At 39.7% G+C, this 72089-nt stretch overlaps 3 protein-coding genes and 1 long non-coding RNA gene across 4 annotated transcripts in view; 1 reads left to right on the top strand and 3 right to left on the bottom strand.

Moving 5' to 3' along the window:
- The first annotated feature begins 3380 nt into the window (after positions 1-3380).
- LOC310990690 lies at positions 3381-4060 on the top strand. The gene is made up of 4 exons (XR_014595592.1): positions 3381-3433; positions 3534-3668; positions 3817-3879; positions 4047-4060. It is a non-coding gene; the product is annotated as an uncharacterized lncRNA (long non-coding RNA).
- Positions 4061-19685: 15625 nt separating this feature from the next.
- LOC310989873 (nuclear GTPase SLIP-GC-like) lies at positions 19686-36229 on the bottom strand (the record flags this gene model as incomplete). The annotated part of the gene is made up of 14 exons (XM_083977025.1): positions 19686-19826; positions 23863-23996; positions 24102-24210; positions 24301-24418; positions 24694-24860; positions 26258-26379; positions 26496-26583; positions 26660-26717; positions 26963-27138; positions 27203-27409; positions 27696-27929; positions 28063-28279; positions 28738-28831; positions 36163-36229. 14 exons carry the CDS (start codon positions 36227-36229, stop codon positions 19686-19688), a joined length of 1932 nt encoding a protein of 643 aa, XP_083833151.1.
- A 3383-nt stretch (positions 36230-39612) lies between these two features.
- LOC310989872 (nuclear GTPase SLIP-GC-like) lies at positions 39613-48410 on the bottom strand (the record flags this gene model as incomplete). The annotated part of the gene is made up of 12 exons (XM_083977024.1): positions 39613-39632; positions 41244-41321; positions 42758-42866; positions 45019-45136; positions 45436-45605; positions 46067-46194; positions 46320-46407; positions 46496-46586; positions 47015-47190; positions 47322-47528; positions 47904-48116; positions 48210-48410. 12 exons carry the CDS (start codon positions 48408-48410, stop codon positions 39613-39615), a joined length of 1599 nt encoding a protein of 532 aa, XP_083833150.1.
- A 12811-nt stretch (positions 48411-61221) lies between these two features.
- Positions 61222-72089, bottom strand: part of LOC310989871 (uncharacterized protein) — a 20594-nt gene continuing 9726 nt past the window's right edge. The window contains 9 exon segments of the mRNA XM_083977023.1: positions 61222-61392; positions 61561-61611; positions 61723-61804; positions 62039-62120; positions 63744-63877; positions 63973-64081; positions 64343-64460; positions 64821-64894; positions 64896-64981. Of these exon segments, the coding sequence (XP_083833149.1) occupies positions 61572-61611; positions 61723-61804; positions 62039-62120; positions 63744-63877; positions 63973-64081; positions 64343-64460; positions 64821-64894; positions 64896-64981 (725 nt within the window). The 3' untranslated portion in view covers positions 61222-61392; positions 61561-61571.

The raw sequence follows: 72089 nt of genomic DNA, 5'->3' as shown, positions 1-72089 counted from the left end.
AGCCCAGCCTGGCATAGCAGCTAGTTAGCATCGTGGCTAGGTAGCGTTAGCGTCTGAGCTAGTTAGCTGCAGCTACGTAGGAGGACACAGTGGTTATTTCAAAGTTATGGAGTGATAAGTTGTAGTGGTGCCCAGTGAGCTCCGTCGGTAGTCGGTACTCTTCTTCCCTGAAGCCCCCGTATCTGGGGGCAGTCTGACAAGGCCTGAGTCTGCACAAGCAACAAGGTAGCACACACAGAGACATCATGTAATGCTGCATATCAACAGAAAGCTTAGAATCTCCGCTAAACGCTCATATAAACTATTCGTAGGACCAACAAACACAGTTGCAACACCGAGCTAGACAGAGAAACCGAGCCAGTAAAGAGGCTTCTTTGATGTGATAATGAGCTAATGGTAGCCACACGATGGTAGCATATATGCTTGTGGAGATTGGAGGTTGACTTTCATTATTAAGGTATTTAACAGCAATAGTATTTTTAGTCATTAACTGTAGATGCTAAGTATTGAATTAATTGTGTTGTATAATTAATTGACTGGGTCTTTATACTTGACATGTGGACATATTTGATGAAAGTCAGAATGTGCTGTGGTGGTGAACAGTTTTGGTTTTGTTAAGTGAAAAGACTTAAACAGCATGGTGATGTTTTTGTCTTTGTTTTTAATGCTAAATCTATCTATCTCGTATTTGATGTTGTGTGCGTGTGTGCGTGCGTGCATGTGTGCATGCGTGTGACTGTTGTTGTCTATATGTTATTCAATTGAACTGCTCAGGCTGCCCTTTTAATTGCCCCTCGGGTATAAATAAAGTTTTTTTGTATTGAATTGAATTAAATATAAGAACAGTGGAGAGGTGTGACAATAGCCTGTGTACCTGTGCTGTGTTTCATTGAGTAATCTGTAGACTATAAGTGCTTGTGGGGGGACTAGTGTGATTTCAAAAGTTTTCTTTTGGCCAAAACTTTATCAGAATAATACTGACTTTACAGTGATGTGTTTGAGCATGTTTCAGTACAATTAAAGCTGCATAAATGCTTGTGGGGACAAAGTGGCTGCTACCTCATTATATGGATTTACAATAACAGTATTTTCAGTCATGAACTGTAGATGCTAAGTATTGAATTAATTGTGTTGTATAATTAATTGACTGGGTCTTTATACTTGACATGTGGACATATTTGATGAAAGTCAGAATGTGCTGTGGTGGTGAACAGTTTTGGTTTTGTTAAGTGAAAAGACTTAAACAGCATGGTGATGTTTTTGTCTTTGTTTTTAATGCTAAATCTATCTATCTCGTATTTGATGTGGTGTGTGCGTGCGTGCATGTGTGTGACTGTTGTTGTCTATATGTTATTCAATTGAACTGCTCAGGCTGCCCTTTTAATTGCCCCTCGGGTATAAATAAAGTTTTTTTGTATTGAATTGAATTAAATATAAGAACAGTGGAGAGGTGTGACAATAGCCTGTGTACCTGTGCTGTGTTTCATTGAGTAATCTGTAGACTATAAGTGCTTGTGGGGGGACTAGTGTGATTTCAAAAGTTTTCTTTAGGCCAAAACTTTATCAGAATAATACTGACTTTACAGTGATGTGTTTGAGCATGTTTCAGTACAATTAAAGCTGCATAAATGCTTGTGGGGACAAAGTGGCTGAACTGTTATTCTGTAGATGCAAAGTAATGAAGTAATTGTCTTGAGTAATTGATTGATTGACTGTGTCTTTCTACTTGTAGATGCCCCGTGGCAAGTCCCACCGTCGTGTCGAAGCAGCTAAGCGGAGGGAGGCGGCACGACGGGCTGAGGTGTTTCATCCTCAGCCGGCCCCCAGTGTTTCTGGTGACAGTAAGTAGTCTTCCATGTTCAAAATCAACATTTCATTTATGTGGTAATGTATCATATGTGTTGAAGTCTTAACTATGTGCATTTATATAGTCTGTTAGTGTTTACATATTGTGGTTAAATACTACTGGAAGTTGGCCTTTTTTAAGACAATCATTTTATCTTCAACAGCTCATGGCACAGGGTGGCGCCATCGAGTTCGCCAATGGCCATTTTCGGAGCTCACTGGGCACCACTACAAAATGGACATTCCTGCCGAGGTCCCTGGCAAGAAGGTATGTACAAACTATAAAGTAACACAGTAGTTTGAAATGTTTGTTTTCATCCTAAGAGAAATTCTGTCTTTTTGTTCCAGTTTGTTCTTGTCATCGGGGCGTCCCATCTGCGTGAGCTTGCGGATAGGACCGTGCGGATGCCAGGGGATCGCTACACCTTTGGCTTCCTGTCCGTTCCTGGGGCGTGCGCGGATCATCTCAGCACCGAGGTTCGGCACGCTGTTCTTCTCAGCACCGAGAAGCACGCTGTTCCTCGGACCCCTGACGCTGTCTGTGTCATTGCGCCAGGAAACAACCTCACGGCCAGTCCCACCCCCGAACACGGTGGGAAAGCCTTTGCTAAGTACCTGACTACTGTACTGAACAAATGGCCGTCTGCAGAGGTATGTTTTATTAAAAAAAAAAAATGAAGTTGCTGTGTACAGGTCCATAGGTTTTTTTTTTTTAGTTATTAACGATTATTTTTGTGTTGTTATATCTAGGTTTTTGTCGCTGACCTTGTACCACGCTTGAAGGTCACGGAGGGGATCCAACAGCTATTCCGGAATCAATTTTCCGCCGTGTCAAAACAGTTGGGTATGTTTGAAAATAATGATATGGCTGCAATTGTATTTGAGAATTATATAATTTATAATATTATCACCTTAATGGTTTTCTGACCTTAAATTGACACTGCCTTTTTGAAACGTGTTTTTTATGATCAATGTTTTTTCTTTTCTTTTTTTCTTTTTATAGGTGTTACGTTTTATCACCATTTTGACCGCTTCCCCCTCAGTAACCGCAGACTCTGGGCCCGTGATGGTGTAAGTAGAATGTATTTTAATATCACCAATATGAAGTGATACAACATGTTCAGTAAAAGTCGCATTTTTCAAATTAATGTTTAATCTTTTGTTTGTGTCATTGTAGATTCACCTCAGCGGTAATGCAGGAGTGGATATTCTTGCAGACTGTCTGTGGGTTGCCACCATCGGGCACCTGGAGAGACCAGCACCTCCGCCACAGGTGCAGTACCTGGTTTCTCCAAAGCCTCAACCAACGCCTGACAAGCGGGTGGTTCCCGTTCTGGTTCTGGTGGGGAAGGAGACCCCTGACAATACTCCACGACTCCCCCCCACCACGTGGACAACTTTTCGGTCCGGCAGGAAGGTAAGAGGTTGAACACTGTGACTGCGCTTGGATGAAAGAAAGAGAACATTGTCAGTTGATCCTAATTTTTTGTGCCATTTGTCATTACAGCGTAGCCACCCCGGTGACCAGGAGTACGACTCTGAGGAGCACGGCTCTGGTGACGAGGATTCAGAGGTGGTTCAGTGTACGGTACGTATGTTCTTATTTAACTACACAACAGTGATAGTTTGTGTTTGCTTCATTTAAGAAATTGCAGGCTTTACAAAGAAGCTACATGTCTTTCTTACAGATGGATGACATTTCGGTGGCCTTGAAGGCGGAGTGTGACATTCCATCGAATCCTGCCCGGTTTTCGCCAAACATTCTGGAGGCCATGGACACGCTTGTTCCATCGGCTCTCGGCGGCGTTCCCACAGGCAACAAGGTAGATAATGTGAAATTTACAGTACTTGTGATAGATGAAATATAAACTTGGTTTTTGTTTCGTCTAGACTGGAAATAATGCAACAGTGTTTGTGCTTAAAGGGTTGTAATCTGTATTTGACGATTTGATTATTTTTTTCTCACATTAGCCCCCGCCTGTGAAACGCCAACGCAAACCTGTTTCCCTGAAGCCCAGACATGCTAGGAAGCAGGTATGTAATGATTTAATCCAGATGGAGACTGTGCTGCAGGTTGAGCAGTTAACAGCAGTTAGAATGTATGTCTAGAATGTATGTCTGTCGTGTAGTTACTGTGAAAAATGACGTCATTGCTTGTTTTTTTAGGATGATATTTATGATCCTATTTTCTGTATTTGCAGGTGGTGGCGGCACGTACCGCTCCTGTGTCTGCCAGTGTCATGCAGGAGGCGGCGGCGGTGAAGGTAGGTGCAGTTGTGTTAATGTATCCAAAAGTTGGATGTGAAACAGTACTTTATTTAAGGTACAAATGTAGGTATTTCACAGCATTTAAGCAAACCCTGTGAGCATTTATATAATAGGTTTAAGGAAAATATATAAATGTGTACGGTATTTCCTTTGTAGTCAAGGTTTTCTTTCTTTCTTTCTTTCTTTCTTTCTTTCTTTCTTTCTTTCTTTCTTTCTTTCTTTCTTTCTCTAGGTCGTGACCTCAACATCCGTGTTGACTGTCCGTCCTGAAGCCCGGCTCGGGGAGCAGGAGGTAAGTAGAGTTATTTGAAGGACTCTTGCATATTCTCTACTGTTGTGGCTACTGTGGTTGCATGATTGTTGAATGATAATGTCTGTGTATGTCATTGCTAATGTGCTTTCTTTCTCTTTCTGTTAGGAGGCGACACTCAACCCCGTGTCGACCTGTGCTGCGTCGGCGACCACTCTTCCTCCCGGTGTGGCTGTCCTTCCTGCGGCTGTCCCTCCTGTGGCTGTTCCTCCTGCAGCTGTTCCTCCGGCCCCACTGCCTGTCCAGCCTTCAGGTCAGCGTATTGACCCCTTGCCTTGCAGGTGTAAAGGCAATCAGCCTCACGCAGTAGTGGTAGGGAGCAGCCTGCGTAAAGCATCGTCCCATTTCGATGTCGATGCTTACGTATCATGCAGTGTCGTTGCAGCAGTCAGACATAGTGTCTCTCCAGTTTGTACCTGGCGCGCAGCAGACATTGATGATGTTTGTGTTGAGGGGGTGGAGTTGGCAGCTCGGGTGGGAAATAGAAGGGGTGGGTTCGGCCAGCAGCAGTTTGGTCTGTTTGGTCAGAAGTGGAAAGTGGATGTTGGTCAGGCTGTCGACAAGGAGTTCGAAGATGGGACTGCGTTGGGCGAAGAGCTGCAGGAGCATCTGTTGAGAGATGGAATGTGTGTGTTGCATCTCCACAGAGCAGTTAGCTTGATCATTTCGCACGAGACGTACTTCGCAGTGGTGGATTGTAGGGAGCGCAATGCTTCAGGAATGGCTTGTTCAGACACGGGTCGGTCTGCTGTTGTTTTTAACACGTGCTGGAATGACCTGATGAGGCACATCCTGAATCTGAAGGAGTCGTTAGGTTCAGAGTGGTTTGGTCTTGGTAGCATCTCTGTGGAGGAGTGTGTTGCTGAGGGAGAGAGCTGCAGTGCTCCTGTGGTGGCGGCGGCTCCACAGGCTCCCACTCAGTCCCAGGGTCGCACTTCCGTTAGAGGGAGTTTCCATCAAGGCGACCAGCGGTTTACATATAGAGGTCTTCAGTGTGTGGCTGTTAGTTTGGTGGCTCTGGTGAAACACACCACTGAGAGTGTGTTTTCATGGCAGTCTGACACACTGGACAAGGTAGTGGTCTCTGGTGATCAGCTCTACACGTCTTTGAGGGAGGGCAACTTGATCAGTGCTGGGGCTGAGCGTCCTTCTGTTCCAGATTTGCCTCAGCAGTGTGTCGTTGATGGAGATACATTTGATTTGGAGTTTGGTGATTATGCAGCTGGCGATGTTGATGTGGTAACGGGAGAATTTATTGATGCAGGTGTGCACACCACTCTCTTAGATGGTTTAAACAAGGTGTGCACAAAATATGACACCTGTTTCTTTACAGTGGGTGGCAGCACTTGTGCCATCATTGGTGAAGATGGGCAGTACGCTGTGGTTGACTCCCATGCTCGCAGTGCAGATGGGATGGTTGATGGTGCAGGGAAAAGTGTTGTTGTTTATTTTAGGTCTCTCCACCATTTGTCTGAGCACATTTGCAAGTTTGCAGGAGCTCTTAAAGAAACACCCAAGCTGTTTGAGATCAGTGGTGTTTCTTTGAAAGGTCCTTTGGCCCTGGGTGTTAGTGAAGCTGTTGATAGCATGGAGGAAGAGGCTACTGGTCCTGTTGAGGACAGTGGTGTTTCTGAGAAAGGTCCTTTGGTCGTGGGTGTTAGTCCAGCTGTTGATAGCATGGAGGAAGAGGCTACTGGTCCTGTTGAGGACAGTGGTGTTTCTGAGAAAGGTCCTTTGGTCGTGGGTGTTAGTCCAGCTGTTGATAGCATGGAGGAAGAGGCTACTGGTCCTGTTGAGGACAGTGGTAGCATGGAGGAAGAGGCTACTGGTCCTGTTGAGGAGAGTGGTGTTTCTGAGAAAGGTCCTTTGGCCCTGGGTGTTAGTCCAGCTGTTGATTGCATGGAGGAAGAGGCTACTGGTCTTGTTGAGAACAGTCCTGTTGCACCAGTGGTCTGTGCTGCCACTAAAAGAGGTGAAAAGCGTAAGCTCACTCTGAGTAAAAGCACATTTAAGAAGGTGAAGAGCACTGATAATGTTGCAATTAATTCTGATGTTGTTTTTGTTGCAGATGTAGGAAGTAGAAATTTACAATTCCGTCCCCTTTCTACTGATGTTGCTCTCGCTTTGTGTAAACAGCTCAACGTAGAATCAGAGCAAATTGATTCTTCATCTTCTGTTGTCGGTCCTTTAGGTACTCCATGTAGGACAGAGAAGATTGTTGGTGATGGGAACTGTTTCTTCAGGGCAGTTAGTCAGGCCATTAGTGGTACGCAGAAGTATCATGGCAAGATTAGGCGCGCTGCTGTGAAACAGTTGCAGAGCAATCCTGTCTCATATCAGGGTATTTTGAGAAGTGGGTATTCGTCCATGGCAGAATACCTCCAGAAGTCAAGAGTGGGGTATGTTGGTAATTGGGCAACCGAAATAGAAATTCAAGCCACAGCTGATTATTTAGGTGTTAGTGTGTTTACATTTTATAATGGTCGATGGCTTGAATATAGTTGCAAGACTGCGCATTTATCTGATCAGGGTGTGTATTTAGAGAATGTTCATGGGAATCATTATGAAAATGTTGTTTGTGTTGCACAACCTCAAAAACAGACCTGTTATGGGTACTGTAAAGTTAACACCCCTGATTCCAATAAGTACAATCTTAGACAGAAGACTAAAGATAACAGTAGGGTTTTGAGTGAGTCCACATCTGACATTACCCCACCAACCCCAACACTTTCTAGCTATATGAAAAAGAAAAGGGTAGCCCAAAAAATACTTAAATATAAATCAAATGCTTTGTTTAGGGAGGAGACCAAGGCAAATACCAGAAGGGAATATTTGGAAAACCCGTTATATAGGCTTAGCTTAAAAGGTCATAGTGAGAGGAACTATAGGGTAAATAAGTGTCATCAGATGCGTCTTAAAGTTAAGAATGCCCTTAGATACATGTTTGATAAGAGTCATCGCGAGAAAGTTAAAGCTAAAGTTAAAGCTATTAGCTTGTTGAAGTATAAGTCTGATAAGAGTCATCGCGAGAAAGTTAAAGCTAAAGTTAAAGCTATTAGATTGTTGAAGTATAAGTCTGATAAGATTTTTCGCGAGAAAGTTAAAGTTGTTAGTGTGTGGAAGTATAAATCTGATAAAATTTATCGCGAGAAACTTAAAACTCTTAGCATTCGGAAGTACAAGTCTGATAAAAATCACAGAGAGAAAATTAAAAGTCAGAGCATTAGAAAGTACAAAGAAGATCATGTCCAGAAACAGCGTGTTTTAGCTGCTGTGAAATTAAAGAGACAGCAGGATAAAAAACTGGCAGAGCAATTTGATGTTGTTATGCAGAAGTTTTTAGATAAAGTTAGACATGGGCCTGACTTTGTGTGTTGTAGTTGTAACCGCTTGTTGTTCAGGCATCAGGTGTTAAAATGTAAAAAGGAACAATATAATACCAGGAAAGCAACATCTGTCGTTGCGGAGCAGTGTATTAATGAGCACTATCTCCACATTTGTAATGACAATTGTTTAATGCCTTGTCAATGGTTGGATTCACCAAGAGGACAACTGTGGATCTGTTATACATGTCATTACAAAATTAATAAAGGTGAAGTTCCCCCAGAATATGCAGGAAACAATTTGATGGTCTCTGCTATTCCACAAGAATTGGCTTGTTTAAATAGTTTAGAACAGCATTTGATAGCCTTACATATTCCCTTTATGAAGATGTTGGCATTGCCTAAAGGGGGGCAAAATGGGGTACATGGTCCTGTGACATGTGTTCCTGCTAACATAGTGGAGACAAGTAATTTGTTGCCCCGCTCCAATATGGAAGGGTCATTGCTGCGTGTGAAATTAAAGCGTAAATTGACATATAAAGGGCATTATGAGTATCAGTTTGTTGATACAATGCGTGTAAGGCAGGCGTTGCAATATTTAAAACAGCATAATGTCCATTATAAAGACGTTAAGTTCAATGATGCATGGGTAAATGAATTTTGTAGGGAGGAAGACATTGTTGTTTTAGGGACAGATGGTGATCAGCAGGTTGATGGTAGTACTGATGTTGCTGAGCAGGGTCAAGATGAGCTTCTTCATGACAGACAGCAGCACTGTATGTTCCAGGATACCTGTTTGATGCCTGTTGATGTCGGTCAGGAAGTGTTGGACCAGTATTTTGATGATGTGTTGAATGTGGCCCCTGGAGAGGGAAATAGTCCTGTTAGGCTGCTGTCTGATCATGCTAATGAAGCTAAATGTTTTCCTGTGTTGTTCCCCCATGGGCGTTTTACTTATCATAGTGGTAGACAACATCGTTTGACATTGTCACGCTATTTTAATAACCGTATTCTACATGCTGATGGCAGGTTTTCCCAAAATGTAGAATATATCTTTTTTGCACAATATATGTCAGAGGTTGAGCAGGTCAAAAATAATGTTTCCATTGCGTTACGTAAAGGTAAAGGAGGTAAAACTTTTGACAAGATAAATATTTTGGAAGATACAGAATCTTTAAATAAGTTATTGCAGTTTGACGATGGTTATCGTTTCTTGAAACCGATTAGAGGGACTCCAGCATTTTGGCAGGGAGCACAGCGGGACCTGTTAGCTTGTGTCCGTCAGCTTGGTGTTCCTACATGGTTTTGTTCATTTTCTTCCGCTGATTTGCGCTGGCAGAATCTCCTTAGTAGTATTTTGAAACAGGACGGAAGAACAGAGACTGTTGACCAATTAGAGTGGGCTGATAGGTGTGACCTACTGCGGCGAAATCCTGTCACAGCAGCCAGGATGTTTGATTTCCGTTGGCATTGTTTTTTGAGAGAGGTCTTGATGTCGGCCACACATCCAATTGGTAAAATAAAGGACTATTTCTATAGGGTAGAGTTCCAGCAACGTGGCTCACCTCATGTGCATTGTTTGTTTTGGATTGAAAATGCACCTTTAATAGATAAGAATACAGATGAAGAGGTAGTTCAGTTTATTGACAAATATGTAACGTGTGAGCTCCCTACAGATGATGACACACTATTGGAAACCGTCACATCTGTACAACAACATTCAAAACGGCATTCAAAATCGTGTAAAAAGAACAAGACTGTCTGTCGCTTCAATTTCCCAAAGCCCGTTTCAGCGCGTACATTTATTAGTCGTAAACCGGAAGTTGTGAAGTGCACATGTCCCCCAGAAGCAGGTCGTGTTTGTCCTTGTCTGACTGAGCAAAAACTTATGAAAAGTGATGCTGCAAATAAGATTTTATCTGACATTAAAAAGGCTCTTTCAGAGGAAAATTGCTCTTTTGACAGTGTAGAACAGTTGTTTTGCAGCCTTGGTGTAAGTCAGGAATTGTTTGAGGATGCCTACAATCGAATGAGTAGAAACACACATGTTGTTATGAAAAGGCAAGTTAAAGAGGTTTGGATAAATCAGTACAATAAGCAATTGTTGAAATGTTGGAGTGCGAATTTAGATATTCAGTTTTGCGTGGACGCCTATGCGTGTGTTGTCTACATCATCTCTTATATTTCTAAGGCAGAAAAGGAGATGGGGCTGTTGTTAGGAAACGCCCAGAGGGAGGCCCAAAAAGAAGGTAATGTTAGTGCTAAGGAAGCGTTCAAAAGACTTGGTAGTGTCTACCTGCATAACAGAGATGTCTGTGCTCAAGAGTCTGTTTATCGTTTGACGAACATGCACCTGAAGGAGTGCTCTAGGAAGGTTGTATTTGTTCCAACGGGAGACAATGTTGTTAAAATGAGTTTACCTTTGAGTGTTTTGAGGCAGAGAGCTACATCTGGTAACGTTGATTCGGATGATATTTGGATGACAGGGATTTCAGACCGATATAAGAATAGGCCAAATGATAGTACATTCACTGACATTTGTCTGGCAACATTTGCCTCAGAGTTTCGGGTTCTGAGTAAAAATGAAAAATGTGCATCACCTATTGAATTGAAGAATGGTTGTGGTTTTGTAACAAAAAGAACCCGAACGCAGCCAGCAGTAGTTCGTTATGCACGCTTTTCACCGACAAAGAGTCCAGAGAAGTTTTATCAGACTCTCCTCCAGTTGTTCCTTCCTCATAGAGTTGATATTGAGTTAAATCATTTCAACTGTGAAACCTTTGAGGATGTGTATATGTCCGGTCAAGTAACATTTTCTGATGGGTCTGTGCATTCTGTTAAATCAGTAGTTGACTTAAATAGAAGTTTGATTGAGATAGACGCAGATGAATTAGAGAATATTCAGAGTACTATTGACCGTGACGGTGTGATTGAAGACTCGTGGTGTCAGCTTTGTCCAGAGCAGGAGTTGGAGCGTCTGGAGAGCTTGGAGGAAATGAAAGAGTCTGCGCAGGCTGTAGAAGGTGATGAGGAAAACATTCCAGATTTAGCAGTGACTCGTGAAAATGTCTCACATTTGGAGAAAACTAGCAACATTATGTCTCGAACTGATGGTTTGTCTCTTGTTAGGTCTCTTAATAAGACGCAGTTGAATGTTTTTTATCAGATTAGACAATGGTGTTTGGATCGGATAAATGGGGAAAATCCTGCACCGCTACATGTTTTAATAACTGGCGGTGCTGGCACCGGTAAAAGCCATTTAATAAAGGCGATTCAGTATGAATCCATGAGGTTATTGACACCGGGTTGTAGTCATCCGGATTCTGTGTGTGTGTTACTGACAGCTCCCACAGGGATTGCAGCACATAATGTACATGCAACAACAATTCATACAACTTTTAGTATTGGTATGGATGTACGTCTGCCATACACGCCTCTAGGGGAGGAGAAGTTAAATTCTCTTCGTGCCAAGTATCGTGATCTACAGCTGTTGATAATTGATGAAATTTCTATGGTAGATCACAATCTGTTGTCATACATTCACGGTCGATTAAGACAAATAAAACAAACGGGTGACTTTTCTCCCTTTGGTAATATTAGTGTTGTTGCTGTTGGAGACTTTTTCCAGCTGCCTCCTGTTAAAGGGAAGCCACTGTATGTTGATGGTGTTGGTAGTACTTTGTGGTCTAATCTGTTTAGTGTTGTTGAATTAACAGAGATCATGAGGCAAAAGGACTCCATGTTTGCACAATTGTTGAACAGGGTTAGGACTCGGTCCAGAGGGACACCAATGCAGGACAGTGATGTAGAGTTGTTAAAACGCTGTGAAACTGGTGAGGTGAGCTCAGCCTTACATATTTTTGCAACTAATAGACAAGTGAATGAGCATAATGACAAACAGCTGTTTACAACATGTGGAGAAGAATATTTTGTTGTACAGGCACAAGACTTTATTAACGATAAGAAAACAGGGAAATTAAAGTTATTAGAAGGCCATCATGCCAAAGCTTCAAACACGTGTTTGGCAGAGCAGTTGCTTTTAGGCAAAGGTGCACGTGTAATGTTGTGTAAAAATATTGATGTTGCAGATGGCCTGGTTAATGGTGTGTGTGGTATAGTGACCCATATTGTTCAGTTGAAAAGTGGTGCGTTTCCTCAAAAAGTTTTTGTAAAGTTTGATGATGAACGTGTTGGTTCACAGAGGATGAAGCAGGCTCAAAGAGGGTCATTACATTTACCCGGTTCTGTAGGCATTGAACCTGAGGAAGAAAGAGCTACAAAAAAGGGTGGAATGCGAAGACAATTCCCATTAAAATTAGCTTGGGCCTGTACAGTACATAAAGTACAAGGCATCACTGTTGATAAGGCTGTAGTGTGTCTTAAAAAAATATTTACAGCTGGACAAGCGTATGTGGCTTTAAGCCGTGTGAGGAGTCTGTCAGGGTTAATTATTCAAGATTTTGTGGAAAAGGCCATTTACTGTAAAGATGATATTAAAGATGCCATTCATAGTATGCGCCCGTTTCTTAAAGAGAATATTCCAAGATGCACATCAAGTCCAAAGAGTTTTAGTGTGTTTTATATGAATGTTCAAAGTTTGACTCGGCATGTAGCAGATGTGCTGATGTGTACGCAGCATTTGCAGCCTACCTGTATTGCTGTAACAGAAACGTGGCTTTCTGCAGACTCCTCATTAAATACGGTGCAGATCAATGGGTACAGTTTTAACCACTGTCCACGAAGTGTATCGTATAGTAGCAGTGATCCAGTGTTGAATGTATTGCAAGGACAACAACATGGTGGTGTTGGCATGTATTGTGCTGAAAATGTGTCAGGTGACATCATTAATGTAGCAGATGTAAATATTGAGTGTTTGGTGTATCATTTGGTTAGTTTTAACATTCTATTGGCAATCATTTATCGCCCCCCATCATATCCCCTCTCGTTGTTTAAACAGTATCTTGGGAAGTTTCTAGATTGGCTACATCGTCATGGTGAAAACATTGCTGTCATGGGTGATTTTAATGATGACATTCGGACGTCTTCATCGATCGTTCAGTTTGTGACTGAAAGAGGGTATGTTCAACTAGTCAAACAGGCCACAACTGAAAAGGGCACATTAATTGATCATGTTTATGTGAAAAGCACACACTACAATGTAGAGGCAATGGTTCTCCCAACATATTTTAGTGATCATGAGGCAATAGTCTGTACATTTTGTTAAGCAGTATTTGTTATGTTCATAGTTAATGTAGTAGCTGTTTATAGACACAGAAGCACTTGAGCTAAAATGATGTTGTTGTTGTTCTAATTAAAGCAGAAGTAAGCGATCCGGTCGTTTTGGCTAATGCTGCGTTCCAGGCAGGCTTTTGAAACCGTAAATTACAGCTTCAAGTCACAACTTACGACTTTGTATCGTTCCAGGCAACCCACTCGTGTTTCTCCGACCTGTTTTACCTGTGAAAGTCACTATAACGGCCACTCGTAACTTCCGACCGGTGAACTCGTACCAGATTGAACTGGTACGACTTCACAGGTCGGAAATACACGAGTTACGAGTTTCCTTGAAGGCACCATAACAGTCCTCGTCCCTACGTCACCACATTCACGGCGTCCCTTGGCTGCACACGCCGTTCTCTCTCCTCATTGGATAAAAACTGTAGGATACGATAAATGTTTTCTCCTTGGCTCAGAGCAGAGCAGAGTGACTGACAGACCCGTGTTTCGGTCCAAACACTCTATGTAAGTGATTGCTGTTGGAAGATATAACTATTTAAGACTTATAAACACAAATATATCACTTACTTCTGCTTTAATGTGTATTTTTATGTTGTGATTTACTGTGTAAAGGTTTCTTTTCTTGCATTACAAAAGCATTTTTGTAAAGTGTGAATTGATAAATTGTAAAAATCAATAGGCAATTACTAATGAAGTCCATTGACAAAACATTTTCACAAATCGAAATGAAGGTAATGATACATAAACCGAATTATAGAAAAAGTATGTTTGGCTGTTAAATGATAACAATTATATGCTGTATGTGATGCAGGTTAGCTTTGCCTTTCCATGTGGGAAAAAAAAGCTAGGCCCCAGTAGGTGGTACACCTGGTACTTTGGTACACAGTGGCAGGGTTCAAGCCCCTGGGGGGTCAAATTCCACACATGAAAGTCTTGTTAAAACTTAAATCCTGCATCACAGACAGTAATTTTCTCCCATCACAGTTAAATTACAGTAAAGTTTAAAATATTTAGGAAGCAAATGCATGTTCTAAAATGTGCACTTACTAGAGAAGTTTTTGTCTTTTTAATAGAATTATGGGTATTCATGTCCACTTTGTGCACTGTGTTGGTCTTGTCTCTACCTCTACTTTGTTGTTGTAGGCTGTCCAGCATGTACATGAAGTAAGGATGTACTTCATGAGCTTTATCTGGACCCATCTCGAAACATCTTCCAGTTGGATTCCCTCCCCTGTCAAGGACACTGCTTTTTCCTCTCCTATTATGGTCCTGGTACCACTGCTTGTGATTATGTTTGAGATTTCAATTAATTTAGCCTATTAATCAATGGTAAAGATGATTTCACAGACAAAAACATTCATGAATTAAATATTACCATTTATTTAGCTTGGTTTTCAAAACTGTTAATCAAAATCTGGATGTTTCTGGTTAAAAAAAAAAACGGTAGTCCCCCTGCTGTCAAGTACTTGCTATAGCTTTTTGTTTTTGGCTTGAAACAGGTGGGTTTCTTGATGATGATAAATGGTAAAGATGATTTCACAGACAAAAACTTTCAGGAATTAAATATTACCCTTTAAGAAGTCTTAATGTTGTCCTAAAAAATGACATGCCTTATTTTTGTGGTAGCTATGAGCTAAGTTGTGATAATGACTTAAAGGACAATTCTAGGCAAATTCAACTCAAGGGTGTATTTTCCTAACATTTTAGGTCTAAAAGAAGGAATCTGAAGATTTTCAGTTGGATATTCATGTCCACTTTGTGCAATGTGTAGGTCTTGTCTCTACCTCTACTTTGTTGTTGTAGGCTGTCCAGGATGTACATGAAGTAAGGATGTACTTCATGAGCTTTATCTGGACCCATCTTGAAACATCTTCCAGTTGGATTCCCTCCCCTGTCAAGGACACTGCTTTTTCCTCTCCTATTATGGTTCTGGTACCACTGCTTGTGATTATGTTTGAGATTTCAATTAATTTAGCTTGGTTTCAAAACCTATTAATCAAAATCTGGATGTTTCTGGTTTTTAAAAAATAATTAGTACCGTAAATAAACTTCTCGGTGCATGTTTGAGTCGCCATCTGACGCTGTCTGTGGGAAAAATTGTGGCTTTGAGGGATGTTAACGGCCTAAGCAGCGGAACTTGCATCCGCTCCCATTCATCGCTGCCGTGGCGATGCGGGGACAGACACAACTATAGTATAGTTAGTTAGCTACTATGTTAGGAAAATACACCCCCGAGTTGAATTTGCCTGGAATCCTTTAACAAATAAGGTTTGTGGTTCAATGAAAGTGCAGTTGCCCTTTGTCCAGGACAAATCTCTCCCACAAGAGACCAATAAAATGACTTTGACTTTGAAGTACATCAAATTAATGCCAAATGTAATGAATGATAAAATAACACATGTTCATCCTTATGTCAGGTGTGTAAAATAGTGTAGCCAACTAAGCATAATGTCACTGCTTCTATCGTACAACCTTGTACATGTCTGATCTTTAAGTTTTAATTACCTATTTCTTGTACACACAAATTCAGTGTGAGTGTTCAAACCTGTTGAAGTAGTGTAGATTTGACATGTATTAATCAAATAAAGCAGCTTGAGTTAAAGCAGAAGTAAGCAATCCGGTCGTTTTGTCTAACTTCTTGTCAGCCGATGGAGTTAGCAGTCCCCGCCCTCGTCATGGATCTATTGGTCCTCGTCCCTACGTCACCACATTCACGCGCATCCCTTGGCTGCACACACAGCCCTTCATGCCGTTCTCTTTCATCATTGGATAAAGCTTGTAGGATACAAGGAAGTATACAATAATTTTTCTCCTCGGCTTACAGCAGAGCAGAGTGACTGACAGACCTGTGTTTCAGACCAAACACTCTATGTAAGTGATTGCTGTCGAAAGATATAACTATTTAAGACTTATATTGACACAAACATTCCGCTTACTTCTGTTTTAATTTGACCTGTCAACAACTATGTGGGAGAGACAGTTATTCAAATATTTAATGGACTTACTGATTTTCCATGCATCTCTTCTGTAGTATACCACCAAATGTAGGCAAAAACAAGTGTGTTGATCAAAATCAAGTGTTATGCAAGTGAAAAGTTGATTAAAAGAAGCTCCAGTAAGCACACCCATTAACATGGAGAAAATATGTTTATTTTCATTCAGTAAAGGTTTTGAGGTTTTGAAGCAGTTTGGATGAAACATGTGTGAAAGAGAGCTGTTTGAATATGCAAGGCAAGGCAATTTTATTTGTATAGCCTGTTTTTACAAACAGTTTGTCTCAAAGGGCTTTACATGACATCATAATAACATATTCTCCCCTTAGACCCTCACATCGACTGAGGAAAAACTCCATGGAAAACCCTTTTAACAGGGAAAACCAGGAGAAACCTCAGGGTGAGCAACAGAGGAGGGATCCCACACTCATGGATCCATTTTCGATAAATATATAGTTTTGTCTCTATCGTTATTTAGTTTTTATTAGTGGCAGAAATGCTGGGCGAGCTGACCAGTGTTTCCTTACTTTCGGTTTCACAGATGCTGTCCAGCGGGTCATAGGAATAACTCCGCCAAATCGCTGTTTATGGTCAGAACTACAACAGTATCTGATTGTCTTCAAACCTCTGCCTTTCATTCTTGATCAATGAAAATATTCTTGGCAAGACGTCCCTCTTGCGGCGGTCCAATAATTTCACGGTGCATGCAGAAGCTCATGGTATTGTGAAAACACTTCGCTTTCCAAAACTCCTCATTGTGCCTTTAACAAGAATGAAGGAAGCAGGGAGAGCAGGCCAGCTTAATGGGAGGACTGGATGGCAGACTGGTTCATGGGAAGGGAGGGCAGGCCGATTTAACAGCAGGGGAAGGGGGGGGGGGGGGGGGGGGGGGTGATGCAGGCGGCGGTTGGTGTGGGGAGATAAAGCTTCGGTGAATCTGTGGAAACACAGAGAGAGTGAGAGACACCAAGGCCAAACTACAAAGTGGAACAGATAATGATAATGACAGTTCAAAATGTGCTGAGGAGAGAAGAGGGAAGGGGAGAGGACTCCATGTAACCAGTGTGTATGTATGGCATATGATCCAAAATGACGCCATTATGTCACACACAATGATGTACAGATAAAGTTTAAATAACTTTTTATCAGATAAATTATATTTGAACAGACCTCAGCATTAACAACTTCCTTCACCTTCCTCCTGAATCCTTCACCTAGGATGGGCCAATGTGCAATAAATGTTGTAGACAAATAACACAGTTTGCAACAAAAAATATAGTAAAACATGGAGATGGTTGATGATGGAAACTTAGTAAAACATGGAGATGGTTGATGATGGAAACTTCTGGTGGGAAACAGGCCGAAAAGCAGACCAGGGAGCATTGCAAGTGCAGTGGGAGGGATGAAGCTCTGTCAGTATTTATTGCACCTTGTAGTTTTGTCTTGTTGTCATTCACTCTCTTTGTGTTTTCAAAGATCCCTCCAGTCTGAAACATGCAGAAGGAAATGAGAGGTTATGTTCATCACACATGAAGTTTGGAGCCAATCGGACAATGCATGGAGGAGTTATGAGTAGTCAAAATTCGATCCACCAGGAGGCAGTAACGAGATGTGTTCAGGTGCGTTCAGGGGCAGTCCCTCATCACACACGTGAAGTTTGGAGTGAATCGGACAAAGCATGAGGGAGTTATGAGCAGTTAATGGTTCATCCACTAGGGGGCAGTAATGGTATGCGTGCAGGTGTGTTCAGGGTCAGTCCCTCATCACACATGTGAAGTTTGGAGTGAATCGGACAAAGCATGAGGGAGTTATGAGCAGTTAATGGTTCGTCCACTAGGGGGCAGTAATGGGATGCGTGCAGGTGTGTTCAGGGTCAGTCCCTCATCACACATGTGAAGTTTGGAGTGAATCGGACAAAGCATGAGGGAGTTATGAGCAGTTAATGGTTCGTCCACTAGGGGGCAGTAATGGGATGCGTGCAGGTGTGTTCAGGGTCAGTCCCTCATCACACATGTGAAGTTTCGTGGAAATCGGACAATGTTGATGTAAAATATGGCACTTCCTGTTTCCACTAGGGGGCAACATGAGTGAGATCGCCTATGAGCATATGGAGACGTTGAGGTCGTGACCCTTGACCTGTGTACCAATTTTCATGTTGATACGAGTTCATTAAAGCCATCATAAAGCCAAACGTATTTTCATGGCGAGGAATGGTGGCCGCGTCGCCACACGGTCGCCATTACTCGTAGCTTCACAGCGTTCATGATGTAGCTTCACAACCTTAGTCTGCATGTTGTAGAAGTGGAATGGAGTTGATGGGGTGAACTATGTGGCATCAGTACACGTTAAGGTAAAACCTGGACACTTCCTGTTACCACCGGGGGGCGCTATGAGTGACGTAGGAAATTAATATATGGGGACGTTCAGGGCGGAGCCGTCATCATGTCCAGCAAGTTTGAAGTTGATCGGATAAAGTATGTGGGCGTTATAAATGTTCGAAGGTGAAATGGCGAGCAAACGAAAAGTCGCCAAAATCCTCAAGGCCACAGAAGCCACGCCCTTTGACCTAGAGACCTGCGGAGCACAACTTTTGATCAGAGTGGCATCTCGGTGGTCTCTAGCCAATTTGAAGTCAATCGGACAAAATCTCTAGGAGAAGATAGATCAAACAGGTCAAAAATTCAAATCAAAATGGCCGACTTCCTGTTGTGATTTCACCATGACATTAAGAGGCTTTTTTGTGTGTCTTGCCATGTTCTATAAGCCCACCAAATTTCATTCGTCTAGGTGACACACAAAGGCGGGGCTGATGTTTTGAAATTTTCTAGGGGGCGCTATTTAGCCATTTGGCCACGCCCATTTCCAACGACTTTAAAATATCAAATTTTTCGCCAGTCCTGATGTGCATGCCAAAATTTACGCGTTTTGGGGCATGTTGAAGCCTCCAAAAATGCGATTTTAGGGAGAATATAATAATGAAAGAAATAAAAATAATAAACAGAGCAATTACAATAGGGCTTTCGCTGGGCGACTTGCAGTCGCCGCTCGGGCCCTAATAATATATTTCAATTAGTTTAGTAAGGTGTGAGGAGCAAGATTATGCTTGGCTTTGAAAGTGAGGAGCATGTGGAGTCAATGTGGAGACAAACCTGGAGCCAGTGAATCTGGCCTTTATTACTTGCCTCCCTTGCATCCATAACCGATAAAAAATGCCCCATAAATGATCAATCCTAAACCTGTCTTTCCAGTTACACAACATCTATTGTTGTTACAGCCTCAGGCCTGTTTTTATTGGACACACAAACTGCTGATATGTTCAGACATCAACGTAATTCATTGTTTATTGTACGGAGCAAACATTATCACTAATAACTTCTTTGAATGAATCAACACGTTCTGAAGTGTGCACATATGAATCATTTACACACTGATAATAAACAGAGGTGTATAAAGTACTTGAAAATTAAATATATTGTATATATTAAATATACTTAAGTATCAAAAGTATCTTGTGAAAAAATATACTCAAGTATCAAAAGTACAAGTACAAGTACAGTACGAAGTATTTTTAAAGCACGCATGAAAAGAAGCAAAACAACCAAAAATGGTTCTCCCATTGTTCTCTTTATTTCACTTTCAGATTAATGAAATAAATGCTGTATGATAAAACAAATAAAAACACCTGAGCAAACATGTAGAGTGAGGGAATCAAGCGTCTTGTGTCTGCTTGAGAACATAAAGCGTCTGTCTACCTAAAGTGCCTGTGGTAATGTCTTCCTCATCAACGTTAACTGAGGAGGTAGCAATGTTGATCTCTGCCACCCCGTGCATTTCGCCCTTACCTCTACTCTTCGCGAGAGTAGGGGAGAGTGGGGTAAGTTGAGCCACTTTTTGTATTCAGGATCACTACATCAAGACAATTATAGTTTTGTTGCTAACTAACACATCTGCATATATTTCAGGATGTTTTGCATCCCTACAAATGAACAGAATGAGTGTAAATATAACTGTTTTTAAAATATAGCATGTTCAAAAAAAGTGGTCTTGTGACTCAACTTACCCCATGGGGTAAATTGATCAACCCCCCCTTCTTTCCTTCCATCCATCTCCTACCTCCCCCTTTACATAATATTTCATCTGTCCAGGTTACAGGTGAACAGAGTAAAAGTAAAAGTCCTGATTAAAAAAAACTCAAGTAAAGTACAGATACTCAAAAAAACTAGCCTACTTAAGTGGTGTAACGAAGTACATCTACTTCATTACCATCCACCTCTGACAGAAAACATGAGAATGTATAATAAAAAAACTGTCAAAGTGGCAAACACATCCCGTATGAAGCACATTAATCAGGCAAAAATGTCTTAATCATAAAATCTAAAATCACTGCAAGCAAATCACAAAAACCACTCAAAGAGAACAAGAATAGAAACTTATACATGGTCGGTAAGTGCTGAACTTGGAGGGAACTAGACTTCTTTTTTTTTTTTTTTTTTTTTTACTTTATTTTTAAAGTCACCACGTGTCTGTACATTTACATGTACACATGAAAGAAGGTCACGAGACATAGACAACATAACAGTCACAACATCATACACATAGAAAAAGAAGAGGAAAAAGAGAAAACAAAGCAAAACAAAAAAAAAACATATGACATCAACAATCACATAGACAGACACTCAGAAAATAAATAATAAATAAGCATTAAAAAAAAAGAAAAAAAAAAGAAAAAAAAGAAAAATTACAACGAGCAGGATAATCACAGTTACAACAACAAAATTATGATGATTAAATCAATTGTAGTAGGTTGACCACTTGGCCCATCTTATCTCATATAGTCTGAGGTTACCCCTCATTTTATATGTTACATACTCCATTTGATGTACCTGTTGAATGGTATCCCTCCATTTTTCTATTGTTGGCTGGGTTTTCTGAAGCCAGTTTCTGGTGATTTGTTTTAGAGCAGTTATACGCAGCACCCTGAGCAAATAGTCGTCATTTTCCTCATGGGGTGTGTCTATGGTCCTTCCCAATAGCATATACTCCATATTTAATTGTACAGCACATCTTAAAATATGACTGATTTCTTTCTGTACCTTTTCCCAGAATATTTGCAAAATGGGACATGACCAGAATATATGTTGAACATTAGCGTATGGTTCGCCACATTCCCTCCAGCAGCTTGCTGATATTTTATTATTATATTTAGCTTGCTGCACTGGTGTTATGAAGTATCGTGATTGTATTTTCCATGCATATTCCCTCCAATACGGCGATACAGTTGTTGTGTGAACATTCTGATTCATTTCCTTCCAACTCTCCTCTGATAGGTCTATATTCAATTCTTCTTCCCATTTCAGTTTTGCCTTTGTATCTTGATATTTACAGTTATTTTCCAAAATAGTATATACAGCCGAGATTTGATGTGGGACTTTAATTTTATCATAATTCTTTATCAAAAATTGTACCAGTGGATGTAAGTCTCTACTGGTCTTATTTTTTATTTCACTATTTTGGATATAACTTCTTATTTGTAAATATCGGAAGAAGTGGGAATGCGGCAAACGATACGCTTTACTTAAAGATTCAAATTGTATTATTCCCTTCTCATTTAAACACTGCCCAAAAATGGTCAGTCCCTTTTGTGCCCAGATGTCGAAGGCATCATCCGTTTTGTTAGGCATGAATTCAGGGTCTTCTTTTATCTCTCTCAGAGCCAGTAAGTCTTTCTTTACTTCAACAACATTTTTAATTCTAGCCCAAATTTCTAGAGTGTTTCTAAGTGATATATTATCTTTTACTGGTACTTTTCGTTGGTATTCTGTACAGAAAGGAATCGTTTTTATTGAACCATGACACATAAACATCTCTATTGATCTCCACTTTGCCTCTGAGTTGTCATTTAACCAGGTACGTATGTGCTTCATTTGCGCTGCCATATAATAATGCTTCAAGTTTGGGAGGGCAAGTCCCCCCCTCTCTTTGGGCATTTTCAAAGTCTTCATCTTAACTCTAGGTTTCTTATCATCCCATATAAATTTACCAATCATTGTATCCCAGATTTTAAAAGTGTTCACACATATATATAATGGTATTGTTTGAAATAAAAATAAGAAACGAGGGAGTACATTCATTCTGATTGCATCTATTCTTCTACCCAAAGACCATATAGCTAATTTCCACCTATGCATATCCTGTCTAACATGTGCTTCCAAGTCTTTGTAATTCAGCTGATACAATAATTTATTATTCTCTGGTAGCACAGTTCCTAGGTACTTTATTCTATCCCTGTCCCACTGCCATGGGTAGTTACTCTTCACCTCTCTACTAACTGGGGCTCCTAGAACCATTGCTTCACACTTCTGTATATTTAGTTTATATCCTGACACATTACTATAATTATCAATAACCTGCATAAGAGCTGGTAATGATTTTTCTAGATTTGTAAGATATAAGACCACGTCGTCCGCGTATAAAGCCAATTTATGAGATTGCTCTGCTACTTTCACCCCCTCAATTTCGTTTGTTGCTCTGATACATGCTGCCAGGGGTTCAATACAGATTGCAAAGATCAGAGGAGATAGGGGATCTCCCTGTCTTGTTCCCCGTTGTAGTTCAAAACTATCCGAGAGAGTCCCATTTACTCTGATCTGTGCTTTTGAACTACTATACATAGCATGGAGCCATTTGATAAAGGTGTCATGAAAACCAAATCTGCTACAAGTTTCAAATATAAAAGGCCATGACACCCTGTCAAAGGCCTTTTCGGCATCCAGGGTAAGAATCAGCGTTTGAGTGTTCATTTTCTTTGAGAAATCTATTATATTCAACTAGACTTCTTTTCTTCAGTTCTAATACCAAAAACAAAGGTTTTTCCTTCAACTTCAGACCTAAACGATTACAATGACCTGGATGACTGAGAAGCTTCACATACGTATAACTTGAACATGGTTGAGAACAAATGTTTCATGTCTCAAGGACATTCATGTCATCAGGCCTCTTCTGTTTCTGTCCACTGAAAAAACCTGAAATATCCAAAGAAGATTAAACAGTAGAAATGTGACACTGAAAAAAATCACATCAAGCATTAATGAACTTCTGATGTGATAACAGCTGTTAACCAACTATCTACATCTACAGTTATTCCAATTGTCTGTTTCAATTTTCAGTTTCGACAAAAAAAATGAAATGCACATGTGTCATGGACCCAGTGCAGCTACTGGGGCAGGTGGATCAGGGCTAGTGTCATTCAGATAAAGAATAATAAAAAATATACAGAATAAAATCAGATCATAATTAAATCAAGGCCTTTGAAAAAAAAAAGATTGTGGAGACATTTAACAGAAGTTTTAGCCAGTTGGTGATGCTTCTCCATCTGGGCTGTAGATCATTTCATCGTAATGTCTCTTCACGAGGTCAAGTTCTGCTGAAACATCTAAAAAGAAAACATAATGAATAAAATATATATGTATAAACTATGAAAAATGTTGGTTTATTAATTTCAGTGAGATAAGTTCAATGTATATATATTTTTAAATATTCTCCACCTGGGATTGAGTCATCAGTAGTCTTCAGTGACAGCTCAATTGATTTCATCAGGGTTTTCTTCAGTTCATTCAGGACATACTTCTAATGAAGCAACAAAGTCACTCATTACTATTCACAACCACAGCCAAATATTCTGTTTAAGACTAACTGAATCATACAAATAATTATTTTCATATTTAGCAGATAGTTAATATTAAGTTAGTTTTGTGTTTCTCTTTTAATAGCAGAAAAAAGGAGAGTTTAGAATGATGTATAAGACTTAGTTTAAAAAGTGACCTTGAACAGCACATAGTCGTAGTTACTATAGCATTCTTTCTGATATTATACAGAAAGGACAAACCTTCAGGTCATACAGGCAGAGCAAGAGGGCATCTTTAGCCTCCTCAAACATTTTGTTCTTTGATTCATAAACATGCCTTTCAATGGTGTCCCTCATGTTATTCAGTACACCTGGTCCACTAAATGTTGCTGCTCCTAGAATAAAAAAGTTGTCAAACTGAATGTTTCCGCACAAACATAACGAATGCAAATGTGTAGTACATTAATCCGTATACAGTATATCATGATCTCCATTATTACTTTTGTAACATCCTTGCATGTGTTCCTTGATTTCCTCTGTCAGACTGCTATAGATAATTTTCCTGCGCTTCCGGATGATTCTGTTGAGTTTCTCCTTAATCTTTTCTTCCTGAAAGAGACAACACAGAGTTTAGATGTCTAGATGGATGTATACTAGATATACTGTATATAGACAGACAGTCTATAGTTTTAGTTTTACCTCTGTCTGTAGAAAAGTCAGTTGCAGCTCAACCTCTCTGTACTTCTGGATCAGCCTCTCTGTGTCAAGTGTAAATGCAGCGATGGCTCCATTGAATGCTCCACATTCTCTTTCATTTCTGAAACATGTTCAAGTTGCAATGTTTAATATAGCAAGTTAGGTTACCTCAGGAAATTCTGACCTGGATGATTGACAAGACAAGACAAGTGTATTTGTATGTTGTGCCTTATATGTTTGAAAATCCTACTTTTATTTTATTCAGTTTTTATTTTAGCCTTTCAGTTGAGATTTTTTTAACATCTTCAAGAACCTCAGTCCACAGTCTCTCTCTCTCTCTAAATAGATTGTAAAATAGGCAGCAAAGAGTCTTGTGTACCCAGAGTAATTTCTTACGGGAAAGTCTTTCTGAACTCCTCATCAATGCTGTTGGTCAGGAACGAACTCAACTTCTCATTGACGCTAATTTGTCTCTGTCTGTTTGTTTTGTAGGTGCCATTGTTCTGAATGACAGACTTTAATGTTCTGCAAAAATTGCGACTTTTCTGACCTGGGGCCTTTCTCTGAAACAAAGCAGAAAATAGTCTTTTAAAACACTTTTGCATTAAGTTCAAAATCAAAATCATCATTAAAGTAGTACAACTGAAATACATACAGGATATAAGATGGACTTCAACTTTGCTTCATATGAACGTTTTGATTGTTCAACCCCCTCAGTGAGGCATCTTTCAAAAGCCTCATAAGCCTCTTCCATGGGTCTTCTGACTTTATCAAGTTCCCGCCTCATGTTTTCTTCAAGCTCTCTGCACACTTCAGTTGTTTTTCCAGCCTGAAATCAAACACACATTTCTTCATGACATCCTGTTGTTCTTGAGTATGGTATTTAAAGCAGAAGTAAGCGATCCGGTCGTTTGGCTAGCTTCCTGTCAGCAGATGGAGTTAGCAGTCCCCGCCCTCGTTCCTACGTCACCACATTCACGCGCATCCCTTGGCTGCACACACAGAGAGGACTGCCCCTTTATGCCGTTCTCTCTCCTCATTGGATAAAGGTTGTAGGATACAAGGAAAGTTTTCTCCTCGGCTTACAGCAAAGCAGAGTGACTGACAGACCAGTGTTTCAGACCAAACACTCTATGTAAGTGATTGCTGTCGGAAGATATAACTATTTAAGACTTATATTAACACAAACATTCCGCTTACTTCTGCTTTAATTGAGGGGGATTACCGGTAACTTCTTTCTCCCATAATGTTGTTATTATTATTTTGTTTTTCCTGGTTTAGCAAAACTTGTTGTCATAGCATTTGAGCATAGTTTATTTCCTTATCAATCTTAATACTTTCTGGAAATATTAAAGCAGATATCAGCTTCACGGCCGTTTCGGCTAATGCTGCGTTCAAGGCAGGCTTTTGAAACCGTAAGTTACAGCTTCAAGTCACAACTACGACTTGGTAGCGTTCCAGGTAACCCGTAGCTCGTGTTTTTATCCTGTTGTCTGTGAAAGTTCCCTATAACGGCCACTCGTAACTTCCGACCCGTGAACTCGTACCAGATCGAACTGGTATGACTTCACAGGAAGGAAAAACACAAAGTACGAGTTTCTTTGAACGCACCATGAGTTAGCAGCCCCCGCCCTTGTCAGGCATCAATTGGTCCTCGTGCTACGTCACCACATTCACGCGCATCCCTTGGCTGCACACACAGCCCTTCATGCCGTTCTCTCTCCTCATTGGATAACACTTGTATCCCACAAGGAAAATTTTCTCCTCGGGTTACAGCAGAGCAGAGTGACGGAGAGACTCGTGTTTAGGCTGAAATACTTCATGTAAGTGATTGCTGACGGAAAATAGGACTATTTAGGACTTATATTAACAAAAACATTCCACTGATATCTGCTTTAATGACAATACAGATGATTAAATAAAATGAAATTTTAAATGAAGTTTTATGACTAGAACGTACCACTTCCCTGCATCTCGCCCCTTGAATCAGAGAGAGAATCTCATACGCTCCAGACACATAGTTTGATGTCACTGAGTGATCGGCGTTCAGAGTTTGCAGAGATTCCTGAAGTTTTGGTATTTCTGTGATAAAACAGTTAGTATTTTACATCTTTACATCACATAATTTTAAACAAATTCAGCCTGTTAGTCTTTCTTGTATTATGTTGTACATTTTCTGTCATAGAGACTTCACCTACCTGTGTCATCTCGTTGTAGATATTTTCTTTTCAGAAACTCTTTGGAGCTCACTGTGAACACTTTGAAACACTCTTCACTGAAGTGTTTCTGAAAAATCAGAATGGGTTTTTATTTTAACGTCAGGCCATCAGTCTAAGCTTTTTTCTGTGTCCATATAACTCACCTTAATCTTTTTGTCTTTTCTGAATTCTGACATCACTGTTTGCTTGGCTTTCAGATTTCTCTTCAGTATGAGATCACGAACAGCAGCTGCTCGACTGAAAAAAGATTTGAAAAGTGAAGAAGTGGCACCTCATCCAGTGTTTGGAAAAAACACTCCCATCTCAGTATTGTCTAAACTGATGTCTACCTGTTTTTTTTTTTGGTTGGATATCATCTCTCTCTCTCTCGTTTGAGTTTTTGCCCACAGCATTCATTACTGTCTTATTATGGTTTATTCAACTATGGATGGACGTAAATTACTTACAGATCATCTGAATCTTCAATATGGTCAGACTTTGTGCAGATAAAGTGAATGCGCTGACATTCGCCACCATTTCCCATGAGGCTACAGGCATCCTCCAGGATCTCCCAAGCTTCTCTCTCTGATGCTGCTCGATTAATTTCAGTCACAATCCACACAGTAGAACAACTTCCTACAAGCTGCAGAAGCAGTGATCAATGTCACAGTTGAGTTTAAAACAGCATAAACAGTAGAATAAATTACCTCTTTCCCCATTTTGTCTCTGCTCTTATTACGATCCCCATTTCCAGGAAGATCCACAAGTGTGACATGCTGGAGAAGATCATTATCAGGCACCTTGACAGTCACACACTTCACCAGTGGCCAGTACCACCTCTTGACTTCTTTGCCTTGTCCCTCTCCCGAGTGGCTTCTTGTGTATTTGACAAATTTTGCAGATAGTTCTTTGGCCTGTGATATATAATAAAGTAAGGTAAGACAATGCAAATTGATTTTCTTTTGATGCACATTTAAAGTTTATTTTTTAAACTTTATAAATCGCATAAAAGAATCAGAATATGACAGGATCTGAGAATGGTCAACACCAATAGGTTCATATGAGTCTAACATATAAAAATAAATAAATAAATAAATAAACAATAATAATAATAATAACTGATCTGATGTAACCTTGAACCAGTTTTATTGTTAAACACTCATGGTGTAAATGTATTTGACTTGCTTAACTCATACTTACTGATTCACATGTCAAAATCTTCTTCCTGCATTGGAGAAACTCTGGGATTTCTCTGAAATGTTTGTCCTCCATGAGGTTTTTAGTTGACATGTTTCTCCATTCTTCTCCATACAGAGCTGTCAGCTTGTCACAATACTCATCATCATCATCATCAACATCATCATCATCTATCTTTTCCTGATCTTCATCATCCCTAAGAATATGCTCCAAGGGCCATAATTCATCTTCCCACTCCTAAAAAACAAAAATAATTATGTTGAATTTAATTTATAATCAAATGTCAAATAATGCACCTAACAATTATTCTTTTGTAGCTATAAAGTACATTTTTAACTAGTTTCAAGTGAAGACCGATGATGGACTATACCTCTTTTGTGATGAACTCAATTTCTGCCTCATACTTTGTGTTGACCTTGTTCGCCTCCACTTTAATCATGACTGAGGTACATGCACTGACACTTCCAGAGGGCAGAAGGTTCTTCACTCCAATGACGGCATTTATCAGAGAGCTCTTTCCAGCTCCGGTTTTACCAAACACACCGACCAGCTCCCTCTTGTCTGTCTCCAGATCACAGATTTTAGACCTGGTGTATGAGAGTTTAAATGTGGTTTTAGGTCAATTATGCTTAAATGACTAATAACATGTGGGAGGATGCTCATGACAATTACCACAGAATGATCTCTGTACTTTGACTTAATTCAGCTCATTTCTTTATTATACTTTTCTTTCTATATCCTACAATGTCTCTTTTTTGCATCAGTGTTCATTCCATCCACATTAATCAGCAGTATCAGAGTGGTAATTGTGAGGGTCAGAAGAATCCCCAGTGGTCTGTTGCCGTTTTGGTTTGGTAATTACAACAAAGTAAGAGAGAACAAATAATATGACAAAAGACTCAGTAATTCTGTGAACTTGTGAGTGAAGGTCAGGATAGTTTCATATGAAAAGGACTGAATTACCACTGATGAAAAGGACTGAATTTCACTATTTGCATTTCCAGTGGGTTGTGATGTGCAAGAAAATAGAAAACTTAACACTTACTTGAGAAAATCATTGAGCTTTGTGTTTTCTTCCTTATATAGTCTCATATAAACATGCTTCATTATGATTTTCACATCGGAGAGTATGACTTTTTCTGTCAGAGAAAAAGTGAAGAATTATTAAAGGAGACATATTACATCCCTTTAGCCCCCAAAAAGAAATAGTTCCCAGGTGTCTTAAAGACATATCTGTGACATGCTTCAGTCAAAACACCCCAATGAACATCACAGCTTTCTTTTCATCTGCTAAAAAAAATAGCCCTGTTTAGAACTGCTGGTTCCAATGCCTGTCCCTTTAAATGAAAATTAGCTACTGCTGGCACCGCCCCACCCCTTCTGCAGGTAGGGGTGGTATTAACTCATTGAGTGCCGCGCTCCTTTCCAAAGTTTTAGTCAAGTGTACCGGCAATTTAGACCATTTTTTACTTTTTATGTAGAGCCACAGTGTATTCTATATTATTGCCACCAACACATACTGTAGCTCAATTGAAAGGTTTACCTTAATGCTTCAAGTGGCCACAAACCGTTTGTTTCTACGTGCCTCTGTTCCTGAGAAAAGTCAAGCTAAACATGGCTGGGTTTCACCAAAATCCCTCCTTTTTTTCTAGAAAAGGAGATACAGCGTCTTTTATGAAAGGTGCTCTGTTTGTGTCTGTCGCTCTTCTCACACTCGCATTTCTGGATCAAAGGGCTCGTATAAGATAAATATATACAACAGTTGTTGTTCTATTCACAAAACCACCATCGGGGGCGGGGGGGGCGCCACTAAACAACAATAACACAGACGCACCGTGCCGTGTCAGAGCTTCTCCCCGCGGAGCGTGAGGGTCAGTCGGCCACCGCGGCTCGGGAAGACCGGTCCCGCCGGTGGTCGCGGTCCTTCTGTGGTTCGGGTCGGTGCCGGCGGTCTGCTTTGGTCCAGAGACCATCAGATTTTACCGCGGGAGGACTTTGGGGAGGACACGGTGTTGCTCCAGATGAAGACCGGGCGGACTGTCGGCTGAGAGCTTCCTGGTTCAGCTCCGAGCAGCTCGAGCAGCTGGAGCAGCAGCGCGGGTGAGAGCAGAGCAGCTGCGCTGCAGCAGCTGCTGCATCTGCATGCAGAACTCGTTTGCAGAAGCCGAGTTATGATAAAAACTTCCAGATCATGAGCTGTCATGTGACTTTGATCGTCATCTATTTCAGTTCTCCTCGTCGTAGAGTCCCCAAATTTACATATAATGTGTATTAAAGTGTCTATTTTCATAATTTAAAAAAAAAGCAAAAAACGTAAAATTACGTTTTCGGCACTCAACGCATGGGAACGAAAAACGAGAAATTACGTGGTTGGCACTCAATGAGTTAATGATGTTCACATTTTTCGAATTTGCATAATAATTATGCAAATTCGAAAAATGATGACATCACTGGATGAAAACAGAGGGAACAGCTTGTAAAACCACATGGATATATATATATATATAATATATATATATATATATCTTTTTTTTCTTTTTTTGTCAATTCTCACATTTTGGCTGTCAGAAAGCATGTTGAAGAACCTTCAAAAAGTAATACAATCAATCAAGATTTATTTGTATAGGCTAGCACTTTCAAACGTCCAAGAGGATGACCAAAGTGCTTTACAATAAAATAAAAAACCAACAGTAAACACAGCAATAAAAAACAGAGAAGTGTTAAAAACCGTTTTACTTTACATTTTGCCAGAGAGCTTTACCATAAAATAATGAATAAGTTAAAAAAAAAAAAAAACAATAGCAAGAGACATACAGTATGTCCCCTTTAAACAAGATCAGTCATTAGCTGTCAAATTTGCTGTCAAAATGCTCTCTTTCTCTGCTGTCATCCAGCTGTCATTTCAGCAAAACTCTCAGCCCACCTCTACCCCTGCACCCAGAGGTGGCAAGAAACGAAGTACAAATACTTCGTTACTGTACTTAAAGCAGAAGTAAGTGATATATTTGTGTTAATATAAGTCTTAAATAGTTATATCTTCCGACAGCAATCACTTACATAGAGTGTTTGGACCGAAACACGGGTCTCCCAGTCCCTCTGCTCTGCTCTGAGCCGAGGAGTAAACATTTATCGTATCCTACAGTTTTTATCCAATGAGGAGAGAGAACGGCATGCAGGGCTGTGTGTGCAGCCAAGGGACGCCGCCGTGAATGTGGTGACGTAGGGACGAGGACTGTTATGGTGCGTTCAAGGAAACTCGTAACTCGTGTTTTTCCGACCTGTGAAGTCGTACCAGTTCGATCTGGTACGAGTTCACGGGTCGGAAGTTACGAGTGGCAGTTATAGTGCACTTTCACAGGTAAAACAGGTCGGAAAAACACGAGTGGGTTGCCTGAAACGCTACAAAGTCGTAAGTTGTGACTTGAAGCTGTAATTTACGGTTTCAAAAGCCTGCCTGGAACGCAGCATTAGCCAAAACGACCGGATCGCTTACTTCTGCTTTAAAGCAGAAGTGAGTGATATATTTGTGTTAAAGCAGAAGTGAGTGATATATTTGTGTTAATATAAGTCTTAAATAGTTATATCTTCCGACAGCAATCACTTACATAGAGTGTTTGGACTGAAACACGGGTCTGTCAGTCACTCTGCTCTGCTCTGAGCCGAAGAGAAAACATTTATCGTATCCTACAGTTTTTATCCAATGAGGAGAGAGAACGGCATGCAGGGCTGTGTGTGCAGCCAAGGAACGCCGTGAATGTGGTGACGTAGCGACGAGGACTGTTATGGTGCGTTCAAGGAAACTCGTATTTTTCCGACCGTGAAGTGGTACCAGTTCGATCTGGTACGATTTCACAGGTCGGAAGTTACGAGTGGCCGTTATAGTGACTTTCACCGGTAAAACAGGTCGGAAAAACACGAGTGGGTTGCCTGGAACGCTACAAAGTCGTAAGTTGTGACTTGAAGCTGTAATTTACGATTTCAAAAGCCTGCCTGGAACGCAGCATTAGCGAAAACGACCGGATCACTCACTTCTGCTTTAATATAAGTCTTAAATAGTTATATCTTCCGACAGCAATCACTTACATAGAGTGTTTGGTCTGAAACACGGGTCTCTCAGTCCCTCTGCTCTGCTCTGAGCCGAGGAGAAAACATTTAATCGTATCCTACAGTTTTTATCCAATGAGGAGAGAGAACGGCATGCAGGGCTGTGTGTGCAGCCAAGGAACGCCGTGAATGTGGCGACGTAGCGACGAGGACTGTTATGGTGCGTTCAAGGAAACTCGTTTTTTTCCGACCTGTGACGTCGTACCAGTTCGATCTGGTACATAGACTGTACAAAAAGACGTACTGGTACGATTTCACGGGTCGGAAGTTACGAGTGGCCGTTATAGTGACTTTCACCGGTAAAACAGGTCGGAAAAACACGAGTGGGTTGCCTGGAACGCTACAAAGTCGTAAGTTGTGACTTGAAGCTGTACTTTATGATTTCAAAAGCCTGCCTGGAACGCAGCATTAGCGAAAACGACCGGATCACTCACTTCTGCTTTAAGTAGATTTTTCAGGTAGCCTATCTGTAGCCTACTTTACTTGAGTATTTATTTTTCTGACGACTTTTTACTTTTACTCCCTACATTTATACGCAAAAATATGTACTTTCTACGCCTTACATTGTAAAAACAGACTCGTTACTTTTTTTTTTGACGCGACGTAAAAGCACCGGTAAAAGACGTGACGAACTAGAGAGGGAAAGAGGGAGGAGGGAGGGGGGGCGGTAGAGAGAGAACCTAGTTACCAACTTGTTGTATACTGTAGCAACATGGAGGCAGCTTGCATGGAGGAAGGAAGCGATGGTGGTCGGGGGGGGGGGGCGGTAGAGAGAGAACCTAGTTACCAACTTGTTGTATACTGTAGCAACATGGAGGCAGCTTGCATGGAGGAAGGAAGCGATGGTGGTCGGGGGGGGGGGGGGGGGGGGGGGGGGGGGGGACACCGTACAATCAGCGCAATACAGCGCATTTATCGTTTACTAGCGGCAAAGCGCAACCTGTCCATGTGCCCGTGTCTGTGTGTACGTGCGCGCGCGCGTGTGCGTGCGACCGCACGCGAGAGAGACGGCAGGTGGACTGACTTACAGAGATGAGAGGTGATGAAACGCTGTTTAAAAATTATTATTATTATTATTTTGTGAGAGTCTGTGGCGGCCCAAACGTTGGGAAACACTGTCTCTGGTCAGTTCAATCTTGATTATTCGGTCTGAACTTTTTTTGTTCAGACAGAAAATTATCAAATTATATAGGTTTCATTAACGGCAAAAAATCATTTTTACTTTTTACTTTTACTTTGAAAGTACATTTCAGAGCCTGTACTTTCTTACTTTTACTTGAGTAAAGGAGTTGAATCAGTACTTCTACTTTTACCAGAGTATTTTTTTTACACGTGTATCTGTACTTCTACTTAAGTACAGAATATGAGTAGGCTACTTTTGCCACCTCTGCCTGCACCACTTCCATCAAGATAGACGACCGTCTTCATCCGGATCTTCAAGAAGTTCCCTCATCACGCGGCGTCATGTTTCCATTGTTTAGACAGTAATAATTACCTGTTGTATCTCCCAGTCTTTTGGCACATCTTCGTTTACTGGCTGGTGACTGAAAGCTGCTCGAGTGCCCCAGAAAATCCAATGCTCTTTTTCCTGTCTCACCTGTATTACTTGTGCCACTGGTGGAGGGCAATACCTGAGGATGACCATAAATATTTCACCCCTAAAATATTGTTCCATTAAGAAATTATATAGTGTGGTGAATATCACACAGTCAGGTACTGTCCCCTAACCTAGCTCTGAATACACACTAAGTGATTGTTTTCATCCTTTTTTTCATTGTTTTCCTCAGTCAACAACACTTTAATGAAGCAAGACATTGTTCAGTCATGACTTCCTAACTCAGGATACTTCATTGCCTAAGTGCATAGGAACAGAAAAAAAGTTAAACCATTATATACTGTAACTGTAAAACTCTGTGTTGTTCTTACCTGAGAAGAGTTAGTTGCTTCAACACGCTTCTGTTGGCACAGAAGATAAAATGTAACTTGTAAATATTCAGAAGCCATTGAAAATAAAATGTAATCCCTCTGTTGAACTACAATTAGACACCAAACTATAAGAAACTGCATTCAACTTACATGAGGAGAAGAAACAACTGTTTCCTGATATGTGGTCTGTTGCTCTGCCTGGTGACAATTGCATTATCAATGGCAGTAAATAGATGTATTTTTTTTTAATTAAAGTTTTTTTGTGGCTGTCATCATGTCTGTAAACAGCTCTTCATGCTGTAACTGTAACAGCATGAAGTTAAATTTAGTATGAAGTGTCTTTACAGTGCAGAACATTACCTTTAACAATTTGAGCCTCTTCTTAAATTTTGACCGTGGTCCCACTTGTGTGATCAGGTTATCAATATCCTGATCATCAAGACAGTATAGACTTTCTGCATCAATGCCTTGATCTGTAATTAACAACAAATATTCAAATGAATAACAGTCATGCAAAAACAAGCCATTTAACCTATTGCACAGGTCTGGAGTGAAACAAATGCAGGAACAGCTGTTTATTTTAACTTTAAGAATATGTCAGGCAAACTGAGAGAACAGTATTTGTCACTTTAATCAATGCTTCTTGTTCCCGATCTTTAAAATCTATCTAATCTTTTTTTTTTTTGTCGTCTCCACACAAAACTCCTTTCAAATTATGCTGAAGTTGACACACACCCTCTGTATGTTAACTATATAATATGGTTATGATCAGACAGTGAGTCCTCAGTGATATTGATCATCTTGAATGTAATTTATACTGCATGAACAACATTTGCTTTAACGCTCAATGTTGTATCCAAAGTCAACAAAATATTTGTTGACACTCCTGAAACCAGTAGCCTACACAGTAGACTTTACCGTGGCACAAAGTTGCAACATTTTTGCACGAGTCAGAAGACAGAGTATAGCCTACTTAGACATTTCTACATTAACATAGAAATACTGTAAAATCTTACCTTTAAATGTCTTTATCAACTCACTGAGACCCCATTCAGTTAATTTGAGATGAACAAATTCGTCCATGTTGAACAGAAACTGAAAGTTAAAGAACATATAAGAACAATATTTAATCAATTAGACATTTCGAGATATGAAAAATCAACTGTTCATTAAGCTGTATTCGTTAAGATTAAGTAGGTGACTCAGGAACCTCCACTATCACAACAAGTCAGCTCGTTCCACTGTAAAATGTACAGTGCATGTCTGGAACAGCTGCATATAGACAAACAAATTATGTGAAGATAAAATTAAAACACTTTTCAATGTCCAGATCCATAGAGTTAAAGCAGAAGTAAGTGGTCCGGTCGTTTTCGCTAATGCTGCGTTCCAGGCAGGCTTTTGAAATCGTAAATTACAGCTTCAAGTCACAACTTACAACTTTGTAGCGTTTCAGGCAACCCACTCGTGTTTTTCCGACCTGTTTTACCGGTGAAAGTCACTATAACGGCCACTCGTAACTTCCGACCAGTGAAGTCGTACCAGATCGAACTGGTACGACTTCACGGTCGGAAAAATACGAGTTTCCTTGAACGCACCATAACAGTCCTCGTCGCTACGTCACCACATTCACGGCGTTCCTTGGCTGCACACACAGCCCTGCATGCCGTTCTCTCTCCTCATTGGATAAAAACTGTAGGATACGATAAATGTTTTCTCTTCGGCTCAGAGCAGAGCAGAGGGACTGACAGACCCGTGTTTCGGTCCAAACACTCTATGTAAGTGATTGCTGTTGGAAGATATAACTATTTAAGACTTATATTAACACAAATATATCACTCACTTCTGCTTTAATGCTGTAACTGTAACAGCATGAAGTTAAATTTAGTATGAAGTGTCTTTACAGTGCAGAACATTACCTTTAACAATTTGAGCCTCTTCTTAAATTTTGACCTCGGCCCCACTTGTGTGATCAGGTTATCAATATCCTGATCATCAAGACAGTATAGACTTTCTGCATCAATGCCTTGATCTGTAATTAACAACAAATATTCAAATGAATAACAGTCATGCAAAAACAAGTCATTTAACCTATTGCACAGGTCTGGAGTGAAACAGATGCAGGAACAGCTGCTTATTTTAACTTTAAGAATATGTCAGGCAAACTCAGAGAACAGTATTTGTCACTTTAATCAATGCTTCTTGTTCCTGATCTTTAAAATCTAATCTTGGTAACTATATATGATTATGATCAGACAGTGATATTGATCATCTTACTGCAACAACATTGCTTTAACGCTCAATGTTGTATCCAAAGTCAACAAAATATTTGTTGACACTCCTGAAACCCTACACAGTAGACTTTACCGTGACGAAGTCAGAAGACAGAGTATAGCCTACTTAGACATTTCTACATTAACATAGAAATACTGTAAAATCTTACCTTTAAATGTCTCTATCAACTCACTGAGACCCCATTCAGTTAATTTGAGATGAACAAATTCGTCCATGTTGAAGAACAGAAACTGAAAGTTAAAGAACATATAAGAACAATATTTAATCAATTAGACATTTCGAGATATGAAAAATCAACTGTTCATTAAGCTGTATTCGTTAAGATTAAGTAGGTGACTCAGGAACCTCCACTATCACAACAAGTCAGCTCGTTCCACTGTAAAATGTACAGTGCATGTCTGGAACAGCTGCATATAGACAAACAAATTATGTGAAGATAAAATTAAAACACTTTTCAATGTCCAGATCCATAGAGTTAAGATGAAATCAGAATATTCACATCTTTCCTCATACAGTATGTCAGTGCCTATTTAAAACAACTGTTGAAGATTTCGCTTCATAAAAACACGGACTGAAGAGTCAGAAAACAGTCAAATCACAGTTAGAAAACAGAGGTGTTATTTTGAGTGTACATTCAGATAGGATTAAGTTTCAGGTTAGTTTCAGGGATATGTATCTACACTGAGAACGTGTTCTAAAAATACAAATAACATAACAGAGAGAAACAACACTATAGACCTCTACATGTAGAGGTCTATAGTGTTGTTTTGTCCTACTGCGGCTGCCTAATTTACTGTATTAGGTGATCATAAATGTCATGCATTGAAGTTAGTGTACTCACATTTTTTCTGATCCTCTTCACCACACATACAGTACATGTCTCCACTGGTGCCTGATCTATACTGAATCCTTTGTCTTATTCAGTCTCCACCTCTCACCTGCCTTCTCCCCTCCCTATCGACAGAGCAGGTGCAGCAACTGAACAAAGTAATAGACATTAGTTGTACATTTGTGCACTGTCTGTTACTAAGATCTGAAGTACAGTGATGATGAACTAAAACTTTGAATCACTGCATCATTATTCAGTTGCAGGGTATTTTTTTCTGTCAAGCAAGTACTATATATTTTCACCCGAGTTTATTTGCTGTAGTAGTAAAGGCGTCTTTTTACTTTGAGGTGTTCGTATCTGCGAACATTGTAAATATTCATTCTTTAATTACTGCAACTTCATGAATTCCCAATGTTCAGTCAAATACAGTGCATTCAGGCTCCTGCAGGTTCAATGATTGTAGATGTTTACACATGCATTTCTCTAGTAATTTTCCTATTTAACCATCATCTACTCTGTCTGTTGGCTCCTTCTTTAGGCTAGTTTTAAGTTATTTAGGTTATTTCTGGGACAGTTTGCTTTTACTGAGATAGGACAGTGGAGATTGAAATGAACATGCCATGAACTCCGCAACTCTGTTAGCCCCACATTATCAGTACCTAACACTCCATAACCCCCACGCTCGCCATGTTAGTTATTACTGTCTGTTTTATATGTTTTTTTTTCTTTCTTTCTTGAATATTGATGACTCGAAAAGCCATGATAAAACAGCGCTCCATTTATCACTTGCAGTGCATTCAGAAGATGATTAATCAAGGCATGGATGAACAGGTTAGCTATAGTACAGTTCATATGAGGCCATGTTGAAGCAGCCTGGGAGTGCTGCCAGGAAAGATCACCTCATATTTATCAGATCACTTCCTGGTGCCTGATGTATGCAGTCACACAGACGCAAATTCATCATTCATATTTTCCAGTTCCAGAACCAGTTTAGGAACTTTAGCATTGATCATGAATGTATAACAGCACATGTGTACTGAACCTTTTTGGACATCAAGAACAGAACAGAATTTTCATGTGTGAACGGTACAGGATCTGTAAACTTGGTCTGCCCATTGCAATAGGACAACGCTTGATGTTACGCAAGTCATTTGTGATGTTCCTGATGAAAACATCATCAGCAGAGTGATATTCTGCTGCCACTCCCCATGTGCAATACCCCCCCATTCCCTGCACTCACACCATCTTTTAAACTATTATTTATATTATGTGTTTTAATGTGTCCTAATTTCATTATAGTTTATTTTAGTTGTTTCTTTTATTGCACTGACCTGAACTAGAACCTTGAATTTTGTCATGTTGATGCACTGTCTGTTAATATGATGACGATAAAGCTTCTACTGATAATAACTGAGTGAAATCAATTGACAGATCATTTTCATGGATATGTCATAATTGAATAATCCACATACAGTATGCAGTAGTACATTATGCACTCATATTTATTGCTGATTAACATTTTTTCTATTCAACATACATCATCATATTATTACATTGGTACATACGTTATTACATTGGTCTCTTGTTGATAGAAGGTGAGGTATTAGAGACATACAGTGCAGGATTTGCTTCTGCCACATGCAGCGCTTTCCACTCAAAAGAGAAACCTGTTAAGTTGTAGCATACAGTATACTATACCAAAAACATTTTTGCCTTTAGATTTGTTTCAGAATACTTTTAAGAATTAAAACAATAAAAAGTAGTACAAAATACAGTTAGTTTGCAGTTAGCAAATGTCTCAGCCTTGAATATGAACTTACTTAAGTCTACCAACATTAAGGTCATAATATAAAGGCATGGACAGAAAACATGAAAGTAATGCATTACATAAAAACTGTTGAGTCATTAAAAACCACATAGTCTTTGGAACGTTTGAAGTGGCAAACACATGTATCGTATAATACACATTAATAAGGCAAGAATGTCCTAATCAAAAAATCTAAAGTCTCTACAAGCAATTCAGAAAAAAAACTCAAAGACAACAAGAATAGTAACATGAACATGGTTGAGAACAAATCCACAAGCCTCATGTCTGCAGGGACATTCAGTGTCGTCAGGCCTCTGCTGTTTCCTTCCAGTGAGCAAACCTGAAATATCCACCAGAAGTAGAATAAATAACAGAATTTTGACACTGAACAAAATCACATAAAGCATTAATGGACGTCTGTCTGACAAAGTGGGCCAGATGTCATTCCAAACTGGCTACTAACAGAGCATATCTGATAAACAGCTCCTACCAACAAGGGCTTTTTCCGGATGCCTGGAAACTGTCAAATGTATGCCCCATTCCTAAAAGCCGTGAGTGGCAACCTATTTCCCTAATATTCTTTGCAGGAAAAAATTAACAAAGGCTTATCATGAAGAGGTTTGTGCCCACAACTCTCTCTCTCTCTGTAAAAATCACTATATCTTCCTTTACGCAGCACAACATCAGGACTGGTCAGAGCAACACGCACCTGCTCCCTACATCTGAGTCTGAACCAATGATTAGAGTTCTCCTGGCCGACATGTCCAAGGCATTTGATCATGTGGATCACACTATCCTAATGTAGAACATCTTGGACCTAAAACTCTGCCCAGCCTTGACAGCCGTACAGTTACATCTGCGGGAGGAAACAAAGTGGTGGCTAATGGCACCCACAGCTCCTGGATTGATGTTACATCAGAGGTGCCACAAGGGGGAGTTGCTTCCCCATACCTCTTTCTTCTCTACACGGCCACCTGAGATGCTGTGTTCAATGCACCAGGAAGCACAAAAGCTTCAAGATGCTGTTGAATGGGCAGAAATCAACCGCGCTGTGAATATACTTTGCAAGGGATCCACCACAACCTCCCCATTTAATGCTGCGAGGACAGGTGGTGCCTGTTGTCCAGTCAACAAAATATCTGGGCTTTTACCTGGACTCAAAGCTCAGTGGAGATGTGCACATTCAGAATGTTGTAAAGAAAGCCTCCAAGTGACCACACTATCTCACTGTCATGGCAAGATACTGACAGTCTACACTTCCCTCATAAGACCATGTCTGGAATATGGCTCAGTGCTGCTGGTGGGCTGTACAAAAAAAACAACAAGGCGAGCTGGAGCGAGTCCAGAAACATGCCTGCAGGATCATCAGAAGAAGGGCTGGGAATTTCTCCCAAATGCTTCCTGCACATCAGAGCAGGAGGGAGAAGGCTGCAGTGAACTTGATAAAAGACATGCACATAATCCAGCATCCCCTGCACGACTAGCACATGTCAGTGAGGCTCTACAATGGGACTAAAACATAACCTGTCCTTACAAAGTTGCTTTTAAACTTCTGCTGTCATGGAATCTTAACCCTCTATGGTACGCACTATGATGCCAGTGGGGAAAAAATTTTTTGGAGTGTTTTTATGTCTCAAAATAGACTAAATAAACATAATCTAAAGAAATTTTTTAAAATTATTTATTTTTGGAAGTTTTTGGGGTTTGTTGCTTGTAGGCAACATTGTACCATTACGGTTCGTCATATACTGTATTAGAAACACCAGTCTCTGTAGACTTTCACCTTCACTGGCCTCATCCTCATCCCAATTCTCATTCTCATCTTCCTCATCATCATCATAATAGCCTGATGTTTACTTTACTGCATTCAAAATAAAATGTATTAAGGATAAAAAACTAAATTATGATGAATTATATGTTTTTGAACATTATATTTACACCTAAACACACACTACCATAGTCTCATAATGCAATATTGATTCCATAATGGTCCACTGTTGCCTCAAGGCAACACTGCAATTTTCTATAATGGTACGTTGTTGCTTTCGGGCAACAGGTGCATTTTAACAAGTTTCCATTATTTAATAAGTAAATAAATTGCATGGAACTATTAAAAATTTAACTTTACTAATCTATTAGTGTAAATATATTTTTTTCCAGATGAAAAAGGGCCAGGAAGTTATGTTTTCAGACCGTTTTAGTGGAGCAAAATGGCAAACCTGTTTCCTTTAAAAAGTCTGCAAAAAAGGGTTTCAGTATGGCTTCTTGAAAGTCATGTGATAAATTAAAGCATTGTTATTGGTTCTCTAAGGTCTCCTCTCTTTTTTAAAGTATTACAGCATTAAATGGGATGAATTGTGGAGATGTGACAGGCCAAAAAGTGCTATGTTGCCTGAGGGCAACAAGGTACCATAGAGGGTTAAACTTAAAATGTTTTTTAAAGTGTTGATGTTAAGTTTTTAAACTACTGTTTTTGTGTAAAATTCTGCACTTTTTCAGTGGGTCCTTCTGGTAGTAATTAATTAAATAAATCTAATTTAAAAAAAGTCATGTGAGGACAGCTGCTCACACTGAAACACTACTAAAAACTTACCTGCATACGTGTTATGAACCCAGTGCAGCTGCTGGGGCAGGTGGAGCAGGTGGAGCAGGTGGAGCAGGTGGATCAGGGCTAGTGTCATTCAGAATACAAATAAAATACAAATTATTCAGAATAGCAGCTCAAAATCAAGGCCTTTGAAAAAATATAGTGTAGACATTTAACAGAAGTTTTACCCAATTAGTGATGTTTCTCCATTTGAGCTGCTGTTCATTTTATCATAAAGTGTCTTCACCACATCACGTTCTGCTGAAACATCTTAAAAGAAAATACAATACATGAAAAAGATATATGAAATACATACTGTATGTATCAAATATGTTGGTTTGTTAATTTCAGTGATAGCCTTTAATGTATATATTTTTGAAATGTTCTCTACCTGGGATTGAGTGAGCATCTGTCCTTAATGACAATTCAATTGATTTCATCAGGGTTTCCTCAAGTTCGTTCAGGATACCGTTCTGTTTCAGCAACAAAATCACTCATTAGACTCACACAAAATTAACTTCTTAGATGTGCGTTTAGATTGGTCAAAATGGTTAATTCCTCTAGAGCCTTCTGTTTGTTTCTGTCCTAGAATAATCATGACTGCATGTACTTTACCTGCAGAGTTTCGGTGGGAGAAGCAGCTCAGAATGATGCATATTAATAGAAAGAGCAAGCAATGTACATAGGAACAAAGAACTAAGAAGAAGACGTATTAAAGCAGAAGTAAGTGATATATTTGTGTTAATATAAGTCTTAAATAGTTATATCTTCCGACAGCAATCACTTACATAGAGTGTTTGGACTGAAACACGGGTCTGTCAGTCACTCTGCTCTGCTCTGAGCCGAAGAGAAAACATTTATCGTATCCTACAGTTTTTATCCAATGAGGAGAGAGAACGGCATGCAGGGCTGTGTGTGCAGCCAAGGAACGCCGTGAATGTGGTGACGTAGGGACGAGGACTGTTATGGTGCGTTCAAGGAAACACGTATTTTTCCGACCATGAAGTGGTACCAGTTCGATCTGGTAGGAGTTCACCGGTCGGAAGTTACGAGTGGCCGTTATAGTGACTTTCACCGGTAAAACAGGTCGGAAAAACACAAGTGGGTTGCCTGAAACGCTACAAAGTCGTAAGTTGTGACTTGAAGCTGTAATTTACGATTTCAAAAGCCTGCCTGGAACGCAGCATTAGCGAAAACGACCGGACCACTCACTTCTGCTTTAACAACTAAGAAGAAGATGTATTAACACAACACATTTTACTATCATCATTGTTTTATATTATAAAATATGACAAACCATCAAATTGATCATGCTGTGCATAAAGACAACTTTAGCCTGCTCAAACATGACGTCCTTTTCACGCTTTACATGAACCTCAATGACGTTCTTCATTTTGTCCATCGAGCCTTGTCCACTTAATTCCGCAGCATCTACAATAAAACAGAAAACCATTGTCAAACTAAATGTTGGTAAATGATGTGTACTAGTACATTGACAGGCTGTATAATGATGTTCTCACCTCTGTAACATTTTTGCATGTGTTCCTCGATTGTCCGGGTCAGACTGCGGTAGATTTCTTTCTTGCATCCCCGGATGATTCTGTTGAGTTTCATCTTAATCTTTTCTTCCTTAAAGAAGAACACAGGGTGTAGTTTTAAGTATTATCATTCTCTCTCTCTCTCTCTCTCTCTCTCTCTCTCTCTCTCTCTCTCTCTCTCTCTCTCTCTCTCTCTCTCTCTCTCTCTCTCTCTCTCAATTCAATTCAATTCAATTCAAATTCGCTTTATTGGCATGACAGTTAAAAGAACTATGTTGCCAAAGCATTAGTAATCAATGACACAGTACAACTCATGAATATATACAACAATATACAAATAAATAAAAATATACATAAAATGATTTACCCTATGCGTGTGTGAGAGCATGCATGTGTGTGCTGATCAAGTTCTCTCTCTCTCTTATACATAGTCTACATCACATGAAACAAAAAATAAATATGTGTGGTAAGATTGGGCATCATTAGACTGTTGCAAGTTGTTATATACTATATAAAACATACACATATTGTTCTTAAGTGATGAGAGTAACAAATGATAATAATAAAAAAAAAATGATAACAATATTAAGTGACATCAATAATGGTTCTGATAGTAACAAATGATAATAAAAAGCAACAACAATATTAAATGACATCAATAGTGGTTCTGATCAGCATTCGTGTACTTTTCTAGTATCGTGGCAGAATGTTACATATTGTGCAGCTAATTTAGCAAATTGTGGATCTTCTCCCAGAAATACTTTTAACAGATCGTCACCTGTTTTCCCTTGGTATGATGGATCTGCTGCAGTTATCTTTTGTATGAACACCTCTCTCTCACTTTGGTACAGAGGGCAGGAGAGGAGAAAATGGGCCTCAGTTTCTGTTTCTCCTGAAGAACAGTGTTTACATGTTCTTAGTTCTCTGGGCTTCCACTCTTTCTTATGCCGACCTTTTTCCACCTCTAGTTGATGGTCAGAGAGCCTGTACATTGCCAATGTGTGTTTTTGTTTGGGATTTTGTACACTTATTAGATATTGTGCTGGAGAGTATTCTCTATCCAGTGAGCGATAACATTCCAATTTGTTGATGGTTTTAATTTCATTTTTCCAATTGTTAATATAATTTATTTTGTTCTCTTTGTCGATTGATATTAGGTGAGTTTTGGAGAGATTTTGGAGGTCTTCGATTTTGAGGTGGTAGGTTTCTCTGGTGTTACTCAGGGGGTCTGTCTCTGGGCAGAGGCTGTTACAGAGAAAGGCTCTGTGGTTATAGGAGTCAGGATCAGCTTGTGCTAAGTGCACCTGAAACTTAATTGACCTTTTAATCATGTGTAGAGAGAGAGGGAAGTGTCCCAGCTCTGCTCTACATGCATGATTTGGACAGTTTCTATGGACCTTGAGGATTTCTTTGCAGAACTGAAGATTAAATTTCTCTGTGGGTGTTGTGTCCCACGAGGTGTGCCTCTGTGTCATTAGAGGGCCCCACACTTCACTTCCATACATAAGTATGGGTTTTATTATACTGTTAAATAATTTTAGCCAAATTGTAATTGGAGGATTGAATTTGTATAGTGAGCTTTTGATGCTATAGTAGGCTCTGCGTGCCTTATCTGTGAGGGAATTTATTGCTTTGTTAAAGCTACCGGATGCATTGATAATGATGCCGAGATAATTATATTCCATTGTATGCTGAAGTGTGGTCCCTCTTACCCTGAAAACATGTTTGGATTCCTGCAGCCTGGCCTTTTTTTGGAATACCATGACTTTGGTTTTGTCAAGGTTGATATCTACAGCCCAGTTTTGACAGAACGTCTCCAGCAGAGAGAGGTTCTGCTGTAGACCATGTTCTGTTGGGGATAGTAGAACCAGGTCATCTGCATACATGAGGAATTTGATTTCTTTGCCTTGTAGATCTAATCCTGGGCTTGGGGACTGTTCAAGAAGAGTGGCCAATTTATTGATATAAATATTGAACAGAGTAGGAGACAGGTTGCATCCCTGATGCACTCCTTTTCCTTGTTTGAAGAACTCTGTTCTGTTGTTTCCAATTTTAACACAGCACTTGTTGTCAGAATATTTGGATTTGATTAGATCATATATTTTACCCCCAATTCCATATTGGAGAAGTTGTAAAAATAACCCGTTGTGCCAAATTGAGTCAAAAGCCTTTTTTAGATCTAGATAGATAGATCTCTCTCTCTCTCTCTCACACACACACACACACACACACACACACTTTACCTCTGTCTGTAGAAAAGTCAGCTGCAGCTCAACCTCTCCGTACGTCTGGATCAGCCTCTCTGTGTCAAGTGTAAATGCAGCGATGGCTCCATTGAATGCTCCACATTCTCTGTCATTTCTGAAACATGTCAACAAGTTTAAATGTTTAATATATATAATTATGTACATTGTGTAAATACTGTATGTTGTTTGATGTTTTTCAATCATCCAGCTCAGGGTATCTCAAGGGTGAGAGGTGAAGCATCTTCAAGAACCTCAAGCAGTCGCTTTCCTCTAGTTGCCTTCTTGTAGCTCATAGATATAAATACTGGATATTATAAAACATTATTTGTAGATGTTTCTTAATTCTACACATTCTCTCTCTCGAGATTGTAAATGGACCAAAGAGTGTTGTGTCCTCAGTGAATAATTTCTTACGGGAAAGTCTTTTTGAACTCCTCATCAATGCTGTTGGTCAGGAACGAACTCAGCTTCTCATTGACGTTCATTTGCCTCTGTCTTTTTGGTTTGTAGGCGCCGTTGTTTTTAACCATATACTTTAATGTCTTGTGGAAACCAGCACCTGTTTTCTGACCTTGGGCCTTTCTCTGAAACGAAACAGAAAAAAATCTTTAAAAACATTTTTGTATGAAGCACGAAATCAAAGTCATCTTGACAGAAGTACAACTGAAATACATACAGGATTCAAGATTTGTCTCAGTGTTGCTTCACATGAACGTTTTGATTGTTCAACCCCCTCAGTGAGGCATCTTTCAAAAGCCTCATAAGCCTCTTCCATGGGTCTTCTGACTTTATCAAGTTCCCGCCTCATGTTTTCTTCAAGCTCTGTGGACGCCTCAGTTTTTAATCCATTCTGAAATCAAAAACACATTTCTTCGTTACATTCATTTAAGTTCTGTTGTCACCGAGCCTCTCTAGTACCCAGCCGCAGTAAATCAACAACCTTAATGCTATGATATACAAATATACCTACTGCTATTTTCTGGGAATTGTAATGGCCATACAGATGACTAAATGCAATGACAGAGGTTTTATTATTGGATCTTACCACTCCACTGTGTCTCGCCCCTTGAATCAGAGAGAGAATGCCATTTGCTCCAGACACATAGTTTAGTTTCTCTGATTTCACATGTTGGGTATTGAGATCTCTCAGCAATCCCTGAACTTGGGGTATTTCTATATATTTGAAAAAAAGAAATTTGTGTTTTACACACTCTTATCACATTCATTGATAAAATAAAGATAAATGCATAAAATATGTATCTGTGTGATACATATTCTGTTATGGAGACTTCACCTACCTGTGTCGTCTCGTTGTAGATATTTTCTTCTCAGAAACTCCTTGGAGCTCACTGTGAACACTTGGAAACACTCTTCACTGAAGTGTTTCTGAAAAGGACAAAAGTTTTTTTTGTTGATTTTTTTTAAATCTTGCAGTTGTACGGAATTGGTTTGATTTTCTTTTGGTCTATCTCACCTGGATCATATTGTCTTTTCTGAATTCTGCCATCACTGTTTTCTTGGCCTCCCTGTTTCTCTGAAGTATACGATCACGAACAGTTGCTGAGCTAGAAAAAGAGATTAAGTGTTACACAGTGTTTGATTAAATGAATTCGATAATGATCCAAAGAGTACAATCAAATGATAATTTGTAAACCATTTTCAATTAAAAGTCTAATTTTCTACATAAAAAAGTCTGATTTCCTATGGTTTTAGTTGTGATAAATTTATATGTAGTTGTTTTTTTCTAGAGGGATTTCACTCGATTGATATTGTTCAGTCTTTTATAGCTGATAGTTTAAACAGTTAATTGAGATTAATGAAATATCTCCATCTTCCCATAATCCCAATAAATTATACAACTGCAAAGAACTTTGTGGACCTTAGAGTCAGTCTTGTTTACCTGATGGCAAGCCTCTGACATAAACCTTTATTGTTTTTATGTCTTATTAAAGTTATATTCAACTTTGAACTTTTGACATTGTAAATTTCTTACTCTTCATCATCTGAAGCTGTAATATCAGACTTGGTGCAGATAAAGTGAATGCGCTGACATTCGCCACCATTTCCCATGAGGCTACAGGCATCCTCCAGGATCTCCCAAGCTTCTCTCTCTGATGCTGCTCGATTAAGTTCAGTCACAATCCACACAGTAGAACAACGTCCTACAAGCTGCAGAAGCATAACAGAAAGTTAATTAGAATTATTTTGATTATCAGTCTTTGAAATACAGTAACACGATGTCACAGTATACAGATAAGACAGTAAAACAGCATATACAGCAGTCCATGGGAATAATTTACCTCTTTCCACATTTCATTTCGGCTCTTATTACGATCTCCATTTCCAGGAAGATCCACAAGTGTGACATGCTGGAGAAGATCATTATCAGGCACCTTGACAGTCACACACTTCACCAGTGGCCAGTACCACCTCTTGACTTCTTTGCCTTGTCCCGCTTCTGAGTCGCTTCTTGTGTATTTGATACATTTTGTAGATAGCTCTTTGGCCTGTGAGAAATCATTAAATAATTTAAGTCAGTGCAAAGTGAATTTAGTTTGATGCACATTCAAACTGAATAAAAATTGTATAAAAAAGATTTGGGTGGGATTTACTATGAGACACTATCAATTAAAGCATCTACAAGAGAAAAAACATTCACATCAGACAGAGCAAAACCTTTGGATGATGAACAGTTTTTAACATGATTAAACGTAATTTTGACGGAGCCTATGATTATCCAGGAGGACAACAAAATGCACCTTCCCTGTTTGCGTTTTGAGCTGAGACAGGTCAGTTAGGCTTAACCCTGTTTTCATGAAACTGCAAACTGCATTTTGGATGAGTTCATTGAGGCACAGTGGACATGTTGTAGTCTTACTTACTGATCCACATGTCAAAGTCTTCTTCATTGATATGAGAAACTCTGGAATTTCTCTGAAATATTTGTCGTCCATGAGGCTGTCAGGAGACAGAATTTTCCATTCTTCTCCATACAGCGCGGTCAGCTTTTCAACAGTGTCACTGTCGATATCATTTTCCCAATCTGCATTGTCTTTACGATTATGACTCAAGGGCCATAACTCCTCTTCCCAGTCCTAAAAAAATATAATAATAATGTTTGATTTGAATTAAATGGTCCAGTAGTTAACTTCTTTATTTCTTTTTTTAACAATTGTGAACTATTTTACCCCTTTTGTGATGAACTCAATTTCTGCCTCGTAGTTTGAGTTGATCTTGTTGGCCTCCACTTTGATCATGACCGAGGTACATGAACTGACACCTTCAGTGGTCACGGGCAGAAGCTCTTGCTCTTGAATGACAGTATTGATCAGAGAGCTCTTTCCAGTTCCAGTTCTACCAAACACACCGACCAGCTCCGTCTTCTTCATCTCCAAATTTTCTATTTTTTTCCTGTGGCACAGCAATTTAAATGTTGGTTAAGGCAAGGCAGGGCATGTGTAATGGTAAATTTGAATATTCCTTTGTTTTAATCACTTGAGCTGTCCCCACACCCTGCTTCCCCCAAGATATCAGATCTCCTTTTGTTTGTTACCCATTTGTGTATTTTAATGTCTAGACCTTGTAATTGTAATTTCAACCTCTTTGTAAAATACCCAACCTCCCACCTCTCACCAAGATACCAGACTTTTAAATGTAATTGTAAACTCAATTCCTTTGCATTTCAAGTACCTGATACACCCAACCTCTCACTTTCTCATCAATATCCAAACCCTTTTGTATTTTAAATTGTGTTGACTAGACCTCTTAACTTCTCACCTAAACACAATACCCTACAGGATGCCCCAGGTGCCGACCCCTGCAACAGACAGAGGGGTGTGGAACACTAAGGTATATATGTTTGGTCTCCCCATTTCTCTTGGTCTTTCTTCATTTTGAACCGCTCACATGTTGACTGGTTTAATGTTCATTACTTTAATGTTGTATTGTTCATTTCACTTGTTTAAAAAGGTTGATGCTTTAAAACTGTGATCCTCTTAGTAAGGCCTCACGCGAGCCTGCACGTATACGCCATCAGCAGCCGGCGCCACTTGAGGGGGATTCCGGGTTGCCCTATGGAATAATAGAAATTCTTCCATTTACTTTGGGGACCCATTAAGTTGATGGGCTATACATCTAATTTTATTGAGGTGTTGATCATGTTACGATGGCCCCTGCCTTCACTCTCGTTTGTTGCAGTGCATCACTACATGCATGAAGTTCTTACCTTTAATTTCTTATCTTTTGTCTTGTCAGTGACTCGAGTTGTTCTTGTTTGCTCTCCATCGAAGTGAATAAAGACAACTCTACTTCAGATCCATCTTTTCCAGCGTCTCACTTTGAGTTTTTAAATTTCTTTTATTAAGTGTTCTGGGAATAATCAACGGCCCGAATTAGAAATATTTCCCATATAGGTAGTGGGTCAGTCTTAACTTTAGCACTTTGGCAGTTTGTTTTATCTAAGCAAATTTCAATGCTAAAAGCAGCTACTAAGCCTGAGAGAAGAGAAGTCACCAAGACCTGCTGACAGTTTATGAAGTGCTACAGGTGTCAGTGTGTTCAATGATTATGAAATTTCGTCCCCATTTTTAAGTTTCACTCAACTTAGTGACTACAACAAACTGAAACGCTGTAACAGCACTCTGAAGCTTTGAGAACTCATGAACCATGCTCAGGAGATATTTTGTGAAAACAATTAATCACTGCTTTAATTTCAAATGGGTTACAGTGCTGGAAAATTGAAAATGAAATACTTACTTGATAAATGCACTGAGCTCAGATGAGCTATTTCCATTTGACAGTTTTTCCAGGACATTGTTCATTTCACTTTTTACGAAAGTCATTTCAGGTGGTTCTGTCAAAGTAAAAGTACAGAACTATCAAACAGGAACAATGAACAGTGTTTCCACTAATGCACAATAAGGTTTCTCAATTAATGAGAAAAAAGAAGTGAGGATCAGTGTATCATTAGGTTTATACAATCACCCACTCAACAAAAATAAAAAACAAACATCACCCAGAATATGTAATGTTATTGTGGATGCCTGCTGTTTAAAATATTTTGCAATATACACCATTATTTTTGACCAATGAGATAACAGGCACTGCCCAGCAAGTGGGGAAGTATTTTCTCCTATTTAAGTGCAGAAAAAGATATTTGGTGTTCAAGGACAAGGACACTTTTCATTAGAGATGTGGATTTCCATTGTTTACATAATAATAATTACCTGTGCTTGCTCTCGGTCTTTTGTCACAGTGTCGTTTACTGGCTGGTGTCTGACAGTTGTTCGACTCCCCCTGATGATTGGACCTTCTCTTTCCTTATTGAATATTTTACATAAAAAAAAACACAGAGAAAGCTTGTTACATGTTCATCTTATGATATCACAACGGGACCAAAATATTTAATGTAATTGGATCTCACACCTTTATCTCTTGTGCCAGTGGGGCCCCGGCGGGACATGTCAGGACCAGGGATCGGGGCTATCCAACCCTCCCACCCTTGGGGGGCAAACCCTCCCGCCCCTGCATTGGTGGACGGATAGTCCTGAGGATGAACAGAAACCGGTTGATCATTATCAAAAGAGCCGTGAAGCACCAGATTATTGTATTGTTTGTTTGTGTGTCTGCTTAATGTTTTGCTGTCTCTGTTTGGGACCTAATCTCTTGTTTTATCTATTTTATTTTGTTCTTTCTCTTCAATGTTGTAGTCACTGTGCCTATGTCTCTCTCCTATGATTTTAGTCCATGTGTTGTGTGCCTGTCTTCCTTGTTTTAAATCCATGTGTACCGTCTACCATCAAACAGGACCACAATGGAAACAAGCCTTTGGGCTTTATTGTGTTTTTAATCCTTTTGAACACTTGTCATTGAATAAAGTGTTCAATCAATCAATCAATCACTTTAGTGCTTACTCATGATTCACACAGGCTTTGACCATTAAGAGCTCTGAACACATGCACATTTACAGTTTAAACTGTGATATTTTCATTTGTGTTTTTTGAGGAATCATGCTGTAAAAGTGAGCCCACCCATCCCCCCGCAGTGTGACACTAGGCTATGTTGTTCTTACCTGAACAGAATCAGCTCCGTCTACATGCCTCTGTTGTCAAAGCAGATAAAGTGTAACATGTAAATGCCAGTGAGAATAAAATCTGTTTAACTCAAATAAATGTCTTACTATATTACAGCAAACTATAAGAAACTGAATTCAACTTACTCGAGGAGAAGAAACAGCTGTTTCCTGATGTGTTGTCTGTTGCTCTGCCTGGGGATAATTGTTCATCATTTTAAATCAATGACAGTAAAGAGATTTTTTTTAAATTCTAGTTAGTACCATGAGTCTATCGGTGGGTGTCATCAGGACTATAAACAGCAGTTCATGCTGCTATAATAGCATGAATCCACGTTATCCAAGTTAATATTAAGACACAAAACACATGACCTGTAACGAGAATCTTTACAGTGCAGCAACTTACCTGTAACAATTTGAGTTTCTTCTTAAATACTGCCCATAATCCCACTTGGATGTTCAACCTACCAAGGCCTTGATCATCAAGACAGTATAGAGCTTCCGTATTAATGCGTTCGGCTGCAATAAGAAAATAAATAAATAAATAAAAAATCAAGTGAATAACAGTCCTGCAAAAACAAGTGTTAATTTCAACTGTACAGGTCTGTTACATAGGGAGTGAAACAGATGCAGGAACAGCTGTTAATTTTAATTAAAGAAGATGCCGGTTTCAGCTAGCAGTTGCTAAAAGTATTTTTCACTTTTCAATCTCAATTTTAATACATTTTGTTCTTGTTTCTCAAAGTCCCCTGGTGTTTTCAGATTAACATATACTACAGAGAGGGACCGACAAACCTCTGTCAGCTGATCGAACCGTATGTGGCCAGTGACAGCCAGTCATGTGCTCACTCAGGCGTGTTAGACACTAGAAACCTTGTTGGAAGTCAGGGCAGACTTAAAGTGTGACCTGGTTATATGTGTAGTATATTATCCTCAATTTAGGTTAGTTCAGGTCAATTCAAATCTGAAGGACAATAGGAACTTCATTTGTGATGATTGACAGTTTATACTCAAATAGAATATATATAAATAAATGCAGATGTTATAAGAGAGAAGGGCACACACATACATCTACAGCATATATAAAGATGTTAGATTTAGGTGTTTAGTATTCTAATAGATGAGGAAATGAGTCACTCTTGTAGAATGTTTTTTCTGAGAAAATGTGTTTGGGTTAAGCCAACCTATACTGTATATAGAGGTGTCTTGGGGTAAGAGAGGAGAGATCTCACATTGGCACCAGAGATGCTCCAAGATTCGACATTTTTGTGACATTGTTCTTTTTTTGTAATAAATTATTTTTTGAATGCAAGAAAGGGCGTGACAGCAGTGATCACTTTTTCTCATCAACACATCAATATACCACATTATGTTTGCAGGGAAATGGACCTGTATGCAAACTCTACAGTTTCTCTTCAATCGACTCATCGATTGAAGTGTGCAACAGAGTGGTTTGTGTTGCTAAATCCCTGCCCTGTTAGTGATATTTGAGGAGTTAACTGTGAGCAGGTTAAAGTGGGCCTATAAATTGTCAAGCCGAGTCTTAATAATAATAATTAATAAAATTGTAAACTCTATTTCCAGGACTGTCCTCATTTATGCTAATCACTTGCAGTGGATGTAACACACTGTAGAAGTGTATTAGGGCTTGATAAACTAACCCTAACCCTAAATTAAAGATTTACACCTCCCAGGTGAGATAACTGTCTCTAGCAGTATATCTCAGAAAGGGGCTTTGAATTCTCAGCTTTCAACTAAAAGCACAGAAGTATTGACTCTCCCCTCTTTTGTTTTGTTTGGCTGGGAACTGCAGCCTTTTTGGTATATTCCTTTGTGTTTATTATGTGTTTAATGTCCAGCCTTTTGCATTGTCCAAGATGTATTAGATGTATTTCTGAATACAAAATAATTGTTGTTTAAATGTTTAACTTTCTAGGCTCACTGAGATGGTCGTATGTGATTAATGAATTTCCTTTCTCTGTTTGTCCTTTTCCTTTTCATAATGTAACCATTGAATCTTGATTTCAGTGCTACTTGTGCTTGTGCTAGTATCTTTTATTGCAAGTACTTTTAAACATGATGATCACAGACCAGAACTAACAGAATTTGTCAAAAAAAAAAAACTCATGGTAAAATGTATGCAATGGATTTACGTCAGCACAAAGTTGCAACATTTTGCAGAAGACAGACTATAATTAGACATTTCTACATTAGCATAGCAACATGGTGAAATCTTACCTTTAAATGTCTCTATCAACTCACTGAGACCCCATTCAGTTAATTTGCAACAAACGAACTCATCCATGTTGAAGATCAGAAACTAAAAGTTAAAGAACATACAGGAACAATATTTAATCAATTTTGATGTGCAAAATAAAAATACAATGGGAAAAATCAACGGTCCACAGCTAAGATGAAATCAGAATATTCACATAAAATGTCTTTCCTCATATGTCAAATGTCACATGACAAATGTTGAAGAAAGTAAAAATCACAATGCAGAGGTGTTACTGTGTTTTGAGCGTACATTCAGATAGGATTAAGGTTCGGGTTAGTTTCAGAGATATATCTACAGTGAGAAAATACTTAAAAAATATATACACTTCAAAATAAAGAGAAACAGCACAATACATATTATCCAACTGCCTAATTAAATGTATTAAGTGATAAATGTAATACATGTAATGCATTGAAGTTAGTGTACTCACAGTCTGCTCCTCTTCACCACAGAAACTTGTCTCCACTGGTGCCTGATCTTCACTGAACCCTTTATATTATCCAGTCTCCACCTCTCACTTGTCTTCTCTCCTCCCCCCTAGAAGTGCAGACAGAGGCTGCAGTTCAGGTTTTATAAGAGGATCCATGATTTGGACAGTTTTGGTGTCACAACAACATTCTTTGCACTGTCATTAATGATGAGCTGAAATTTGCACATATTTTCTCTGAGTAGTAGCCTTATGATTTATATATTTTTTATATTTATCAGTTCTATTTGTTTGTATGTAAATTAGCACTGTCTTTTGGCCACTGCAGCACTTTAGCAACTAGAAACGTACCTAATATGTAAATAAAGCGTGTTTGAAAAATAAAAAATAAATCTCCTCCCCCCTAAATGATCCATGTCCAAAAACAGATACTGAAAGCTAAACAAATAAGGACATCTTTAGGCTTTAGTCACTGATCGTATATTTTTGTAGATATTGCTGTAGTGTACGAGTGATGAATATGTTACATGCATATTTTGCTGCACCAGAAAAGACATGCACTTCCACTGGGGGAAGAAACAAAACAAACAGAGCTTTGGTGCTCCCTTGACAACCAATGTGACCTTTGCAATGGTCTTCACTCCTATAAGTTCAGGGATTTAACATGCAGGTGAGTTGGTGAAATCCACAAACTGTAAACACAACTCATTTACTGTAGCTGTTCTCACTCTCTTGTCTTATAAGATAAGAGAAGATAAAAGTCTCCACTGAACCCTTTGTTTTATTCAGTCTCCAGTTTAGCCCATCGATCCATAGCATGCCTGCCCCTTAAGTCGTTCATAAGTTGAGTCATTCAGCTTCCCGGTGTGTTTACACTTTAAGAAAACACAGGGGACATTCATTGGTCGGCAGAGAACCGCAAAGTGCTGAAAGTCACTATAAATCTTTGTGAAGCTGAGGGCAGAAGCAGATTCAGGTGATAACTCTGTAGATTCATCACTACAAGTTAGCCCTTTCACAGTTGTTTGATACATCGTTATTATATTGAAATTAGATTTTAGCACCTTAAGGATCTGAATATTTCTTTTCGGTAAAATGCATCCTCTCTCAGCTGATACAACCACACACGTCACACGTCTACTCCTGCTACAGCCCTGCGGGCTTCCTGAGTCAAGTATCGATTCTTAAGTATCGATACTAAAATGTTGTATCCGATACTTCATTCCCCCCCACCATCGCCGCCGCTCTCTCTCTCTCCCTTCACACACGCACACAGTAGCAGGCAGGGGGACCCCAATTTCTGAAAAACATGAATTGCCCCCCCCCCCCATAAAAATACCCCAAATTATTCAGAATTGAACAAATTTATTTTCAGACTTCACATTCTTCACATTTTAGATTCACATCTAAAAAGAAATGATGTGTGTATGTGTATGTACCTGTATATGCATTAAAATCAAATCAAATCTTATTTTATTTGTATGGCACTTTTCATACATGATAAGAGCAAGACAAAGTGCCTCAGAGAGGTTACAGAGGCTAAAAACAACAAAGAAGAAAACCCAACATCAGAGATGTTCAGGGATCAGATAAGGAGGAACAGATACTTAAGTGACTAGAGGGCTCTGCACCTTGGTGTGGAGCCTCCTGTCTGCCAAGTCGGGGTGGTCTCTGTGGCAGCGCTTCCTGTAGTTGTGGGCCATTAGCCCTCTCAGTGTGGACGACCCCCTGTGTGTATTTGGGAGGTGTTATCTGTTCAGTAGATCTTCAGAATTTTTCTTAAGCAGCTGCTAATGAAGGTTTGCACTTTACTGATTGTGGTTTTCAACATTCTCCAGGTCTCGGCTCCATAGAACAAGACAGATTTTACGTTGGAGTTGAAGATTCTTATTTTAGTTACGTCTTTTATCTCTCTGGAGCGCCAGATGTTTTTGAGTTGTAGGAAGGCGGCTCCCTGGTTAAGGCAATCAAAACGAGGTAAAGACGTGTCAGCGGTGATCACTTCTTTTCATCAACACATCAATATACAACCCCACCTGGGCCAGAGCCATCCACACCCATCTATTGATGGGGGTCCACAGCACCCCCATCAATAGAACAAAAGAAACGTGTGTTAGGCCCCCACGAGGAAACACTGGAGCTAAAAACTGACAAAAAAACCCCAGTAAAATAAGATAAAAGGTATAAAATGGGTAAGTAGAAAAATGCTCATTAGTTCATAAAATTAAGTTAGTAAACAGGTAAGGATACTCTAAAAAAACAGGCATTAAAACATGTAACTAAAATAATATAAAATAAAGATTAAATATGATAAGAAGCCTGGTTAAAAGGAATAAAAGAAATCCATATAAATTCATCCATATAAAGGCATGGACAGAAAACATGAAAATAATGCATTATATAAAAACTGGAATTATTAAAAGCCACTAAGTCTTTGGAGCATTTGAAGTGGCAAACACATGAACTGTATAAAACCAATAATCAGGCAAAATGTCCTATTCAAAAAATCTAAAATGTCTGCAAGCAATTCAGAAAAAACAACTCTCAAATGGTGCATTTCCACTACACAGTCATGGCACAGTATGGCACGGCACAGCTCAGTAAAGGTGCTTTCCCACTACAGCTGAGTTCTCTAGTACCTCCTCATTGAGGGCGGGGTTGTTGCGGAGGCGATCGCGGGGTAGTCTGGGGCCATTGACTTGCTGTTTTGGTAAGGAACCAGAACCAGGGCAAGAGAGACAGGCCTTTCCGTCAAAATAAAAGCACTAAGCTAATAAAATGCAGTGAAACTCTTTAATTTAAAGGGACAATGAGGAGTTTTGGAAAAGCGAAGCGTTTTCACACTACATTTATGAGTCTCCGCGCGCACCGTGAAATTCTTTGACCGGCGCAAGACAGACTCATGTTTTCATTCATCAAGAATTAAAGTCAGAGGTTCGAAGACGATCACATACCGTTGTAGTTCCGACCAAAAACGGCGATTCAGCGGCGTTATTCTCATGACTCGCCACGAAACCGAAAGTAAAGAAAGTTTCCGCCACCACTAATAATAACAAAATAACGATAGAGACAAAACGATATATTTATCGAAAATGGGCCCATTAACAAGTGTGGGTAGCGTAGATTCATCCACATTAACGTGAGAGTTTTTTTTATAACCAAATAGAAACTCCTCGTTGTCCCTTTAAGGAATATAATTTACAAGAAAGTCCCAGAGCCATTGAGTTAACATTTTGCTTCTATTGTATTACAAGTTAATGTCTAGTTTATAAGTTTTATGTTGGTTTACTTTGGTGAATTTGGTGATTTCCGGTTCCGCCTGAAAAATTCAGAGTTAAACGACGCAAGGCTAATCATGGGGGATTGCGGGCCGCATTTTCTCTCTCTCTCTTTTCGATCCGCTCGTCAGCTCCAAACTCACTCCTCGACCACAGCGTGGTTTTCCACACAGCATCATTTGACTCAAAGAAGGAATAACAACAGTCTTGGTACAGATGTCGGACGTAGCGCTCGCACTCTTCCAGTGACGACGCTCTTCCCAATCACTGGAAGGCAGTCGGCCGATGTCACGTTTTAGTATCGCTTCGGCTCGATTGGAACCAGGGCCGAAGCGGTACTAAAAATAGTACCTGGTACCAGGTTCTAGGGGCTAGTGGAAAAGCAAAAAAAGCGTGCCGTGCCGTGCCATGCCAGTGGAAAAGCGCCAAAAGAGAACAAGGAAAGTAACTTGAACATGCTTGTTAAGTGCTGAAGTTTGTTAGGGTGAAAATTGAATGTTTGCCTTTTACTAACTGAAGTTGATATTGTGCCTTACTGATTGATTAATAAATAAAACAGAACACCAATGTTTTACTGACTGATGAAATAAAGCTGAACCTGTGTCTCTACACTGGAGACTGCAAAGCTGCACACAGTTACCTCATCACCAGAACTAACACTGAACATATATTCTCCACTTTGACAGTACTGTTCAACACTGAATATATCTCACTGATGATTGTTTTATTAGATTGAGCACTTACTCATTTTACCCAATTAAACAAGTTAATCCTGTGTGGTGTTATGTACCTGTTTATGCATTCACTTTAAGTAGTAGTAAAGTTTAGTCTCATGTTTTAACTAACCTATTGTGTCTTATATTTTTGACTAACCCCCTGAGTTTAAAGACAACTGAAACTTGTAAGCAAACCATATAGATTTGTGTTCAGCTTAATTCATAATGCAATGAATACCAGTAACCTGTTTGATCATTCAGAGGCAAAGTTGAGAGCACACAGAGCCACAGTGAAATCAAAACATCTCCAAGGCCGAAGGGAGGAGAGGATGAGAGGCCTGTGGCCTGCTGAATGCAGCATTGTGACGAAGAGCTTTAATGGTCTGTATTATCTGCCCTGACCCCTCAAACACCTGGGATGGAAAGTTATGTCAGTGTAGGGAGGGTTTGTTGTGTTTCAGGCCCAGAGGTTCGTGTGCTGGGAAGATGGGACCAGCCTGTGCCAGCCAGAGGGCAGCCACTCCCCACCTGTTTCTGACCAATAAGAGTTAATTACACACACTTGCACCAACAAGATTTAACTTTAAAACCAGATTAAATCATGGTTTAAATTTAAATTCTGTTGCACTAAACTTTAAACCTAGTTCAAAATTAAGACAGATTAGATTTAAACCTCCCTTTAAACCTCAGTTTAATTTTTACTCTAAATTAAGTTTAATTTTAATCCTGTTGCACCACAACTTTAAACTCCAGTTTAAACTGTGATCTAGGGTTAATTTTAAACTGACAGTGGAGGAGGTTTAATTTTTTCAATGGCTGCATTTTTGAGGTGGAGTGAGCAAAATTAATTGAGAGACAGGCTCTGTCTCTCAATTTTCTCTCTTTTGCTTTGTTTTGCTGCGCACAGAGACGTTTCTGGGCGGAGAGAGACGGTGTTTTCTCTGACAACGCTCAGGTGAAGCTACTGCAGCAGAGTAGGAGGCTCAGGGCTGCTAGCAGCACTAGCTGTCTCTGATGCTAACGAGTACTAGCACGTCTCTCTCTCTCAGCAGCAGTCAGGAGGACAAAAGAAAGAAATACAGTCTGAGTGAAGCGCTGGAGCTTGTTGTGATATTTACTCCAAAATCGTATATTGCTATAATGGTTGGGATATTGACATTTGCCTTAGACATATGATAAGCTCGTGACAATCAGTTTAATAATGAAGCATGTAATCAACTTTACTATAATTGGTGTAATTACTGTGTTTTGCTCTTACAGCCCAGAGAATGACATACACATGACAGGGGAAGTAGCAGATACACACAGGGACTGAGTGTACTGGTTGTTTGATAAACAATTGGGATATCTGGTCTTCGTACCTAACTGTGATAGTCAGCTGACACAGGGGAAAGCTGACGAATGCGGGGGGTTGCGTGTCTTGTTCTTTTCTCTTTCTCTTGTCCCTTGTTTAATAGGAGCTATCAACAGCTGATCAGCACCAAGCATGAGATTGGGGTCAGACACGAGGTCATGGCGTACGGACTCCAGCCAATGAGGATGCACATTACATCAATTACATCATATCTTGCATTTGTGTAATCAGTAACTATAAAACCGGACAGGGACAGGAGACAGCATCAGACTTCGTGAACTGATGCTGCTGCGGCATGTTGGTCAGGGAAACTTAGTCTGGTCCGGAGAGCTCCGGACCAGACTAAGTTTCCCTGACCAACATGCAGTTTCCCTGACCAACAATCCTCATTGGCTGGAGTCCGTACGCCATGACCTCGTGTCTGACCCCAATCTCATGCTTGGTGCTGATCAGCTGTTGATAGCTCCTATTAAACAAGGGACAAGAGAAAGAGAAAAGAACAAGACACGCAACCCCCCGCATTCGTCAGCTTTCCCCTGCGTCAGCTGACTATCACAGTTAGGTACGAAGACCAGATATCCCAATTGTTTATCAAACAACCAGTACACTCAGTCCCTGTGTGTATCTGCTACTTCCCCTGTCATGTGTATGTCATTCTCTGGGCTGTAAGAGCAAAACACAGTAATTACACCAATTATAGTAAAGTTGATTACATGCTTCATTATTAAACTGATTGTCACGAGCTTATCATATGTCTAAGGCAAATGTCAATATCCCAACCATTATAGCAATATACGATTTTGGAGTAAATATCACAACAAGCTGCAGACCGATGACCGTCGCTCACAACTAAAGCCTCGACTGGTAACAAGTATGAGGACCGTTGTGGGGAGCTAGCTCGATGCTAAATCCGGCTAGTGGTAGTGGTTAGCATCCACCGCTAACACCGTCTTCCCAGCTTGGCTCTCCTGTTTAAAAAACAAAACAAAACATGTGACACCAGAGGCTCCGGTGTTGGTGACGGCGGGTATCGGCCCAGACTATTTTGTTTCCTCTGCGGTCTTGACTGCTGCTGTCAGGGGCAGGATTCTAGACACAGTTGAGCCGCCCAGCTTGAATGTTTTGTTTACAAACTGCAACGAACAAAACTCCATTTCGCGTATTTAATTAGTTTCCTTTATACACACTTGTCCCTACTGATTTAAATCAGTTTAAATATTTAAACTGAGTTTTACTAAACTGAGATTAATTTTAAGTGGTGCAACAGAGCTCTGCTTAATTTTAAACATGGATTAACTCATTTTAAACTGAGTTTTACTAATCTCTGATTAGAGCTAATCTTAGATTAAATTAAACAGCTCTGGCATCAAATCAATAAATGCATACGTTTTCACAAAGTTATATCAGTTAGTACATTGTTTTCAGACTTGGTAAATAAAGATGCAAAAACAGCCACCGCAATCTCTTCCTGGTTTGGTAAATCACATTGCATGCGCTAAATAAATCTATTTGCATCTACTCCTCCCAGTATTTTGCACGTTCTGGCAGAAACGCCCATGTTTACATATTCATCAAGGCAAACACGCTAAATGGATTGCACATGATATTTTGCCCGTTTGAGAGACGCAATCCTCGGTGCGTCCGGTTAGTAGATCAGGTTCCACGTGTGTTTGCACGTGCAATCACGTTTGCACACGTTTTAATACACGCAAACCTTTAGTAAATCTGGCCCATAGTGCAAATTTATTAAAATTAATGTAACGCCTTTGTCTTGGCCAGATGCAAATTGCAGATGACAGAGAATTCTCGCTCTCTTGGGATGGTGGTTGCAGCTAACTGCTTGCAGACTGCGATTTCCTGAACAGGAGAGTTTTTTGTATCTGATTTCCTTTGATGATCCAATTTAATAAATAGTTAACCGGAACGTCGTTGTTTGTCCTCTCTTGGAATAAACGAACACGCAATGTCAGTTTTCCTGTTTTTTCAACCTGACAAGTTGAAGGCAATGGACTTCTTTTGGCTTCTTCAGTTGTAAAGACCAGTGTGAGAAAAAACAAAGACTTTTCCTGGGTTTTTCTTCAACCTCAGCCCTGACATTCGGCAAAGCAAGGCAAGGCAATTTTATTTGTATAGCCCGTTTTTACAAACAGTTTGTCTCAAAGGACTTTACATGGCATCATAACAACATCCTCTGCGACATCGACATTGAGAAAACCAGGCCTCTTCTGTTTCTGTCCGATAAGAAAACCTGAAATATCCAACGGGAGAAGAATAAATGGCAGAATTCTGACACTGAACAAAACCACATTGAGATTGACTGAATCTCTGTCAGACAAATGTGATGTCAAGACCGCTGCTCACACTGAAACACTAAATCCTACTGTCTGTTTGACTCATCAGTTTGGACAAAACTTACCTGCTCACGTGTCATGGACCCAGTGCAGCTGCTGTTGCAGATGGATCAGGCCTAGTGTCATTCAGATTAACAAGAGTAAGAATTATTCAGAATAAAATCAGCTCATAGTTAAAACAAGGCTTTTGAAAAAAATATTGTGGAGACATTTAAGAGAGGTTTTACCCAGTTAGTGATGTTTCTCCATCTGGGCTGCTGTTCATGTCATCATAATGTTTCTTCACCAGGTCAAGCTCTGCTGAAACATCTAAAAAATAAAGTATAATAAATAAAAACTATATATATCCATCTATCTATCTATCTATCTATCTATCTATCTATCTATCTATCTATCTATCTATCTATCTATCTATCTATCTATCTATCTATCTATCTATCTATCTATCTATCTATCTATCTATCTATATGCATAATCTGTTCATTTATTAACATCAGTGAGATAAGTACAATGTATATATATATTTATTTTAATATTCTCCACCTGGGATCGAGTCATCAGTAGTCTTCAGTGACAGCTCAATTGATTTCATCAGGGTTTCCTCCAGCTCCTTCACCACGAACTTCTAATGAAGCAACAAAATCACTCATTACTTTTGTCGTAAAAACTTTAGGCCTGCCTGTGGCAAGTCAAAGAACAAGACTGGAGAGAGTGGTTCAGAGTTGTGCCCCCTGACCAGAAACTGCAGTCAGGGTGCAACAATTAAAAAGATTTGTGTCCCATGTTGAAGTAACTCCATTTGTTGTTTTAACTAGGAATTTACAACATAGATTAGTTTCAGAAACAGAGTTCATCCTGTTGTCCTTCCTCACCCCAAGGTTTATTGCAGTCAGGGTTGAGTAGATCACTTTACAGGTCACTAGTTGGGTTAACCCAAACCATAAAACTACAGAGACTAAGAAAAACTGAGTCACTGAAATTTCATATGCAGAAAATACATACAGTATGTTTTGTGTTTCTCTTTGAATAGCAGTGAAAAAGGAGATTTTGAAAGATGCATATTGTACAGAATAACCCTTAGTATAAAAAGTGACCTAGAATGTGTAAGACAGTCAGACCCCCACCCTGAAATGTTGTCTAGGTTTTCTCCAGACTGAGGGACTGTCTCCCATCACTCTAAAAAGTGTAAACACCTTCTGTCTCCCCTTGACATGTTGTGGGTCTGATGTGAAAAGGTCTAGGTGGCTCATTGTCATGTGAAAAGATGTGATGGTCAAAAGGTCCCCAGGCGGGAATAGCATTCCCTTGTATATTTCGATGGTTATGTGAATTAGAAGTGTCTCTGTTCTGGTTGGATATTTAAGGGAAAGAGCAAGAACCTCACTTTGAGTTGATCTGCTTACCAGAGCTCCCACACATTGTGTGTTGCATTATCTGTTTCTTAAGTATTATTATTATTATTGGCTGTAGTTTGTTTACTTTGTGCATCACAATAAACTGGAATGTTAACCCTTCATTTCTAATATTGCCTTGTTGAGACTTTTGTTCTAAATAGTTAAGAATCTGTAATTTGATATTTATTTGGTCTTTAGTTATATGGTAAATTTCATTTTGGTAACATTCATACCCTTAACCTCTGAGTTGAATAGAAATGATTGAGTATCATGTCCTTTAACTATTGAGTTATATTTTATGACCTCTGAACCCAGGTGTCAGGGCTGTTCTTCTATGTTAAGAAGGTCACTGAATAGTTTAAGTCTATATCTGCCATCCCTGAACTAAGTTAGTCTAAAAGATCTTAGTTATATGGTAAATTTCACTGGACGTTATTCATACCCTTAACCTCAGTTGGACAGACAAGATTGAGAATGATGTTCTTATACCTCTGAATACTTCAACCCAGGCATCAGGGCTATTCTTCCATGTTAAGAAGGTCACTGAGTGGTTTTAATCATACCATCCCTGAACTAAGACTGATGCCACATTTCTTAACAATAGAATTTACTTCTTAAAGGGTTTACATCTTTAATGATTGATTAACTTTTAATTCCCACCAATATTTAAGTGTAAAGTTATTTTTAAATAGAGTCAGATTAAATGAATATTTACTATACTTTATTTTGAAAACCTCATCTTAACACTGGAAAGACAAGATACGCATTGGGGAGATATTATATGTCTCTAGATATTTCCTCCTCTACAAATGTTACTATGGCATTCTGTCTGATATTATACAAAAAGGACAAACCTTCAGGTCATTCAGGCAGAGCAAGAGGGCATCTTTAGCCTGCTCAAACATGGTGTTCTTTGATTCATAAACATGTCTTTCAATGGTGTCCCTCATGTTTTTCAGTACACCTGGTCCACTAAATGTTGCTGCTCCTAGAATAAAAAAGAAAACAGCTGAATATTTATGTATAATCATGATGAATTTACTAGTATATTGACAGTCTATATATCATGATCTTCTTTATTACTTTCGTAACATCCTTGCATGTGTTCCTCAATTTTCTCCGTCAGACTGCGGTAGATTATTTTCTTGTGCTTCCGGATGATTCTGTTGAGTTTTACCTTAATCTTTTCTTCCTTAAAGAGACAACACAGAGTTTAGATGTCTAGATAGATGTATGTAACGGATGTGCACTCACTCCACCCATTAAAGACGTGCTAACCAACCCGCCAAGTGGTTGTCAACCTCTTGGCGAGGAGGTTGGCATCGTCGCCTCCGGTGCGGGAGGTCGTGGGATCGAACCCCACCTAGGGCAGGCCGTGAGAAACACAACGCAGAGGGCCAGATCGACATCGGCTACATGTACACTAGATATCTAGACAGACAGACAGTTTTACCTCTGTCTGTAGAAAAGTCAGTTGCAGCTCGACCTCTCTGTACTTCTGGATCAGACTTTTTGTGTCAAGTGTAAATGCAGCGATGGCTCCATTGAATGCTCCACATTCTCTTTCATTTCTGAAACATGTCAACAAGTTTAAATGTTTAATATATATATTTATGACTGTTAAAGTAGCACTAACACAAATTCCAATTCTTTGTATCGCTACTCGATGGGGCCAGTGGTGCAGCGCATCAGATATAAACATCCTCGTCCTCTTGGCTTTCTGTGTCATCTCATCACTCATTCAACAGGTTCCTGAAGATGCTTCTTATGAACCCCTCTGAAAAAGTCTTTCGGGTGAGATTTGTAACATCTTCAAGAACCCCAAACAAGTCCAGAGAGCACAATCTCTTAATTCTAGACAGTCTCTCTCTCTCTCTAGATTGAAAATGGACCAACAAAGAGTTTTGTGTCCTCAGTGAATAACTTCTTACGGGAAAGTCTTTCTGAACTCCTCATCAATGCTGTTGGTCAGGAACGAACTCAGCTTCTCATTGACGTTTATTTGTCTCTGTTTTTTTTGTTTTGTAGGTGCCGTTGTTCTGAACAACATACTTTAATGTCTTGTGAAAACTGCTACCAGCCAAGGCCGTAGCTACCATTGAGGACACCGAGGTCATGACCTCGGTATTTTTTTCGGCCTAATGAATGGAAAAAAAAAAAAAAAAAGTGCAAAGTATTAGGGAGGACAGATGGAAGGTGACTGAGTGACTCCTCTCTTGTCCAAACAATTCCGGTAGGCCTATAATGCTCTTGTTTATTGACGCCCTCACGTACGCTGGTGTTTGTTTATGGTCGCGGGAAAAAAGGCGATTCATTCGGAAAAAGCGAGTGATACAGCGCGTCGCGGAGCCTGCGTGCATGGAGGAGAAGGCTACTGAGTGAGTTGGCTCTAGATAAACTGCTCTTTCCAACCAGTTGTTACACTGTAAAAGTTTCGTACATACGTGCACTTGAAGCGCTGTATTATTTCGGGACGGAACCTCATGTATGCGGAGAAAACAGCTGTTTAATAGCGTCAATTCAGCGCCGTTTACTGTCTGTGTCCTGCACTATGCACTAGTTGAGCTAAGTGGGGGAGAGCAGAGACCTCTTTCCTGCAGATACTATACTGAGGGGGCATCTGCACTGTCCATTCTTCCATCAACTTTATGTGAAAAGCACAGTGACATGATAAATTTTATGTTTACAGACAGGGGCGTCACTAAGTTTTAAGGACAGGGGGGCTTAGCCCCCAGGAGATGCACAAGATGTGAGCATATGTGGTGCACAAGCACAAATATTTCACAAACAAAGACTGTGAAATTGTTTCTAAAAAAATTTGGACAGATTTAACAAAGAGCATACGGTGTAAAGTTTAGGCAACCATTAGTTTTATTTCAGTCTTTTTTATTTATTTATTTATTTATTTAGGCCTATTTAAAGAAAGCTAAAACCGGTGAGATTATTACAGACATGTCTGGAGTAGGCTACAGAAGAAAATGTAAAATTTTCATCTCTGCCTAGTAAGAATACTAACAAAAATCACATTAGAGTAAAATCTACCTTTGAATCATGGGATATCAGGCAAATGAATAAGTAATGTGTAGGCTAACTGTGTAAAAGTAGATGCTAAAAAAATGAACCTGAGCAATTTTGCAGCTGTTTTATTATCAGAGATACGTATGTCCAGGTGGAATTTGACCTTTGGAAAACTAATTAGGCTATATTTCACTAATAGCCTGTGTCATAATATTCACTCCATCCAAATACAACTGTTTTTGGCTCATTTTGATTTCACCTAGACCTCTTCATATTTTCCCATTCAAAGAAGACCATACAACCAAAATGAAGTTTGACACCAATATTTTACTAATAAAAAATATGCATAGAAATGTGAAATACTACATAGCTAAACAACGTGAATAACCAATTATAACACAAACCAAAATTTGCTGCAACAAGGAGCAGTCAGATGTATGTTTGTGGTAACTATAAGGAAAAGCAAACAAACTTCCTGGGCCTGTTTCAAAGTGAGGAACACAGCCGACGCTCCAGAAGGAAGTCACCCAAAAATAGCAGGCTATAGCTATGGTAAAAAAAGAGTGCACATTTCACCCTAGAAACCTGTTAATCTTTATGTTAAAGCAATACTTACCTTTCTGGAACTTTTGCACATTTCTTTGTCTAAGTTAAAATGCTATTAATAATCTGATGATACATTAAAATGTAAGAGAAACCCAACAGGGTTAAAAACTCATCATTTTTTCATTCTCATATAATTCTGAGAAAAGTCTGACCAGTAATATTATTCGGTCCGATTAATAAGATTTGAAGAGCGACCGAACCTACTTAATATGTAATCACTTTGCGCACCCCTCTCCTCCTCTCCCCCCTCCTGACCAGGAAGAACGCTTATTGACACAGAGCAGTAGCAGGACACAGAGAGCAGAGGAGACTAGAGTCACAACACACACTAGAAAGAAGGTTTTTGGAAATGAATAGTTTTTTAAAAGACCAATAACTGCAGCCGCAGCTGGTCGTGGAGTTTCATGTCTGATATTGTAACGTTGATAGTGATCAGCCCCGAGTGATAGGTAAACACAGGAAGTCACATGTGTCTATAAAGCATCCAGTGCTAACGGCTAGGGGGCTAGGCTACTGTTAGCTCCCTTAGCTCTGTGAGTTCTCAGCGGTCCGGACCCGGTTGAACTCCGGACCGGCGCGGCTCGACTCGGCTCGGTCTGGATTTATTTTCGGCCTGAACCAGCGCATCAGGTGGCGCTGGTCCGGCCGCCAGCCCGGCTCGTTGAGAACTGTATCTGTAACAATCACTTCCCCTGCGTCTCCAGTAGCAGTAGGCTAACAACAGTTTATTATAAAACTCATCAGTCATCATCACTGAGTCCGTTTATACGGTTTAAAACTCCGGTGTTGTGTTTGTTTGTGTTGTTCCCGTTTCACTCGCGTTCCTGTTCTGTTTACCGTTGCCATGCCAACACATGCAGCAGGGAGGGAGGGGGCTCGTGGAGATGCGGCAGGAGTGAGAGGTGGGTGGGACTTGTGAGGGAGGTGGAGCTGTTGATTTTCAAATGTTTGTGCTGTGCTGAGTGAAATGCCAGATCGGTAAGTATTGCTTTAACAACCAGGACCTTCACATTGCATTTCAGACTTTTTTTTCTCGAGCTGGAATTAAACTTTATAATATAATATTTTTGCTACTCTGTGGCTGCTACGAATGTGAGGAGCTAGTCTACTGTTTGTAATAGGTGGTGTGTTCTCATCAGAATTCAGTGAAGTTGGTCTTCTCTGGATGATCACTAGTGATGATAATATCATAAAAAATGGCATTAATCTAATATGATGTGTGTAGTTTTTATCTGTCAAAGTGCACCAGATTGAAGCCTTTTTTTTTTTTTAATTTTCTTTTTATTATTTTCCTTTTTTTTTTTTTAAGTAGACAGTACAAATAAAACAAACAATAACAAGTCAACAGACAGGGTCATCAGTAGCCAGGTGGGAACCTTGACATTCAGGTATGTTATACAGTATAGCAATGGATCGCTCAGATAAGAAAAATAAAACAGAGTCACATTAGAATCATCATGGGATATCCATAGTCTATTATCACTATGTCTCAGAGTCCTTCACAGTTGCCAGTGTTCCTCGGGCCCCATCGGGGTTCTCCATGAGGCCTCAGTCACAACCATGGGTAGCAACAGCAATAATAATAGAGTAATAAAATAAAATAAATAAATAATAATAATAAAAGGGGGAGAAAAAATAATAAAATACAATATTATGCACGGTTTAAGTAATGCTTCCATTTCCTCCAACCTTTTGTATATTTGTCAACAGCACCTCTTAGAGAGAGGGTAATTTTTTCCATAGTGTGGATTTCTTTCACTAATTCAATCCATTCTATTATTGTTGGGGGTTCTTTGTCCAGCCATTTCCTGGTTATACATTTTTTACTGCTTACTAGTAATATTTGCAACAAATATCGATCATGTTTTTCCAGTCCTGTTGGCAAGTTACCTAAATAAATGATGCTGAAATCGAGAGTAATCTTTAGGCCGGTTATTAATCTAATTTCTGTCGTCACATCTGTCCAGAACTGGACTACAACCGGACACTCCCAAAAAATATGGAAGTGACCCGCAGACATATTACCACATTTTCTCCAACAGTGACTGTGTTCAGGATTTTTTGTTTGTGATTTTTTTATTTTGGGTGTTATAAAGAACCTTACGATGTTCTTCCAGGCAAACTCCCTCCAAAGATCAGAACTGGTAGTTATGGATTGTGTGTTACAGATATTTAACCATTCATCGTTGGTTAGTGTTATGTTGGTTTCTCTTTCCCATCTGGATTTAATGTATAATGTGGATGTACCTCTCTCCAATTGCAGTGCTGAGTAAATCAAAGAGATTATTTTCCTATTCTTATTACCCTTATATGCATCAACAAATATCTTTATCAGAGTCACACCCATCTCCCCGGTGGTTTTAATATTCTTATCAAAATAATTCCTCAATTGGAGATATCTAAAAAAATCTTGTTTCTCCAAACAGAATGTTTCTTTGAACCGTTGAAAGCAGTCTAAGTGATTGTTAGATGATATCATACAATAGGAGGTAATACCCTTAGTTATCCAGTGTTTAAACCTGTTATCTAGCTTTGCTGGGGTGAATTCAGTATCATATGCAATCCACCGTAGTATTCTTGCATTTCTTTCAATTCTCCCCTTTTTAAGTTGTTTATACCAAATGTTTAATGGTACAGTGGTCCATGTGTTCAGATTTTCTAAATATTTTTCCTGTAGCGTTCTGTCCCCCACAAGAGCTTGGAGAGGTACCTCTATCTGATTTTGTTCTAGGTCCTTCCATTTAGCTTCATATTTTGGGTCGCACCAATACACTAAGGACCGCAATTGTGCTGCCTTATAATAATCTTCCAGGCAAGGCAACGCTCTCCCGCCTTTATTTTTAGGAAGCTGTAGGGTCTGGAATTTAATCCTGGGCCTTTGTTTTCCCCAAATAAAAGAGGATATCATTTTATTCCAATTATTGAATTGTTTAGGGGGTATTTCAATGGGGAGTGATTGGAAAAGAAAGAGCAACTTTGGTAATATACTCATTTTCACTGCATCTATTCGGTTATACATGTTCATGGGCAACAGTGACCATCGGTCCAGGTCAGCTTTAATACTCGCAGTTATAGGGTTGTAATTGAGATCGTAGATGGTTGAAAGATCTTTCGGTATTTGAACCCCTAAGTACTTCATTACTTTATCTTTCCACTTGAAATTACACAGTTTATTAATTCTATCTGGTGGTTTATAATTAAAGGTAAGTGTTTGTGTTTTGCTTAAATTCAGTTTATATCCTGAGTACCAACCGAATTCTTGGAGAAGGGACATTAGATTGGGCAGGCTTACGTTGGGATTAGTAAGAGTCAAAAGGATATCGTCCGCATATAAACAGATTTTATGCTGTGAATCTCTAATCTGTACACCTGTTATATCATTGGCTTCCAGGGTTGGGGAGTAACGGATTACATGTAACGGCGTTACGTAATTAAAATACAAAATATGAGTAACTGTATTCCGTTATAGTTACAGTTTAAATTGATGTATTCTGATTACAGTTACTTTCTTTTTTTAAAAAGGATTACTTGGATTACTTTAGCCTGCCGCACACGCAGGTTGCACTGACGGACGCTTGTTGCACTGTGGCGAAGTTATAAGGGAGAGGGACGGACAAAACTCGTCGGCCGTCACTGGTGAAGTTGGCTTCATTTTGGTAGTGGCGCTATCGGGATGCCCAGCATATTCCTCTTCAATGTCCGGTCTCTGGTAAACAACAAGAATGAACTGCGACAGGATGACGTTTTTTAAAAGGATCCTGGACTGTCATGTAACGTCAGTCACGCTGTTTCCAAAACCACACCGACTTCAGCAGTAAGTTTACAGTAGGCCTAAGTCATTTAGACTGTAAAAAAGTTTTTGTGTCACACTCGCCCTGCTCATCAAGCTGTAACAGATCCGACCCGCAGTTGTTGAAGCCCGGACCCGACATGGACCGACACACTAGCATTAATTATTACGAGGCGAGGCCGGCCAAAATAAAAAAATAAAAAAGGAGATGACACCCGAGGCCCAGCCCGGCCTGACGACTCAGATTTTCGGCACGAACCAGGGTCAAACCAGCGCGTCCATCACCTAGCCCAAAAGAACCAGGCAGCCCAGACCAGAGAGCAGAGGAGAGAGACAGCAGAGTAACAGGTGTGTGTGTATGTGTGTGTGTGTGTGTGTGTGTGTGTGTGCGTGTGTGTGTGTGTGCGTCTGCCTGCTGTGAAAGATAGGCTAATTCTAGGCTGAAATCAGGACACATCAGCTCTGTGAAGCTCAAGCAATATCTGACAGACAGATGAGATTAGGGCAGATGTGGTGGAAGAAGACAGTGTGGCCTGAAAGAGACACATGGTGAAGCAGAGGATGGATAGTTGATACTTGATGGATCGGTGAAATTATGGTCTGTATGCTTCAGATAGGCCTACATGCTCCGGTTGTGAGAAATGGGGCTATATGTCCAAAACAGAGGCATATCCCTTCTATTTGCTTGTTTTTATTGTAGGTTTTAAAAGATAATAAGTACATTTTGATTCTGCTCTACTAATGTAGCTTGATTGTTATTTATATCTATATGAGGGTTTTCTAATCTTATAAAAATTAAATGTTAAAGCAGATATCAGCTTCACGGCCGTTTCGGCTAATGCTGCGTTCAAGGCAGGCTTTTGAAACCGTAAGTTACAGCTTCAAGTCACAACTACGACTTGGTAGCGTTCCAGGTAACCCGTAGCTCGTGTTTTTACCATCCTGTTGTCTGTGAAAGTTCCCTATAACGGCCACTCGTAACTTCCGACCCGTGAACTCGTACCAGATCGAACTGGTATGACTTCACAGGAAGGAAAAACACAAAGTACGAGTTTCTTTGAACGCACCATGAGTTAGCAGCCCCCGCCCTTGTCAGGCATCAATTGGTCCTCGTGCTACGTCACCACATTCACGCGCATCCCTTGGCTGCACACACAGCCCTTCATGCCGTTCTCTCTCCTCATTGGATAACACTTGTATCCCACAAGGAAAATTTTCTCCTCGGGTTACAGCAGAGCAGAGTGACGGAGAGACTCGTGTTTAGGCTGAAATACTTCATGTAAGTGATTGCTGACGGAAAATAGGACTATTTAGGACTTATATTAACAAAAACATTCCACTGATATCTGCTTTAAGCAAGATTGGCAGAGCAGAGGTGCTGTGGTGTCAGATGTCAGTTTCATATGCACTTATGTAAGTGGCAAAGAATACAACTACACACACACTACACAAGTACTTTGTGTAATTGGGGTTTATTTTGCAGTCTGTATGACCTCTGGATGTCTAGACATTGTATGTCTTTTTGCTTGCAAGCTAGACCACCTTGGCACGACAGGGGCCCCCCGCTGTACGGGCCCCCCAAAATTTTCTAAAATCGCCCGTGCTTCTACACTCACAAACAAAACCTATTTTAAAAAACATGTTTTTTTTTTAGGGTATTCTGCATTAGTAGGAGGTTCAGAGGCTGTAGTCTGAACTGTAGAGCAGAGAAAGCTGCTCAGTTTTAATATAGCCTAAGCCCACTAATTCAATGTGTTTGGCGATAAAAAAAAAACATTTAAATGTG

The sequence above is a fragment of the Trachurus trachurus genome, assembly GCF_905171665.1.
Source record: "Trachurus trachurus genome assembly, chromosome: 8".
In the NCBI taxonomy this organism is placed as follows: Eukaryota; Metazoa; Chordata; class Actinopteri; order Carangiformes; family Carangidae; genus Trachurus; species Trachurus trachurus.
Note: the sequence above shows the minus strand (reverse complement) of the source record. Positions and strands in the feature narration are given on the sequence as shown.